The sequence below is a fragment of the Leptodactylus fuscus genome, chromosome 9, assembly GCF_031893055.1.
Source record: "Leptodactylus fuscus isolate aLepFus1 chromosome 9, aLepFus1.hap2, whole genome shotgun sequence".
NCBI classification, from domain to species: domain Eukaryota; kingdom Metazoa; phylum Chordata; class Amphibia; order Anura; family Leptodactylidae; genus Leptodactylus; species Leptodactylus fuscus.
Window position 1 is genome coordinate 62,222,818 of NC_134273.1, and position 72,089 is coordinate 62,294,906.

Here is a 72,089-nt window from a genome sequence, read left to right on the forward strand (position 1 = left end):
TTTTTTTTTGTTGAATTAGCTTCCCTCCACATCTACACTGCTTTAGCCCCTAAACATCACCCCAGTTTATGCCTTTGCTTCTACCCATTTTTTTTGTTGATTTAGCTTCCCTCCACATCTACACTGCTTTAGCCCCTAGACATCACCCCTGTCCATGTGGGGTCGGTGGCCTCGTCATCCACCAACTCCTTTTCCAATTGCGCACTGGCCCCTTACTGCAAACCGCACATGACCACAGCTTGCCCTGATGGCAACTGTGTCTCATGATCCCCACTTAGGTCCAGACAAGTCGGTGGAGGGTCCAAAACCCCAAAATTGGAAGGAAATGGCGGATGCTGCAGTATTTCTAACACCTGTTCCTGGTGCTCGGGCCTGGTCTGTGTTGTACCCTGCACCCTGCTTAACGCAGCTGCCATATCCGAAGTTGTGCTGAGCGCATGCTAATGTTTCGTGTCCAGTGCAATGGATGGGATGGGATTTCACATAAGTCTGCCACCCATGGCCACTCATGGTTGAGCAACTGAGGGAGTTGACTTTGACGAACCCGAGGGTTTTGGAGTTGGAACTACATCAAAGGTCTGCGCTGCTCACACACTCTGCTCAACACATGATATGTTTAGTGCCAGCAGTGTGGAGACGTCGCACAACAGCCGTTGTTCCAGCAGGTACAGGCGTTGTAGGAGTGCATAGAGGCTAGCAGCGGCAACTATAGACTTTAAAAACTATCCGCACAAGCGCCACACTTTCACCAGTAGCTCAGGAACATTGGGGTACCTTTTTAAAATGATTAGCAGCAATGAGTTAAAAACGTGGCCCAGGCATGGAATATGTTGCAGGCTGCCAAGCTACAGAGCCGATCCCAGGTTACGGCCATTATCACACATGACAACATGCCTGGGCCCAGGTGCAGTGGCAAAAACCACATTGCCGTCTCATCGAGGATGGCATGACTCACTTTGTAGGCAGTGTGCTGTCTGGCCCCCAAGCTGATGAGCTTCAGCACGGCCCGCTGACGTCTCCCCACACCAGTGTTGCAGCGTTTCCAGCTCGTAGCTGGGGTCAATTTAACAGCGGAGGAGGGTGGTGTTTCAGCCCTCCTCCCAGGAATGTTGTGTGGGGAGACAAGTCAGGCCACCACATGCGACCCGGTCCACGCCTCAACTACATTCAACCACTGTGCCCAAATTGAAAGGTAGCGTCCCTGTCCGCATGCACTTGTCCATTCATAACTGGTCACATGGAACTTTAGGGCTAAGCGCTGAATTTAGGGACCGCCTCATGTTTGGGGGAAAGTGCTGGTGTGGACGGCACAGTGCGGTGGCGCAGTAGACACTCTGCCCAAAAAGGGCAGAGTGTCCCCCAGCCGGGATTCCAACATCTCCTGGGCCAGATTTCTTGAGATGAGGCCGTTGAAGCCTTGGGCATGTGGGTGGGTTGCGCTGTACTTTAGCATGAAATGAAAGGCTTGGGAGATGGGGAGTTGCTGGGAAGAGGCGCATGATGGCGCGAACAAAAGGAGAAATGGCAGGAAAAGGTGAGGATAAGGGTGAACTCCCCAAAGTGTCAGAGGCAGATGTGGAGGTGTCCTGGCTGCTGGTCTGGACTGCAGCGCCAGCCCTGTCAACAGTGCGCTTGCTCTCACCCACTGAGCCCAGGGCTTGCCTTCCAAATGATGGCACCCGCAAGAGGTGGTGAGATTCCTCTCCGCAGATCTCCAACCCATCTTGGACTTGCAAATTGCACTAAATTTGTCATGTAACTGACATGTATATGATGAGTCTATCCATTGTCTATTCATTTTGGTGAAAGTCAGCCTGTCAGCTGACAGACAGCTGTGCTTGTCAGTGATGATGCCACCGGCTGCTTGTACCCCCAGTTTTTGCTGCTTAGCTTGCCTCCACGTCCACACTGCTTTTGCCCCTACACATCACCCCTATCCATGCCTGTGCCTCTAGCCATAAGTCTGCCACCCATGGAAACTCATGGTGCAGAAAGTGAGGGAGCTGACTCTGAGGAACCCTTGGGTTTTGTAGCTGGTACTCCATCAAAGGTCTCTGCTGCTCACACACCCTGCTGAACATACGGTATCTAGGGTTAGAGCGTGTGGTGACCTCGCACAACAGTAGGTGCTTCAGGCAGATGTAGGCCTTGCTGGAGTGTATTGCGGCTAGCTCCAGGTACTGTAGACTTGGGAAAGTGGGTGTCCAAGTGCCGCACTTTCACCCTTAGCTCAGCTAATTTGGGGTATGTTTTTAAAAATCATTGCACCACTACATTGAACACGTGGGCCAGGCATGGAACGTGTTGGAGGCTGGCAAGCTCCAGAGCCCTCCAACAAGACAAAAAAGCCTGGCCCCAGGGGCAGCGGGGATAAACAAATTGCCATCTCATCCAGGATGGCATCCCTGACCTCAGAGGCAGTGTGCTGTCCGTCTCCCAAGCTGATGAGCTTCAGCCCAGCCTGCTGACGTCTCCCCACACCAGTGTTGCAGCGTTTTCAGCTCGTAGCTGGGGTCAATCTAACAGCGGAGGAGGAGGAGGGTGGTGTTTCAGCCCTCCTCCCAGGAATGTTTTGTGGGGAGACAAGTCAGAAAAATTCTTGAAACAGGGGAGAGTTTTGCATCTTTGCCCTTACTGCCTATGGACATCCCTTTGCCTCTAGCCACCATTTTCCCTGCTTTGCTTGCCTCCACATCCACACTGCTTTTGCCCCTAGACATCACCCCAGTCCATGCCTTAGCTTGTACCCCCAGTTTTTCCTGCTTAGCTTGCCTCCACATCCACACTGCTTTTGCCCCTAGACATCACCCCAGTCCATGCCTTAGCTTGTACCCCCAGTTTTTCCTGCTTAGCTTGCCTCCACATCCACACTGCTTTTGCCCCTAGACATCATCCCTATCCATGCCTCTGCCCCTAGCCATAACTCTGCCACCCCTGGAAACTCATGGTGCAGAAACTTTGGGAGCTGACTTTGAGGAACCCTTGGGTTTTGTAGATGGAACTCCATCAAAGGTCTGTGCAGCTCACACACCCTGCTCAAGATATGGTATTGTAGGGTTTCAGCGTGTGTGAATGACGGACAACAGCCTGTGTTTGGACAGATGTAGGCCTTGCTAGAGTGTTTTTAGGCTAGCAGCGACTCCTGTGCACTTGCAAAAGTGGGCGCACAAGCGCCGCATTTTCAACAGTAGCTTCGGTACATTTGGGTATGTTTTCAAAAAACTTTGCACCACTAGGTTAGACGTGGGCCAAACATGGAACGTGTTGGAGGCTGGCAAGCTCCAGAGCCGCTACCAGGTTCCAGCCATTATCACAGGCGTAAAAATGCCAGGCCCCAGGTGTAGCAGGGAAAAAAAAATGCCATCTCAGCCAGGATGGCATCCCTGACCTCGGAGGCACTGTGCTGTCTGTCCCCCAAGCTGATGAGCTTCAGCACCGCCTGCTGACGTCTCCCCACACCAGTGTTTTAGCGTTTGCCGCTAGTAGCTGTGGTGGAGGTTGCAGCGTCGTAGGGTTTCAGTCTACTCCTGCCATGAATTTTGGCCTGGGAGAGGAGATAGGGTACCTCAGTTTGCACCCTGGGACCAGACTCCACCACATTCACCCTGCCTGTCCTTAAAGATAAGCAGCATCCCTGACCACAGGCGCTTGTCCAAGTGTCGGTGGTCAAGTGGACCTTGCAGCAAAGCGCGGAACTAAGGGCCCACCTGATGTTGAGTGACACGTGCTGGTGCAAGGCGGGGACGCCACACCGGGAGAAGTTGAGACGGCTAGGGACGGCATAGTGAGGTGCCACAGTTGCCATCAGGTCCGGGAAGGCGGGAGTTTCAACAAGCCGGAACGCCAACCTCTCCTGGGCCAGCAGTTTAGCGATGTTGGCGTTCTAGGCTTGCGTGGGTGGGTGGTTAGCGGTGTATTTCTGCCGGCGCTCCAATGTCTGAGAGATGGTGGGTTGTTGTAAAGAAGCGCCTGATGGTGCCTTTGATGGTGCAGGAGAAGGAGATAAGACAGAAACAGGGGAGGATGAGGGAGAAGTCAACAAAGTGGCGGAGGCAGATGAAGTGATGTCCTGGCTCGTCCTCTGGAGTGCATCGCCAGCACTGTGAGCAGAGGCAGTGGCATGAACGGCGGGCGACGTTTGTCCTGCCGTTGCTGCCTGCCACTGATTCCATTGCTTGGATTCCAAATGACGGTGCATTGAAGTGGTGGACAGGTTGCTCTTCTCAGGGCCCCTACTCGATTTCGAGAGGCAAATTGTGTAGACGACACTATATCTGTCCTCGGCGCATTCCTTGAAAAAACTCTACACCTTCGAGAAACGTGCCCTCGATGGGGGAGTTTTTCTGGGCTGGGTACAAAAGGGAACATCTTCGGACATTCCGGGTCTGCCTCTAGCTATCCTTTTTGGTGCTGCACCTGCCTCAACATCCACACTACTTTCCCAGCTTGAGATCCGCCTTGTCCAGGTTGGGTCGGTGTCCTCGTCGTCCACCACCTCCTCTTCCAACTCCTGTCTCGCCTCCTCCTCCTGCACAATGCGCATGTCAACTGGCTGCCCTGACAGCAACTGCATCTCATCGTCGTCAATGAGGGTGGGTTGCTGGTCATCCGCCACCAAATCGACCGGAGATGGAGGAGACTCTAGTGTTTGAGCATCTGGACACAGATACTCGTCTGTTAGGTCCGTGGAATCGCGAAATGGAGGGGCAGGTTGCGGTACAGTCAAAGGAAGGGAGAACAGCTCTGGGGAGCAGGGACAGTTGGGGTTATTGTTCTGGGAAGATTGGGAATTTTGGGTGGAAGGAGGACAAGACTGTTGGGTAAGAGGAGGTAGAGGCTGACTGGCTGGTGGACAATGTGCTTTAAGCGTTATCCGACAGCCATTGCAAGACCTGTTCCTGGTTCTCGGGCCTACTAATCTTTGTACCATTCAGCCTAGTTAATGTGGAACTTTTGTGCAAAGCGCAGAACTTAGGGCCCGCCTGATGTTAAGGGACACACGCTGGTACAAGGCTCAACTCACCCTAAGTGCCAAAAACACTGCTGGTGCAAGGCTCTACTCATGCCAAGGGCCTCAATCTCTGCTGGTAGCTCAGCTTAAGGTCATGTAACTTTGTTTGGAAGGGCTCATGTTAAGGGCTAGAAAAGTGAATTTTGGAAGGTCTTACCACATCTCACACACACACACACACACACACACACACTCTCAAAATGACAGTTAAGGGTGAGGGCTTTTGGAATTCCCATTGCCTATTCCATTTGTGGTTGTCATGGGGAACGTGATTTAAAGGGGTGGTTGTTACTGTTTGTTGAGCTTAAATTGGGGTTTGTGTCCATCCATTTGGGGAGTAAAGAAGGTTTCCAGGTATTTTCCCACTTTGATAGAGGTTTTTTTGAATGTGGAAAGTGTGTAGTTGTTAGGCAGTGATGTTGGGGGTAATAGAGGGTCTTTGGTGTGTTAGATGCCCCCAGACATGCTTCCCCTGCTGTCCCAGTGTCATTCCAGAGGTGTTGGCATCATTTCCTGGAGTGTCATAGTGGACTTGGTGACCCTCCAGACACGGATTTGGGTTTCCCCCTTAACGAGTATCTGTTCCCCATAGACTATAATGGGGTTCGAATGTTTGTGTCATTCATGTATTTGAGCTACAGGCCGGAGTTCCAGCTTGCGATGCCTATTCTACTGCTTGGACGTATGCCGATTCTTCTTATGTTTGTTATTGCTTTTTTTTATTGTATAGTAAAAGCTTTCTTTTCAATAAAAATCATATTTAAAAAAAATAAATAAATATATATATAATGGGGTTCGAAACCCGTTCGAACACACGAACATTGAACGGCTGTTCGAATCGAATTTCGAACCTCGAACATTTTAGTGTTCGCTCATCTCTAATAATAAATACACTTGTATTCAGTGCAACATAAGGTTGAATTAGGTCATTGTTACTGTAACATACATTGAATGTTCCCTTTATTTAAAGCAATTTTTAACTAAATGGTTTCTTTAAGAGAAATACTGTCTGAATACAGAATTCTGTATGTTTGCATTATACGCTAGTCCTCCAGCCATTCTCTATGTCACTCCATCTGTGCTCATGGCTGATTGCTTTGCCCTTGCTCACAGCAGCACAGAGGGTCATTGCTGTATCGCCTCCTGGTATTGTCTACTCAACCATCTGAAATAAAAAGTAAAAGAAAAGTCTGAAAGTATTTGCCAGAAAATGTGGTGCTGTTGCCCTATAGCCAGCTTTTCCTATGACTTCATATATTTGCACCCCACTGTACCAATGTGTATCTGATATGTAACCAGGAACAAGTTAAAGGTTTAGTTCAAGTTAAGATTTGCTTCATCCATATGTTGTGGACATTATATATCATTAATAAAATATATTTGCATATATTGTGTTTGAATATTCAGCAAAATAATTGGAGAGATTTAATGAGTGGCCTACTAGTGTATTCTACAGTTAAGGCCTCGTTCACATCCGAGTTCAGTAATCCGTTTAGGGAGTCCACATGAGGACCCCCCCTCCCAAACAGAATACCGAATGCATTGGCAAGAGGTGTGCAGTGAAAGCACACGGACCCCATAGACTATAATAGGGTCTGTGTGCTTTCTGCACAGAACATTCAGACAGAAAAATACTCCACAATCTACTTTCCTGTCCTCATGACTCGTGCGGACAATGCACGGAAAGCACACAGACCCCATTATAGTCTATGGGGTTCATGTGCTTTCACTAGTCCATTCGGGTGTCCCCATGCGACCTACCTGAATGCAGATGTGAACTGGACCTTAGCATGTACAGTAGCTATGCTGCTGAAACAGACATAGCCCAAAAGCGCCGCAAAGTCAGACCTGGCGTCGTTTTTCTCAAGTATTCTGAGTAGATAAGTTGAAATTAAGGGGATTTATCCACTAAAGTGATGATATTGCAATGATATGCTGTCATGTGAAAATTGATGTGCTCTGGCTTTTTGGAACCCTACCGATTCTTAGAATAAATGCGGATCTGTGTTAAACGTTGAGGCACCTTCAGCGATTTTTCCATGTACGATGGAATCTGCAACTACTGGCTGTGCAGGGAGTTGCATTCACTTGCATTAAGCCATGTTACAGAACCATGAGCTTGGCTGAACTAGAAAACTGCCATAGGCCATTCAGACTCTGTTCTTCAGATCCAACCAAATGCCATAGCATTAACACTTAAGTGACGGACATTTTTCATTTTCGCATGTTTGTTTTTTACTCCCTTCATCCCAAAGAGGAAAAAAAAAAAAAAAAAAAAAAAAAAATTCAGAACGAGGTGGAATTGAAGAACGAACGGCAGTATTGCCATTTTCTTATGCGTTTTGGTTTTATGGCAGCCATAAAACCATGTCACATGCGCCAGGGTGCGCATAGGGGTTAAATAAATAATTGAGACTCTGAAATTAAGAAGAGTCATTGATATCTGAAGGCTCACTGCTGTCATCTATGGGGTTCAGTCTAACACTTGTTAAACTTATGTATCTCTTTACTCATTTCCTTTGATGGTTGGAAGTCTGTGCATCAGAAACGTATTACCCCTGTCCTATGGTGCACTGCAGTGAGGATGATTTATGATACACAGCCTTCCACTGTCAGAAAGGTGAAAAGTAACCATTTACTGGCGAACACAGAAGGTGGTCAACAGCAAGAATGGATTCTATGTAGGAAGCTGTGGCACAAAGGGGAATAATTACTATATGGGGGATTACTGAAAGGGGATAGCCATAGTGGGATGGGAAGTTTGTGTGCACAGACATGTTGTAAATGAGTATTTAGGCAGTCTGGGGCCAGGTAGAGACTAAGGGAAATGTAAATGCTGCTAAAATGTACAGGTGGGAAGTGACCAATTGTTATGAGTAGATGCGCAGGAGAACCAGGCTTAGCTTTTACATCAGAGCCCATGAGCCATTAATTGCACCCTAAGAAGAATTGCAATTAAGTTTAATGAAAGAAAAAACTTCAGAGCAGAATGTTTATTAAATCGTTGTTGATTCATAATATACAAAGAAAATTTGACAATTGTGATTTTTTTTTAGCAACTGTTACATTTCTGTCCTGCACAATTTTTGACTTGGAACTGAGCAAATGTATCAAAGACCATTAAACAGGCCTTGTATCCTTGTACATGGGGGGGGGGGGGGGGGGGACACACACGTTACATATATCTTTTCAATGTATGTATACAACCATCATATAGACTTTTCTTTGCACACTTTATTTGCATAGCGAACAGTCAATGGTAAACCGAATATAATATGCTATAACTCTTGGGCTAGCCAGTATATGCATGATTTAGATATAGGCTTTGTGATCCAGGTTTTTGAATCCATAATCCATATTAGACGCTCCCGTATAAAAGGGGACACAGTTGCATTCATCGTTCAGCGAGCTTATTCTTTTAACTCAACCCACCGACAGCAATGAATGTTAATTGTGACCTTCTATGTGGATTCTTCATGACGACATTTTCTGATCCAACGCTTAACTAAAGAGGTCAAAACAGAATGTGATCATATAAGTAGATACAACCAGGAAACGGAGCGACGTCTAGTATATTGTCTACTTATGGGTTATAACAATCGGCAAAGTTAAAATAAAAATCTAAATCAGGCATGTATGGTTATGAGATTCAGTGGGGAAAAAAAAATTCATGTTAACATCAAGACATACAGTGAATGCATTGACAAGAGAGCATAATGAGCATGAATCCCTATATAAATTATACATAATTTATGATTTCACATATGCTAATTACAATCTGTCTTATTCTCCGTTTTAGCCATACCTTCCAAACAAGACACAAGTGGACAAGGGCTTGACAGATGGTATATTAATATAGAAAGTCTCCCAATACATCATGTTTGTAGGGTTTGTATCACTCAGTCAACTCTTGTTCATACACCTTATAAGTGCTTATAGACACATAAGGTCCACCACTAGGTATTAGCCAGAATCTTAATCGCTTTGCAGGTTCTGAAAAACTCAGCTTTTTCCCCCTCAAATAAAAAATGCTGCCATTTTGCAATTTGGGGCTTTAGCCATAAGTAGGATTATTAGTGCACACGTTACATTGTGTCAATTATAGATAACCAACCATTTAAATAGTATTTTAAGGGTCACTTAGACATTCCCAATAGAAGTAGAATTTCCAGAAAATCAGCAAAGAGTCGGGAATCCAGAAGGAAAAATGGGCAGACAAGAACAGCAGTCATCAGTCTTGCCGTGATGTACAGTCAACGATCGATGGTTTGCCTTCATATACCAAACTCACCGACAGCGTTGAATGTTCATCAAGACAGGCATATGGCATCCATTAACTTGAACGCTTTCCAAACGAAAGCTAGCTGCCATTGAATCGTATCCAATGCAAGCACTTATGATCCAAATGATATATTTTCGACAGACACAGAAATATGCTTTGTATATCCTTTTGTGCTCTAGACTCCAGGATTAACCCGTTCCCAAGACTTGCTGAGAGATTTATTTAATTGATACCCTGTAGTCAGCCGAGGTAATTACAGAAGGATGAGTAATCAGCAAGCTCGTAGAACAGCTGGCAGGCCGTCAAGATGGATGTTCTGCCGAAAAAACAGGAGAAAATATTTATTTTTCTTATTACAGAGCCCAGAAATTCTATCATTTCTGCAATGATCTCAAAACCACCGTGTGTGAACAGATGAATAAATCAGGTGTTAAACCGGAAAATCAGATATGTCTTACGCAACATTTTACCTTTGGTCAACCTGAAATATATAGTCATTTGCATAAACAGCAATTCTGCCACAGTCTTATCATTCCATTAATACAGGTACATGGTTTCACAAATTCTTAAATTACAAAAATAAAGTTTACCCGCTTTGAATTTTATGGTTTTACATCAGAACATATAAAATCTGGTCCTTAGAAGGTCCTAAAATTAGGTAAATATATCAGATGAACAGAACATGAATCAACTCTTAGAACTTATAGCATACATATAACCATAACTATAAATTGGAGTAATGGTTTTCTGGAGGAATTTTAGCCCACACTTTCACATTGCTCAGTTCATTGAAAGTTGTAGAAAGTTTCTACACTGCCCTTAAGGTTCTGCCATAGCATTTCAATTGTGTTGTAATATGGACTGAGCAACTGCAACACTGATTCTTTTCTTGACAAATAGACAGGAACAATCGCTTCTCTAAGATTATCGCTGATTTTTTTTTTCTTTTGCATCTGAATGTACCAGACCAGCAAACTGCTATAACTTCTGCTTTAATAAAGGAGATCACATTTGCTGATAAAAATCAAGTAATTTTTATGTCTTGGAGGCATAAAACCATAGAATTTAAAGATTGTATACTTAGTCTTTCTAGTGACAAATAATCTACGGGAGGAAATAAGTCAAATTTTGTGTAGAATATTACTATCAGAAGAAATAATGAGGAATGCCAGAGAGTCAAACTAAATTAGCTAGCAATGGTAATAATTTAGGCAAGACTAATATTGCTTTGTTTATTGCAATTGAATCGGAATTTTGTTTTATAAGTTTTGATTTTGATGTCCAAGCCATCCTATGTTTAACTAGTGAAGAGCCCATGAACTGATACTGTCTATTTGTGAGTATCATTTATAGTGGGCCTGTTACCTTTCTTGACATGTAGTACATAACTGCATCATCTATAGAAGAAAAACTGGTCAAAGGTGTGGGTCCTAAATCTTGCAATACTATTAGCACTGACTCCACACCCAAGTGGTAAAATCCAGTTATAAATCTAGAACAAAATAGCTAAGAGGAATAACATAGGAAGAGTGCAGGCATACAAGATATCTGCAGAGCAGCCTGTATGAAATGGGCTATACGAAAAATTTATCTACATTAAGGGAATCAGCCATATATTTGCTGAACACTTTTTTGATGGTCTATTTTTAGAATGGGATATAGATATATATATATATATATATATATATATATATATATATATATATATATATATATATATATATATATATATATATATATATATATATATATATATACACATACACACATATACATACATACACACACATACACACAGTCCTATGAAAAAGTTTGGGCACCCCTATTAATCTTAATCATTTTTAGTTCTAAATATTTTGGTGTTTATAACAGCCATTTCAGTTTGATATATCTAATAACTGATGGACACAGTAATATTTCAGGATTGAAATGAGGTTTATTGTACTAACAGAAAATGTGCAATATGCATTAAACCAAAATTTGACGGGTGCAAAAGTATGGGCACCTCAACAGAAAAGTGACATTAATATTTAGTACATCCTCCTTTTGCAAAGATAACAGCCTCTAGTCGCTTCCTGTAGCTTTTAATCAGTTCCTGGATAAAGGTATTTTGGACAAACAATTCAAGTTCAGTTAAGTTAGATGGTCGCCGAGCATGGACAGCCCGCTTCAAATCATCCCACAGATGTTCAATGATATTCAGGTATGGGGACTGGGATGGCCATTCCAGAACATTGTAATTGTTCCTCTGCATGAATGCCTGAGGATTTGGAGCGGTGTTTTGGATCATTGTCTTGCTGAAATATCCATCCCCGGCGTAACTTCAACTTCATCACTGATTCTTGAACATTATTCTCAAGAATCTGCTGATACTGAGTGGAATCCATGCGACCCTCAACTTTAACAAGATTCCCGATGCCGGCATTGGCCACACAGCCCCAAAGCATGATGGAACCTCCACCAAATTTTACAGTGGGTAGCATGTGTTTTTCTTGGAATGCTGTTTCTTTTTGGACACCATGCATAACGCCTTTTTTTATAACCAAACAACTCAATTTTTGTTTCCAAAATGAAGCTGCCTTGTCCAAATGTGCTTTTTCATACCTCAGGCAACTCTATTTGTGGCGTACGTGCAGAAACTGCTTCTCTCTCATCACTCTCCCATACAGCTTCTATTTGTGCAAAGTGCACTGTATTGTTGACCGATGCACAGTGACACCATCTGCAGCAAGATGATGCTGCAGCTCTTTGGAGGTGGTCTGTGGATTGTCCTTGACTGTTCTCACCATTCTTCTCTGCCTTTCTGATATTTTTCTTGGCCTGCCACTTCTGGGCTTAACAAGAACTGTCCCTGTGGTCTTCCATTTCCTTACTATGTTCCTCACAGTGGAAACTGACAGGTTAACTCTGAGACAACTTTTTGTATCCTTCCCCTGAACAACTATGTTGAACATCTTTGTTTTCAGATCATTTGAGAGTTGTTTTGAGTAGCCCATGATGCCACTCTTCAGAGGAGATTCAAATAGGAGATCAACTTGCAATTGGCCACCTTAAATACCTTTTCTTATGATTGGATACACCTGGCTATGAAGTTCAAAGCTCACTGAGGTTACAAAACCAATTTTGTGCTTCAGTAAGTCAGTAAAAAGTAGTTAGGGGAATTCAAATCAATAAAATAAGGGTGCCCATACTTTTGCACCGGTCAAATTTTGGTTTAATGCATATTGCACATTTTCTGTTAGTACAATAAACCTCATTTCAATCCTGAAATATTACTGTGTCCATCAGTTAGATATATCAAACTGAAATGGCTGTTGCAAACCAAAATATTTAGAACAAAAAATGATTAAGATTAATAGGGGTGCCCAAACTTTTTCATAGGACTGAGATATAATATAAATATATATATATATATATATATAATTTATTTTTCATTTATGGGGGCTGACACTTGGTTGCTGCACAGATCAGATGTTCGGAATTGTTGTCAAGCCCCATACTATACAGATTTTTCTCTTTTTGTAGATTGTGAGCCCCCATATAGTGATCACAATGTACATTTTTTTTTTTCCTATCACCAGGTCTACAGGAAGAAATCCACGCAAACAGGGAGAACATACAAACTCCTTGCAGGTGTTCTTCCTGGCAGGATTCAAACCCAAGCCTCCAGTGCTACAAGGCTGCAGTGCTAACCACTGAGCCACCATGTTGCCCATACAACTGTGCAGATCTTTAAGCAGATTTCTCCATACACCGTAGTAGCTATTCGCATATTGCAGCTATGCTCCCATTCACTGTCATGGGAACAGAGCCGCAGATAAAATCCACAAGAATCATTAAAATCAGTATGTGAAATAGCCGGAATTATATTAGTGGATGAATATATCAGTAGGATAATATATTCTTGGATAAAGTACATATAACATACATAGGTTAATGTATATAGTCTATTCCCAGTGTTGCAATTTACATCATTAATCTCCAGATTAAAGTCAGCGCACTCCGAATTTTGAGCTCTAAATCATAGAAGGGATTAACATTGACCTGATTCTTGAAATAAAGCAGCAGATCTACTCTTGGTTAAAAAAAAAAAAAAAAAAAAATTCTAGAGAAACCAGAGGCGCAATATATAAAGTCACAGAAACAGAAAAACACTTCAATTGCCATCTTCACAATTGTGAACTGCACCCGTGACCTTATTTAAACAGCTGTCACTTCCAATAGGAATGTAAAGTCTAGGTCTAAACGATTGCCATGTTTGCTAAAGACATACAGACTGCTGACGTTAGGCAGTCTCACAATCTGGGGCGCTCTATTACCCACCCTACAGGGCTCACTTTATTTTATGCTCCACATTATTCAGTGCTCCTGTTTGATTACAAGCTAATGATATAAAACTATCCAGAATCATTCAGTGTAATTTCTAATCTCTAATAAACCAGAGTACCAGAAAGTCCTCATTCGGTCCATGTTCTGACACTAATATTTCTCCAAGTCAACTGGACCAGCTGAAGAATGCAGCGAACCTGATTTTAGTAGGTCATTCATTACTAGGTTGTTTAAGTTAAAGGGAATAGGTCACCAGAAAATAACTTTTTTTTAAATCAAGTTTTATATGTATATATAGTAGCCTATTCCGCAGCACTTTACAAATTGTAGGCTTAAAGGAAACAAAATGAGACATTCCACAGTAATAAAATCAATTCATACAATAGTGGGGGCTTACAATCTAGGAGGCGGGGGTGGGTGATACAAGAGGTAGCATGGCTTATATAGGTGTCCAGTCATTTTTATAATTCCTTTGCACAATAAAAGCCATCACCAGTGTCCTTTAAAGTGCAGATCCAAGGTGTCTGAACATACAAGATAATCCAGTAAGGGATCGTGTCCAGTTTTCAGTAAGCTAACTGTGGAAGGATTTAGATTAGGACTTCTGATAGGTCTAACTGAAGAGATGTTTCTTTAGGATGTGCTTGAAGCTGTAGAAGTTGTTAATCTGATTGTTTGGGGTAGAACATTCCAGAGAAGTGGTTCAACTCGGAAGAAGTCTTGGATACAGGATTGGGAGTTTGATAATTGAGGATTTTAGCATCACAGCCATCTTATATATGCCGATAAAGTCAAATTGCCTATTGTGATTGGCAGATTCTGTGTATTATCAACTCCCCTTTCTACAGGATGACCTCTGTACAGGTCCGAGCATGCCGAGAAAATTCTACAGAAGTCAGTAGGTTCTGCTATCTGTCTATGCCCTATGGTTCATCTTCAGGAAACAGTAAGCGAGACTGTTTTGGGCTAGGAGGAAGAGGTGGAACATGAACATTTTTAGGATTTTTTTTAATATAGATAATCACATTGGAAATTTAAAGCAAAGTCACCAAAAATTCTAAAAAATTTTTTAGAATAAAAATGATTTAAACAATAGGTCTTTTCCTCAAGAGACAATCCCATTTAAGGGAACAAAGGTCATCAGGCCATAAAACACATCAATTGACAAAACAAATCAATGTCATTTGTTTAAAGGTTCTTCACATCTCCCAATGTAAAACCTATAGAAGAAAAGGAATCCTGCATACAATTTATGTTTTATTGACGGCACATCGTCTGTTTACACGGGGAGATGTGCAGCTAATTGATTTTTGCCGCTGCATAAAAGATCTGATCGGCCTTATTTAGAGAGACCATTGAAAGTGAGAATAAGTCTCCATGTAAAACCTTGTCTGCCTGATCATTGGTCCGTGTAAAAGGACCTTCGTTCAGAATCTTATTAATTATATCACTTACGTAGTCAAAATTCATAGCTTCTATGTAGCCGCAGGACAGGACATCATGATCATAGTCTTGGTGGTTTTGCCTTCCTATGATCAACACTATAGGATAATTAGGTGAATGTAATGGACGTGGGTCTTATTTCAACTACTGCTTCACCCAGTGTGTGTGAGTGCTATCGGAGGTCTTTTTTCCCAAACTGCGGTTAGGCTACATGATCTACATCAGACCAACCGAAGATCACTCCACACAGAGAACTAAATGATCCTGAAGTCTTCCTTTTTTTCCTTAGCTGCTATGGATTCATAGTATTTTTTTTCTCAGCTTATGCGTGTCTACTTCTGTAATATATTACTGTGCATTATCTAATAAATGAGTAAAGGAAGAACAAGATGTGGGGGGGAGGGGGCAGGCAACCAATCAGATCACTTTGATTTTCTAACCTGCATTGCTTGTATGTAAGCTCGGATGAGATTGCTTGATAAAGGCAAACGTTCCACTTTTTGTCTGCTCTAAATATTACATACACCACCCTTATTTTAATAAAACGACCCATACACCAATATGAGCATACACAGACATGAAATCCTCTTCCATCTACTGCGTCATAGGTTAGGGCTGAGCAGAGAGGTGGAGAACATCATATAAATAAACCAAGCGCTTTGTTTGCCATAAGCGTTGGGGTGAAAATGTACATGAAATTTCTCTTTACAGTTATAGGAATCCTAATGCGCATTGTCAGGGTTAGGAGGCGAGGAAATGCTTCCCTCCCTCTCACACACCCGCGGGGACTTTTGCTGTCTCTGCGGTCTGTCTCCGCTGGCCTATGTACCAGCGATGATGGAAAGGACATAATTTAAGTGACGGCGTTAGCTCTGCGTCCAGTGGCCGAGTGAGGGAACTGGAGCAGAAAAGCGATGTTTCTGCAGGAATTCTTTCATCTGACCTAAATTCACTCATGCTTTCAGTATAAGGACAAATCCACTTTTTCCAGAGACATACCACAAGAAAGAATACACATGATAGTGATATTAAAACTACTGGAAAATATAACATTTAGGGTCAGCCTTTTTTGACTTATTAGCTGTAGCCAATTTTTCATTTTTGTTCCTGTTTGAAAGATGTATGAACCCTTTCCCATGTAGTTACTAAAAATATAGCGACCACAACTCTTTTGTCTTGAGAGCTGAATATTAACTATTTATAATATTATATCGCCTAGATTATAGGACATTACCTGCGGCCTTTACCATTTGAGGATCATGTAGTGGTGACTTATTCCAACTCCTATCTCGAAATTTGTAATATTATATAGAACTTTGCTACAAGTTTTTTTTTTTTTTTTTTTTTTTTTTTTTTTAAAGGTGCCAATACTCCTTCAATAGTTGTTGGGCCTACAGCTATTACTCCTTATTATCCCATTTACTCCCCTATAGCAAAACTTGTCGGGGAGGACTAGCTACTGAAAGCAGCTTTAGGGTAATTTTACATGGGGTTTTTTGGATTGGATCCTGAGGCAGAGGCCACCTCACGGTTCTGCTGCAAAAACCAGGTAGCCATGACTGAAAGCCGATGCACCAACATCCAGCCGCGCACTCTGCCCTGGATTAGGCCCAATGAATGGGCCGAGTCCAGAGAAGGGAGTATCTTCAGGCTGAATTGCAAGGCAACTCGGCCTGAAGAATGAGCACCTCGCCTTTTTTCCGGGAGCTCGGAAACAGCTTCCAGAACACTGAGCAGCTCCCAATGATTTCAATGGTAGCCGTCTTTTTGGTCAGGATTGAGGCAGATACGGCCTCAAAATCCTGACCAAAAACTACATGTGAACTTACCCTCATATCTTATGTAGGATACAACATAGGGATTCTTTCAGTGTTCTTTGAATCCTCAAGTCTTTCCCTGAACTAGAACAAAGTTCATATCCAAGTGTTCCATTTAGGAAATTACATATTGTCATAGTATTTTTCATTAGTAGTATGGTAAGTAGCGTTATTAAATTCTAACAATTAGGCTTTGATCTTTAATTCTCTTAACCTGTTAGTCTCATTCAATGAATGGGAATTACTAACCATGTACCAGTAGCCTTCTATTAAAGAATGGGAACCTTATTGCTCTCAGCATGGATGTTTTTGGTGACCTTACCCCCAGTCACACTTTATAACGTCTTATAGTGAAGTCTTCAAAATCTATTTCACAACATTTATTCAGAGGACAAAAAGAAAAATTTTGATTTGTAATTGTGACCTAGAACAAATTCACCTGTGTACCACAATGAGGTGCTCATTGGGTAATCTTCTGAATGTTTGTTGAAGTGCCGAAGGATACCAACACTACTGGAATTGAACACTTCGGATAGACATGTGGGTTTGAAACCATGAACCAAATGCAGTATTGTGGACCAGTTAAGTTGGTAAGTTTTACAACATCACCTGTGCATATGATGTGTGCAATGAATTCAGGCAGGAGGTTTTATATCTATATTAAATATGCTATGACGTTAGACAGGAAACATCTGCTCTTCAGTTCAGTAGATTTAGAGCAACGGTTAAAATGCCATGAACCGTGTGAAAAGAACGCATATGGACTCCATATAAACAGCTGCATTCCTAACTAGATTATCAGACAGATGTCCTGTCCTTGGTTGCCCTGTCGGTAGACAAGGCCAGGGCTGGCTGTAGGCCCACTAAAGTTAATGGCGGTCAGGTGGATGGGTTTAGTAAATGGATGCCGATAATATGGTAGTATATAATGGTATATAATGAGGAAAGGAAGAAGAAGAAAGATCAGCTCCATGTTCCATCATCTGGATCTCATCTGTGTGCTGCTGTTGTAAATATCAATTATCAGGGAAGTTGTTACTGCCACCAATTGTTAGATGAAGTTTACTTATGGTAAGATAATTATGCAGGTTTTAATAAATTATATGTTTACTTAGCTAGTCTAAAAATCCAAAGAGTCAAAGTATCTGCTCTACCACCTCAATGAATTCCTCTAGAAAGAAGTCACTTGGATGCTATATAGCTAGAGCGCTAGCGTACACAAAACCATGTCGTCAACAATGAAGATTGAAATATCTTCACTGAGCTTTGAGGAATCCTATAGTTGCCAGAAATAGTCCAGTGATAAGTGGTCAATGTTAAACTTCTGAATAATTCTGACAAGTGGGTGTTAACAGTTAAGGGTGCGTCCCTGCACAGTCAGATTCTTTCATGGGAATACACCCTGGAACAGAGGAATAGCATAGAAATATGAGAAGCGATGCTACAGAATTGTATTAATTTGGCTTAAAGAGGACCCATCTGCTCTAGAAAACAATCAAACTGTTGCCGCTGATCCAGCATAGGATTAACAAACAGATCTCATGTCAAACTTCTAGTGTGGAGTTTGCTGTAATGGAAATGCGGTATCCGTGCTAACGCTCAAGACAGTCAGAGGAGTTGGTGGACTTTAAGGCTTATAATAACCAGGGGCATAAATACTGGAGCAGCAGCAGTAGTGGCTGCCACAAGGCCCGGGACACTAGGGAGCCCGGCGGCAGCCGCTGAATTTTATTTTTCTTATAATAGATCATTACCTGCTTCAGTAACTACAGCAGGTAACAGGCCCCATTTACTTACCGATCCTGGCTCCTGATCACAGCCACCTGTGATTCTCCTTCCGCAGAGGTGGATGTGAGCAGGAGCTAGGGTCAGTCAGTAAGGCCATAGGCCCCACAGCACTATTATACTCGGGGGTCTTGTCAACCACCTTCCCCCCCTAGTATAATGATCAGAGACTGAGGCGAGGTGAGGGAACAAACAGTGTTACTTACCTCTCCTGACTTTAGACGTCATACATAGCCAGCAGCTAGCTCCTTCTCATGTCATTGAAGATGGCTGACAGCAGGTTCTACACTGGAGCCAGGCAGAGGTATGTTTTTGTTTGCATCTCCCCCTTGGTCTCCAATTGTTATACTCTGGGGTCTGAAACCCCCAAGTATAAGAATTGTTCATGGGTGTCCACAATGGGGCATAATATTGTGTGAAGGGGCCACTATGGGGCATAATGCTGAATGCAGGGCCCACCCTCCACCCCCACTTAAAAAGTTTGCCACAGGGCCCCACCATTCCACTGATAAAATTTGTAAGTCTATACTTTTACATCAGTTCTTAAGGCAGACAAAAATCTATATAAGATCCATAGGTATCAAATCTACATAAAGCAACAACCTTTTATTCAATAGTTTAAAACAGGCATGGAGTGCCTATACAAATTACATGAATGTTGGCCATATCTATCAACCTGTAAGGGGATGTCCAAACTCTCTTACAATGGAAGATATCAGGGAAAAGGAGGATTGGGCATGTTGGATTTCATAATGACCACATCCTTTAGTTCTTAAAGGGGATGAAAGATAACCACCATAAGGAAACAAGATAGTATTAATCTGGTGTCACTATAATGAAAAGATCAAGTGATGGCAAGTTTTATATATCACTACATGTACATCATTGAATTTGCACAGCATATTTGGGATAGTACTTTTTATGCAGGGATTGTTTATGTTTCATGGTAAAGAATTTGTGACAATGCTGAAAGCACATGGCCTGACCAATATGAATAATGTACTTCCAATGTTTCTCTTGTCTTATAGGGAAACATATTTGTGAATTATTAACAATAAAATGCTCCAGGCACTACTTTCATCTTAAAATTCACATACTCTCTGCCTGCAGCAGTACCGTATATGATGAATATAAAGTGGGCTTAAGTCGCTGAGTTAATCTTGGCACCAAAAGGTTGTGGTTTACAGTGCAATTCCTAGCTATTTTTGTCTGTATAAAGACAGAAAGGGGTCCTTTCAGCTTGATCTTGGCCTTCAGCCCGATGACTGGTTTATATAAGGTAAAACAAAAAAATGTGATAACTATTCTTCATCATAGAGCTCCCAGGTTCAGTAGTAGGAGAATGCATTGTGCTCCTGCACACTTAGGACAGGGACATATGAACAAAGGAACAGTTGATTTTCTGCTTCATAAAATTTAATGTACTTCAATATGGGCAGATCTCAAAGTTCAGCCTTGGTGCTGAATGACCTGACTTGTGCTAAGCGTATCTATATAAATGTCTATACTGGACAGTTTATCGGCCGGGACCCAGGTGGACAGCAAGACTTTCCTTCAGTGTAAGATATAGAGCTTATTACATTCATCACGATGGGTTCCCAGCATGATCTGACTGTTGATAGAACTTTCTTTATATAACGGAAAAATATTGCACGTTACAGATGTCTCCAAGCTTAAACTGTAACTTAAGACATTTAGAGGTTAACACTGATTCATAGAACAAGTTTGCATTGAATTCAATATTTCAGTGCCTTACCAAGGTACCAGATAAGGGTTAGTTCACACAGGCAGGATGGCGTATTTTCGTCCTGATTTGATGTGGGAAGCTAGGTCAGAATAGGACCAAGATGCATCTGCCACAACTGTCACGTCTTCCTGCTCTGGAGTAGGCCCAAATGAATGGGCCTAGTCTGGAGGGTGCTGCTGCGAGGCGGACGCCAGGACTGAATCAGCCATGGAATCCACCTTAAGAAAGGGCAGCTCACTTTTTTCCGTGAGCGGCATGTTGCTAGCAGTCTACATAGACCTCTATTGTGAGGGGGTAGATTCTGACTGATTGAGCACCAAAATCTGCCCCCTCTTGCCCCGTGTGAACGAGCCCTAACAGTACCTGGGAATACCTAACCATTTGTCCAGCACACAGGGGTGTGTGTGTGTGTGTGTGTGTGTGTGTGTGTGTGTGTGTGTGTGTGTGTGTGTGTGTGTGTGTGTGTGTGTGTGTGTGTGTGTGTGTGTGTGTGTGTGTGTGTGTGTGTGTGTGTGTGTGTGTGTGTGTGTGTGTGTGTGTGTGTGTGTGTGTGTGTGTGTGTGTGTGTGTGTGTGTGTGTGTGTGTGTGTGTGTGTGTGTGTGTGTGTGTGTGTGTGTGTGTGTGTGTGTATATATATATATGACTCCATGGACTGTTATAACCCAAACCACCCCCACACACACACTGCCCACTTTACTAGCTTTGTCAATGCCAAATACCTATTCGGACGTGCCAATAGTTTTTTTTATTTGATTGAATATATAATATATATACAGTCCTATGAAAAAGTTTGGGCACCCCTATTAATCTTAATCATTTTTAGTTCTAAATATTTTGGTGTTTGCAACAGCCATTTCAGTTTGATATATCTAATAACTGATGGACACAGTAATATTTCAGGATTGAAATGAGGTTTATTGTACTAACAGAAAATGCGCAATATGCATTAAACCAAAATTTGACTGGTGCAAAAATATGGGCACCTCAACAGAAAAGTGACATTAATATTTAGTACATCCTCCTTTTGCAAAGATAACAGCCTCTAGTTGCTTCCTGTAGCTTTTAATCAGTCCCTGGATCCTGGATGAAGGTATTTTGGACCATTTCTTTCTACAAAACAATTCAAGTTCAGTTAAGTTTGATGGTCGCCGAACATGGACAGCCCGCTCTCAAATGATCTGAAAACAAAGATTGTTCAACATAGTTGTTCAGGGTAAGGATACAAAAAGTTGTCTCAGAGATTTAACCTGTCAGTTTCCACTGTGAGGAACATAGTAAGGAAATGGAAGACCACAGGGACAGTTCTTGTTAAGCCCAGAAGTGGCAGGCCAAAAAAAATATCAGAAAGGCAGAGAAGAAGAATGGTGAGAACAGTCAAGGACAATCCACAGACCACCTCCAAAGAGCTGCAGCATCATCTTGCTGCAGATGGTGTCACTGTGCATCGGTCAACTATACAGCGCACTTTGCACAAATAGAAGCTGTATGGGAGAGTGATGAGAAAGAAGCCGTTTCTGCACGTACGCCACAAATAGAGTTGCCTGAGGTATGCAAAAGCACATTTGGAGAAGCCAACTTCATTTTGGAAACAAAGATTGGAGTTGTTTGGTTATAAAAAAAGGCGTTTTGCATGGCGTCCAAAAAGAAACAGCATTCCAAGAAAAACACTTGCTACCCACTGTAAAATTTGGTGGAGGTTCCATCATGCTTTGGGGCTGTGTGGCCAATGCCGGCACCGGGAATCTTGTTAAAGTTGAGTCGCATGGATTCCACTCAGTATCAGCAGATTCTTGAGAATAATGTTCAAGAATCAGTGACGAAGTTGAAGTTACGCCGGAGATGGATATTTCAGCAAGACAATGATCCAAAACACCGCTCCAAATCCTCAGGCATTCATGCAGAGGAACAATTACAATGTTCTGGAATGGCCATCCCAGTCCCCAGACCTGAATATCATTGAACATCTGTGGGATGATTTGAAGCGGGCTGTCCATGCTCGGCGACCATCTAACTTAACTGAACTTGAATTGTTTGTCCAAAATACCTTTATCCAGGATCCAGGAACTGATTAAAAGCTACAGGAAGCGACTAGAGGCTGTTATCTTTGCAAAAGGAGGATCTACTAAATATTAATGTCACTTTTCTGTTGAGGTGCCCATACTTTTGCACCGGTCAAATTTTGGTTTAATGCATATTGCACATTTTCTGTTAGTACAATAAACCTCATTTCAATCCTGAAATATTACTGTGTCCATCAGTTATTAGATATATCAAACTGAAATGGCTGTTGCAAATACCAAAATATTTAGAACTAAAAATGATTAAGATTAATAGGGGTGCCCAAACTTTTTCATAGGACTAAATATATAAATATATATATATATATATATATATATATATATATATATATATATATATATATATATATATATATATATATACACACACATACATACATACATACACATATACATACAATCTACAGTATAACCCCCTATACAGGACTTAGGCATAAGACATGTCAATGTAGACGCTTCAAACATTTTATAATGAAGAGGATTTCTTCTCTGAAGCCATTCCCACATCTTATAATGTAGTCATTGTTCTGTGCTCTGACTTATCCAGAATGTTAACATATAGATGTGGAATATATGAAAGGGATAATATGAAGTGCCATATATCAGAGACATAACTAAATAACAGTGCAGACCTGAAGATAATGCGCCTCTGGTTTTCCTCATAGAAGCAATGGATGTCACTTTTATCTCCAAATGTGCCATGTCAGCTGCACAAAATTACTATGTGGTTGAAGGTTATATTTTCAGTGTTATTTTAGTTCAGACACAGGCGCTACTAATTTCTCACAAGCGCGTCCTGCCCCTATTTCAGTTTACACATGAAGGCCAAAAATCCAGTAACAGGGGAAGCTCCCTACTGGGTCAGAAGCCTGGGTGTATATTTTAAGACTCTGTAAATAGGCTCTTTGTATTACATTTTAGAGACTTGGCAAAAGTTGTTTTTTTTTTTATTTCCTAAGAAAAAGCAAATGTTAAAATTCCAGTTTCCCACTGCAAGGTATTTAGGAATTTCTAATGGTTTTGAAGGAAAGGATACTTAACCCTTTTCCTGTCATTCATTTTGGAAAGGGAATTAATTTTTATAGTTATTTGCAAAGTGTAACTTGACGCTCCAGTGCACCAACGTGAAAATCTGTAGAAGAGCCTACCATGTGCATTCGGTCTGAACTACTGAGGGCAATGCAAAGTGAATGGCAATTCATAGGTATAACATATGCACTTTTACTATTAACCTTGGAAGTGTTGCTGATATATAGATCTATCTATACTATTTTGAGATGTATCAAAGTGATATGCTACTGTATAATTGTCTATGTGTGGCTATTCATTGTTTCATTAATTTTCCCCTTTTAATGGTTTTGTTATTATGTAGAGAAATTTGAACTCATCTGGTTAGAGGGTTGGCCACTTAAACCAACATTGAGTTACAAATGTTATATTTTGCATGATAAAAAGTTGTCAATTTTTCCAATATAATGTACTTTCTGTATCAATCCCTCAGTTTTCTAGGTTTCTGCTTGCTTCATTCATTCTGCTTACTTATAGTGGATGAAATTCTGACCATAGTCATGTCATACAGTCCATGGTCATGTGATGGACACGCAGGTACACAGCTCATTATAGTTACAGCACAGTAATCAGACATCTGCCTGATAACAAGCTGTGCACCTGTGCTCATCACATGACCATGACTGCATCACATGACTATGGACATTTTTTTCACGTGAAGTAAGCAGAATGAATGACAACAAGCAGAGATTTATTAAACTGAGAAATTGATAAAGTATATTGGAAAATTGTACAACTTTTTATTAAAAAAAACAAAAAAAAAACCCTAACATTTGTCTCAATATTGGTCTGCATGTGGCCGATCCCTTTAAAGGGTGGCAAGATCTGTATTAATAAAATGAATAGACAATGTAGCAGTAAGTGGCTCTCCAAAGTCAGTAGATTAGTGACCTAGTCACATTGTGTCAGAACAAGTTGTCCAAGTTAAGAAATCACCCAAATAGTCACCGAAACTATGTGCACAGTCATAATACTCTGTACTAACAATGGGCAGAAATGTGGCATTACCTGATCATACTATCGATGGCCATCTGAATTTTCATTCATCTTTCCCTGGGCATATTGATCCTATGGCTTGTGCACCAGTGCCATGATTTGCGAGACAAAGCGGTCGCTTGTTCATCTTGCTGCTATGGTCTTGCCTGTGGATTCGAGAAAGCAAATCCACGTGCCACTGTGGAAAGAACAACATGTTGACCCCTTTGTTACTATCCAATTTCCCAAATGCCAGCAGTGGGTGCTGAAAGAAAAACCAGGGAAGGATATGAAATACAGCAAGAATGACTAAGCAGTGACATAGTTAACGCTAGGTTCACACTAGCACCCGGAGTCCGTTCTGAGCTTACCGTCTTCTGCATGCAGAAGACGGAAAGCTGTCAGACTGGGTCCAGCCATGTGCGCCAGGGAGAGTTATGCTCTCTGCCGCGAATCCGGCAAACACAGTACTGCATGTCCAACTTTAAAAAAAAAAAAAAAGTTTCACGGCGGAGAGCATAAGACGCTCACAGCCGGACATCTTTCAAACCCATTCAAATGAATGGGTTTGAAAGAGTCCTGCAGGTTTCAGTCTCCTGCTCAGTTTTGTGCAGGAAACGGAAACCTGCATGAACGGAGACTGGGCGCAGATATGAACGAGCCCTTAAGCTTGGAAACAAAACAATTTCAGTCATTGTGTATGATTTTATAGGCTTATATTGGAGTAGTTCCCTGGTGTAGTAGAACGGTAAGGTTTACTCAGGTTATTCCTTTTAATCTGATCAAAACATTAAAGAAACACTAAGTATTGTAGCAGTGTTTCTTCTCAGGTCAGTTGCATCCACACTGTTCATTTTAAGCCCTTTCATTATGGGCGACTGTCAAAATGTGAAAGTCTCCTTTTTGTGTTGGACTTCATGTGAACTACAGGATTCTATCATTGCCTATCAAATCTGTCCAGTCCGCTCTCAGACACTTCCTTCCAAACCTCTGTTACTCTATGTGCCTCCATGTTTAAAGTTCCACTAAAAATATTATCTATGAACCATTAAAGAAACCAGGAGTATAGTAATATAGTAGGAGAGTCTATACAGCTGCAAAATTATACAACCACCTGACTCACATACTATCTTTGTTGCTGTGTGCAGAATCTCTGGTGTATTCCTATGAGTTGATGGTTCATACTGCTGTCCCCTGCATCCTATTTGTTATAGAAGGAGAAATTAATAATTTGGAACCAGGCTAAAGCTTCATCACATAGGAATAGACTTAGACTGTACAGTGTAATTTGGGACAATAGTTCTAGCTACAAATATATTACTTGCTGCCTTCTATAGGACTAACAGCAGATGAAGTGTGCTGATCTTGCCTAGCAAAAGCCATAATGATAAATTTCATCTGCATTAGGAGATCCATGTCAAAGGAAAAGAATCAGCAAAGATGGGAAGTCTAAGTCCTACCGAATACTGTCCCCATTTGACCGTCATTGGAGCCTTTAAAGTTTATGGGCTACGCAAAAATGTCTAGACCGACTAGCACACTGTTTTTAGGTCTACTGGTATTTTGATATGCTTGGTTGTTGTCTGGGTGCTGCATGTTTGACACTTGATGAATCTTACTATGTGTCCCAGGTCACATGTGTCTAGATTTCGTTCCGTCTGATAAAGTATTTACAGTATGTGGCTTATAAATTTAAGAGATGAGATCATTTAGGATATCCCTTGTCCATATGTCCTATTAGATTGTATGGATGTCAGAGGAGGTTTTGGTGCTGCAACACATTAGTAGCATCAGCAGTAGCATCTAGCGCTAATAGACATTTGCCGGGGGCAGTAAGACGGCTTCAGAACATAGACAGGGATTCTAATAGCGCAGACTGACAAGTCTGTTAGGTGACCTTATGTTATATCAAATTCTCTGCAGTCACGTGGGAATTTATAAAGGATCAAAGTTTTGAAAAACGAAAGAGCAACAAATTGATCATTTCTAGAGATGAGCGAACAGTGTTCTATCGAACACATGTTCGATCGGATATCAGGCTGTTCGAATCGAACATCACGTAGCAAACTCCCAAAAAATTTGATTCCCCTCCCACCTTCCCTGGCGCTTTTTTGCACCAATAACAGCGCAGGGGAGGTGGGACAGGTACTACGACACCGGAGGCATAAAAAAAAAAAAAAAAAAAAAAAATCGGAAAAAGTCATTGGCTGCCGAAATCAGGTGACCTCCATTTTAGACGAATAATGGATTTCAAATCCGGGTCATGAGAATGAACTTTGTGACTAAGAGACAGGGATAGCTGTACAGGCAGGGATAGCTAGATGACCTTTATTTAGGTAGGAATGTTATTAAAAATAACTTTTTGGGGCTCTATCAGGTGTGTAATTGTGATTTTTGTGACAAACTTTTTCCAATAGGAATGCATTGGACAGCGCTGATTGGTCGAGTTCCGTACTCTGGCCAATCAGCGCTGGCTCTGCTGGAGGAGGCGGAGTCTAAGATCGCTCCACACCAGTCTCCATTCAGGTCCGACCTTAGACTCCGCCTCCTCTGGCAGAGCCAGCGCTGATTGGCCGAAGGCTGGCCAATGCATTCCTATGCGAGTGCAGAGACTTAGCAGTGCTGAGCCAGTTCTGCTCAACTACACATCTGATGTAGCAGAGCTGAGTGTGCATCAGATGTGTAGTTGAGCAGAACTGGCTCAGCACTGCCAAGTCTCTGCATTCGCATAGGAATGCATTGGCCAGCCTTCGGCCAATCAGCTCTGGCTCTGCTGGAGGAGGCGGAGTCTAAGGTCGGACCTGAATGGAGACTGGTGTGGAGCGATCTTAGACTCCGCCTCCTCCAGCAGAGTCAGCGCTGATTGGTCAAATTCCGTACTCTGGCCAATCAGCGCTGGCCAATACATTTCTATGGGGAAAAGTTAGCTTGCGAAAATCGCAAGCCGACAGGGATTTCCATGAAATAAAGTGACTTTTATGCCCCCAGACATGCTTCCCCTGCTGTCCGTGTCATTCCAGGGTGTTGGTATCATTTCCTGGGGTGTCATAGTGGACTTGGTGACCCTCCAGACACGGATTTGGGTTTCCCCCTTAACGAGTATATGTTCCCCATAGACTATAATGGGGTTCGAAACCCGTTCGAACACTCGAACAGTGAGCGGCTGTTCGAATCGAATTTCGAACCTCGAACATTTTAGTGTTCGCTCATCTCTAATCATTTCCATAGAACAAAAGCAATGTATAAAATGAGAATAAAGTTCAGAGGTAGATCGTGTTTGTTACTTCATAAACACATTAAATAATCCCTTCTAATTGAGAAATGGCGGACTTTAATTATACACGTTCATTCTAATTTTCATGCTTGAAACTAATCCCATAACAGTTTTTAACGAACAATGCACCCCCTCTTCAAAATTCCACCCATCTCTTTTCCCAGTGAATATATTATGAAGTGGAACTGCATTCATGAGATAAAGCCCGCTTCCTCGCTGCAAGCAGTCAGATAATGTTCTGAGAGGGGCGTATGGGATTAATTGGGAAGAGGATCAGGGATGGAGAAGGGGGGGGGGGTGCTGAACAGACAGTCCAATCTGACAGGGCGATAAGATCAGTTCATTATTGAAGGCTTTCGTACAGCATGTCAGGAACATCAGAAAACCCACTTTCCACAATATATCAAAGGAAGGAAAAATCTCGGTTGCTAACGAAGCTGCTGGAATATTTAGTGTTCTAAATGAGCAGATTATTGCACATTCCTGGCGCAGTATAGCATGGACGGAATGAGGGAGGAGATTATACATTTCACTCAAGAACTGGTATAACAAGAGGTCGTGATCATAAGAACTAATGAGGTTCACTCCGTACATATGGCTACATTTTAGTATATGGTTTATAGAAGGAGGGGGTACTTGGATAGACAAAGTACCTACTCTTCGAGCTTAACACCATCTGTATCTATCTATCATAGACACACATACACATATATAAATATTAATAAAATAGGTTAATGGCATATTAAAAAACCTACTATAAATTTTACGCTTTTCTGTGTCATTTAATGTCTCCGTTATTAGAAATGCTTGTTCGGTCAGGTTCAAATGTAGTGAATTTCTAGGTAGTCTGTATAAGAATGACTAGTCCCCAAACTCAGATCAATATGAAGGAATTGTTCAGATTCTATAAAAAAAATATACAGAATGGTGGAAAATCATCATAATACTCATCTTCTCTACATTGTATCTGCGTTATTATATCCAGAGACTCACTGTGATACATTAACATTCTGTTAGCTGTATAGATTATAGATGATGATACATGGAACCATTTGCCCGCTTTCTGCTGTTTTTCACAGTCGGAACGCTGACTGCTAAAATACATTGCAAGACATCTGTAATGATCGAATGATTTTCTCCATGGGAAGTCATTCCAGTCACTGCAAATATGTTCCATGCGTATTGCTGTGTATTCATTTTAGATAACTGATTAAGACTGACAATCTGAAATGAGCAGGAAAAAATAGACTATGGTCCAAATCCTTTATGATCCCAATGAGGTTTCCAACAAAACTGTCAGATGACTTTTTGTATGAGGCATCTGCTCCTAAGCCCTGTAACTTTTACTAGCTCCACCAACTCTTTGCATCCATGGATTCTGGCACAAATGGAATTTCTCTACCGCCCACAATTTGAGCAGCCAGTTTTGATAATGTTAACTGGGCTCTCCACCATCAGATGTGTGGTCTTAGGCTAGAGTAAGTAGTCTAGGACCACCCACCTGACAGCACCAAGCCTAATTAGCATATTGGGTCCTTTAACCAAAATATTTTCCCAAGTGTGATTGGAATCAGTGTAAAGAAAGATTCCAGGTGTGCCAAAAGTAGTAGAATGGCTCCTATTGAAGGACGCAGAGAGTTGGACGACCTGATAAAAAGTCCTCTAACTGTAAGAGCAATATGCTAGGATGGCTAGTGAATCAGACCAGTTCCTGATGGCAATGGGGAGCTAGCCCTATCATTTGTGACTTGTAAAAGTTTGATATGGGATAAATGTTATTTTGAAATCCCCTTTATATTAAACTATAGCATCTTTCTAAAGTCTCTTGATTTCAGTACTACAATTTCAAGTGTTTTAAAGAGAAAACATATCAAGATATAAAAAAAGTTAGGCAAAGCTACAACAGCTCAATATCCATGTAGGTTATTCTACAAAGAGACTGGCATTTACATAGATACCTAGGTAGTTGCTAATCCTTTTATTTTTCCTCTTAGATTATGACTAGAGCACCTGCTGGTACATGACATCTACTTGACATTCAAGGCTGACTGTTGATCCTGTATTTGATGTGCAAAACCATGTTCTTGCTAGAAGTATTTTACAAATATACTGTAAATTTTTTCCAGGCCAAAAACAGCCAATTCATCTCAGTGGAAAATTCTGCCATCTCTCAACTGGTGCTCTTCACGATTTGTAGCGTGAACATGAGACAAGAGTGTGGATGGGGTCTCTTTACATATGGCGCTCATGCAGAGTGAAATGCTCATTGCCAATATACCATAAAACTGTTATAATTGCATTAAAACATGACCCCCAAAGTGCTTTAATAGAAATGAGCAGTCTTTCATTTGCTCAGATGGCAACACATTAACAGAAAGGCCTCTTCATAACAATTCTAGGTATAGACATGCCAATTTTATAGCTACTATCAGATCTGACCAGGCCATCTTAATGACTTCTATACAGTAGCTACTAACACTGGCAGAAAAAGCTGCATCGGTATTATCCAATATGACTAGACAACCATTTATGTGACTGTTGAACTGCTTTGAGCTTAAAGGGGTATTCCCATGACGCTGGTTCACTAACCTGCAGGCTGTTGTGCTCTCTTCACTTCCTGCTCTTCTCGGCACATAGGTGGGCGGGGTTTTACTTGCACAGGATTGGTTGTAAATTAATTAACAGTGTGAAGCTGATGTAGCAGAGCTGGATTTGAGTCAGCTTGCATTACATACAGAGGTAATGGACTCCCTATCTCAGCCCTTATCAGCCAAATTCAATTAAACCGACTGATAAGAGCTCAGAAATCCCAGAGTTCTCACCTCCCCTATCTGAGAAGCTCTGCTACTTAAAAGACACAAACAGCTCAGAGCTGCTCCCAGCCCCTCCCTCCCCCTGAGAGCAGGCAGCTACATCACTTGACAAATGACCAGATAATCCAAAGCACCATAGAAACAGAGTGTAATCAATGAAGTGAATAAATTAAGATCATGGCCAAACAAAGCAGTTTTGATAAAGCAGTGCATTTAGGAAAAGTCTTAAATCCACATAAACTAGCAGGATAGATAGGATCCTTGTGATGGGACAATCCCTTTAAGAATTCCCTACCACAGAGAACAAGCCTTTGTGTCCACCACCAAAAATACAGACAGTAATGCTAAAGTCTATAGGACTTAAGCAACTTATAGAATGAGTCTGAGTAATGCTTAAAATAGAATTCCAGTCCCCTTAACAGTGCCAGCTATCCAATGCTCCCCATAATAGTCTGTTACCCTGCTCTACCCATAACAGTGCCAACCAAACAGTACTCCCCATAAGAGTGTCAGTCACCCAACCCTCTGCCTTAGTTATGTGAAGCCCTATGTGGCTTCCATTGTTGTCAGCCATGCAGTGCTCCCTAGTACAGTGCCAACCACAACAATCCCAGCGTAATGACTGCGGAATGCAATAATCATCGGAAGCATGTGGCCCATCGGCCATGGTTATACACTCCTGTAGGAAGTCCAGTACATTCTGACAATTCCCTCCCTACAGTAATCCTAGTCTAATGGCTGGGGAAAGCACAGAATGGCATTGTAAGTGACAGTCTCCAGGCCATAGGTTATGAAATCCCATTACTAAAATACATTTTTTGCATTGAGTATCCAGTAGGTTAGTGTGCATCATCGGTAACAGACAGGGATTCTTCACAGTAAGAAAAGCGAGGCTCTGGAACTCTCTGGCCAGGATTTGGTGATGGTGGATTCATAGAACAAGTTCAAAGAGGGCCCTTCTTGGAGATTATAGGTTATGGATTCTAGATTATAAGGACACGTTGATCCAGGGTTTTTATACTGACTGCCAGATTGGAGTGGGGAAGGATTTTTTTTCCCCTGAAATGGGGCAATTGGCATAAGCCTCATGGTTTTTTTTTGCCTTCCTCTGGATCAACACTGTAGAGGATTATAGGGTTCTAGGTTGGACTTGGACTGATTTCTTCATCCAACCTCATCTACTATGTACATACAGTATAGCTATATAGTACACACAGATTTACTGTACATGCACATGAAAGACCAGCATCTTCATTTTCCAAAAGAACTTTTTCTAAAAATGAAATAGAACCTCTCCTTTGGGAATCTTAACTTCTCATTGCACATTATAATTACTTGAATAATCAGATTAGACAACCTCTGTCTGTGCAATGGAGTATTTGATTAAGGGATCCTGTTCTCAAACAGAATATTCCTTCTCTGCTGCCATTTAAGGAGGATCAAATACATTGCTTCTCCCCCGCCATATCCTTTTTTTCTATACCCAGTAGGATTTGTAAAGATAGCAGCTGTAAGCATTCATTCTGTTTCCTTATAAACTTTATGAAATGGGTCTGAATAGCTGGAGCTACGGGAAGACAACACTCATTTCATTTGCATTATACAGTAGGATGTAAATTACTTCTTGAAGAATTGATGGACAGCAGCTCAAGACAAGGTTTAGCGCCAACATAAAAGAAATACATAAGTATTCAGTATATCACATTTCCACATATTGAACACAATTAAATAACTGTCCAAATGCATTAAAGGGGTTTTCTGAGACTTTAATCCTGAAGATAGACCATCAATATCTGTTAGAAAGGAGACCGAATCCCAGCACACCACCAATCAGCTGATTTATAGGGGTTACAATCCCTCACTCATTGCCGTCAAACCCCTTCTCTACTCATCAGCCAAATCTCAGTTGCCATTTTGCCTGGTTCTCCTTGGATTGATGCTGGGTTCAGGAGGTTGGTGCATGTACAGGCAACCTTGAGTGAGTGATAGGAAGCTCCTGGCTATAGCAGGAGTGAGACTTGGCCAGTGGGTAGGGACAGGGTTTGGTGACATTTCAGAATGAGTGGACAATGAGGGAGATGCCACTCATGCCTTGAAGGTGTGATCAGCAAGCTGACAGTGAGACCAAGCCAAAGTCACTCCTTGCCCATTGAGACTACTCAGGTTCATTTTCAGATGCCTTTTTTCCCCCTTTAGGGCTAGTTCACACAGGACTGGTAAATGCGTATTTTGGTCCTGATTTTGACATGGGAAGCTCATCAGAATCAGGACCAAAATACGCTTGATGCGGCTAGCCGCGGTTGTTGCAGCTTTTCCGCTCCAGAGTAGGCCCAAATGAATGGGCCTAGTCTGGACGTGCCGTGGCATCCTCCTCAAGAAAGGGCAGCTCGCTTTTTTCAACGAGTAGGAACAAACTGCTTGCGGGGGGAAAAAAAAAAAAAAAAAAAAAAAAAAAAAAAAAAAAATCGCTAGCGGTCTACATAAACCTCTGTTGTGAGGGGGATTATATTGAGGTGGATTCTGCACCAAAATCTGTCCCCTCTTGCCCCGTGTGAACTAGCCCTTAAATGTTCATAACTATTTTTCAGCAACAGAAAGAATAAAGAATTAAGAACGGCACCACTGGAAAGAGAATTGCTTGATGTTACACAAGATGGAGCCAATATAGGATTGAAAAACACAAAAAACACCTGATTTGTTCCTTTCAAAAGACTTAGTCACCTATGGCATCATTATATAGTTTATAGAATAAAATCTATAAAAAAAAAAAAGTAACTTTATAAAATTATAGAACAACTTTCCAATACTGATTCTAAGTTAGTTTTCTAGTCCAGAGCAGCTTTCATAGTCCTACAGACAGTGGCGTAACTAAAGTCTTGTGGGGCCCGATGCAATCTTGTCCGGGGGCCCCCCTACCTCATACCTAGTTATAGGAGCTAAGGAGTTTAATCCACCTTAGTGTGTTTAGGGTAATCTGTGGGTCTCCTTGGCTGATGGGCCAGATGGAAGCTGTAATCTCAATACTGATGCCAGTGCTCATGGGCCTCCTAAGGCTCCTGGTGCAACTGCACCCTCTGAACCCCTCAAGTTACACCCTGCCTATAGGCATTAGCGATAAAGTCACCCAGAATTCTTTCTACATTCAAGGTTTTACGACTTTACGTGTCATTTTTACCAGACAGTGCAGCAATGTAACTGTTCCACCAAGACAGCGTCCTTAGAGTTTATGGTAGGTATATTCTAAATTTTTTTGTATATATGTGTATATTACCTAATATTGTGCACACGTTAAATCATTTTATACAGTAACAAACCCTTCATTTTTATGTCATTTTTCCTTTAACAAGTTTGCTAGCAATGTAACCAAAAAAGCTGACCAAGTGTAAATCTTGCGTGCCTAGTATTTAGCCACTACACTACATTAGGCCTGCTGGATCCCATGGCTCTAACTTCCACAATTATAGCCATTTCCACATGACTGCATGTTTCAATCAATCCTGTAGCTTTACCTTAATTGTTACACGTTTTATCCCCTTAGATTCATTCTTCATTCTCATCTGAATTGAGCGATAGAACCTTACTTCTATTTAATGGAAGTCGCAAATATCATTAAAATGTCATTTTCTCATCTGCAGTAGATTGGCTTTAGAGTAGGTTGATCCGATTCATAATGTTAAACGTTGAAAGCTGCAATAGTCAATGGAAAGAGCTAAGATCAGAAAGACCGTGCAACGTTCTACCAGAAGAAGTTGTCATGGTGAATTCACCAAGTTCAAAAGGGCCCTGGATGTCTTTCTTGGATACAATATTGCCACAAGTTATAGTTACTAGGTTACCGAGAAGGATTATTAATACAGAGGTTTATTCAGGGGGCAGATATGGGGGCACAATGGATTCTCTAAAATTAGGAGAATTGGCTTCTACTTCATGGTGACTTTGCCTTCTTCTGGATCAACACCATGGGCTGGATTAGGTTTTTAGTAGAGATGAGCCAATATTATTCAAATACCTCGCGCTCCCATAGGAATGCGTGTAAGCGACCCAACACCAAGGGGGTTAATATTTGATGCGCTTAACCCCTTAGTGTTTAGCTGCTTACACGCATTCCTATGGGAGCGAGGTATTCGATTAAATACTATTCGCTCAACACTATTTTTTAGCCATACAATTGATCAAATCCTCTAGAAAAATATGGTCTCTGCGTGGGACATATTCCCTGGATTGAACTCCCTGCATCATAGAGTTATACATAAAACTCCTGAATGGTCCGATCCCTACTGTACTAAACAAACAGCTAAGAGCACAGTGTTGTACAGTAGTGACTGGACCAGTTGGGAGACCACTGCATTATAACTCACTATGATATAGCGATTAATATACACAGCCAATCCAGGAAATACAAACCAAACATGGACCATTTTCCTGGATGGGACTCAGTCAAGTAAATGGCCACTTACAAATGGCGTTGCTGTGTTTCAGGCTGGTATTAAAATGTGAAATGTCAGGACATATGTACTTCTTACCTCGGTTCTCTGACTTTGTGCTTCAAGTGGTGATGATCATTTTTCCTAAAAATAGAAAGAATAGGTCAAGCAATTGCAGTACATGATGGACATCTAGTGAAAACAATGGATAACATCTTGCCGCCATGTGTGTTAGGGGACCTGGACAGTGTCAAACAGGACATGGCGAGCATTTGTTTGCTTAGGACATGCTTATCATTATTATCAGTCACATTTTCATCCCCAGAAAGCCCCGATAAAAGATTGAATTCCTATATTTCTACATGATCTCAGTAATTGATGAGACTAGGAGTTCTAGTGCTACCATGTTTATTAAATAAGGCTAAAGGGATTTGGACTGATGAGGTCATCATATTCCCGGCTCACAATGATTAAGCTTCTTGCAGTTTACAAATGCAATAAGTGACCACATAATATCTAACTTGAAAGCCTCATGTGAGTGTTGGACAAGGCAAGTTAAAAATGGTTTCAATGCCAAGCAGCAGCTACAAAAGCAAATAAGACGTTAGGATTTAGATAAAAACCCATGATCCGAGGATCCAAGTCTAAATATAAAAGAATATATATCAATCACTTCTGAGAAACAAGTTTAATATGCGTTACAGTTTGGATGATCATGTTGTAAGCTAGATTGATAAAACTGAGACTAAACAGCATGGGAAGAATATGCAAATCTGTCTTCCATGCTGCAAATAAGAATGCCTCAGTCATGCTGCCCACTAGGGGGAGCTCCCTTTAACATCATGCCCAACCTTCCCAGAGGCCTTTGCTGCAATTATGTGGGATGTTACCAAGTCAGTCTCAGCCGAGGACATAAACAGCATGCAAATTTGAGATTTTATAACAAAAAAAATTAGATATAAATTTACATGTGTAAGTCCATGTATACTGTGTAATGGCAATACCATAGGATGTAACCAGCAGAATCAGTGAGAAGAAAAGAATATGGGGCTAATGGTATTCAGAATTATAATTAATAAAACATAGAATTAATTTGGTCGACAAGATTTATCTGTCGCTCTTGCCTAGAGGGATTTGTTTTGCTTCTAATTCATATAACCTAAGCCCTTTAACATGAGCCAATGATCAGATGAACAATGTTCATTCCAACCATTGCCCCATGTAAATCTACCTGGAACTACACTTTTATCATGTATTTTATTTGTATAGAAATATAAATTTACAAAACAAAAACCACACACCTAAGGAAGTGATGGATACATTCTTCCATTAAACATTATTCATGCAAAGACCATCCTATGACTAAAACCCCATGTTGTGGAAAAGCTGCTTTTTTTCTTGGAAATTTTGCAACAAAACCAGTAGTGGCTAAAAAGGAATGAGAAATAGGGTTGAGCGATCGGGATCGGAAAAGATCAGATTCCGAGCAAGTAAATTTCACTATCGGAATTCTGATCCTGATCTTTTCTAGCAGGATTGAGGTTGGATTTTCTCAAGAACCCTAAAAGTGACTTTTCCCCATAGAGAAGCATTGACTAGGGTTGAGGATTGGAATCACAAAAAAAAAAAAAAAAAATCAAATTCCAATTAGTGATTGAGCAAATTTCACAATCGCGATTGGGAGGAAAATGATCAGAAATCGGATTTCAAAAATCGATACTGAAATCTCAAGATCGGCTCAACCCTAATGAGAAATAAAGAGGTAGGACCTATGCTTCTCCTTAAGGGTGCATTCACATGGAGGAAAATGGTGCTGAATTTGGTGTGGAATATGCATCAGATTCAGTGCTGAAAAACCCATTGACTTCAATGGGTTCCTTTTCTGTTTTTTTCAGCACTGAATCTGATGCAGATTCCACACTAAATTCAGCACCCTTTTCGTCCATGTGAATGCACCCTAATGCTCATTCCTTGCTTTGGCTCAAAAAAAAAAAAAAAAAAAAAATAATATAAATATATATATATATATATATATATATATATATATATATATATATATATATATATATATATATATATAGCAGCTTTTCTGTAACATGGGATCTTAGCGTATAAAGGGGAGCAAAAACTTAAATTTAATTTGTCAGCAGATCTCTGTTAAGCAGACAAAAATCATTGGTCTGGGCAACATCTCCCTATCTAAACAGAAATGTGATGAGAATACAGAAACTGTCTGTGCCCCAAGGATTGTATAGTCATACAGTACCAATGATTGCTACATGTGAAGCTTATACTATGGGTAAAGACTTCATATACGGATATCCAGTAACCTTCTCACTTGTCTGATATACAATGACAGTTATTAGTTTATAAGCAGTCAACGTAATTCTGGGGCATGTAAAGGATCTATTCAGTATATGGAGTTTACATTGTAGACATGTCTGCCAGATTTTGTACTGAAACTGTTGTAACACTTTAATAAGTGGGAAAATGTGTTTAGCTAATTCTTACTGTTGCGTAATGTGAAAGATACGCCACTCATTTCAAGCTGTGATGGAAGCCCCACAATGATGGCTGTCACTGTGACACGCTCTAATTTTAGTGCAGTCTTCTCTGATGCAGACGTAATTGTGAAATGACAATCCATTCACCCTAAAAGAGAATGTGTCAGCTCTGACAGGTCTGTTTTAATAAATTTTCCAAAAATATAACAAACCTGGACATATTTTCTTACTCTATTGTACCCATCCTGTTATTGCTAAACGAAACTTATGAATAGTTTGACAACTGGGTGTTACTAGTTGTCAGCCATCCTAAAATAGCCGGGACAGTCTAATTTTCAGAAACTCACAGCAAATTTGGAAATGTCCTGGTCCAAAACAGGGATGTGATTTACAAAACCTCACCTGAAAGTAGGCAGCCCTGTTTGTGCTTGGGTCAGAAGAGGACTAGATATTTCAGGAGCAGTTTTAGGGACATTTTTTTTTTTAAACTATCAAAGTTGGTGAGTGTGGAACAATGGTGATGTCCATTTGATAAATTGTTCAACTTTTCCAAAGGATAACAGTGACGCTAGGTTCACACTAGGGTTCGGGTTTCCATTTGTTGGGTCCACTTGAAGACCGAATCCAACTGGGTGGATAATTGAGTCTGCTGGGTTTTCTTTCAAGTGGAATGGGGGACAGAATCCCCAAATGTTCACAGAATACAGGTGTGAACCTAGCCTGAGACAACAGCATTTTGCAAAAAAAGGATTTTCCAAAATTGTTGCTTCATAGGGAATACAAGTATTGACTAAGACGGCCATATCAAAAGAGGTGACGGTAAAGTGGATAACCCAATAAGAAATTAAAATTTGATTTTAGGTGGTTTTATATAAACTACTTACAAAGTCACCTGTCTGAAGGATTTAAGCCTGCCACCAATTTGTTATGTCGCACATGGTCAGTGATGTTCTTATTTATTACATCATTTTTGATGTAATAAACACTATACTTGTGTATTAAATCTAAAATGTAATAAGGTCATCCTTGGCTCTAAATGTTCCCACAATCCCAAAGAAAATAGTTTAGGCTCGTTAGTTTTGTTACCCTTGTGCATGGTTTGGTATATTGGTATCTTGCTTACTGTAGAGAGGTCGGTGGTGGCAGCCATTTTTGTGTATGTGGAGTCATTTCACTCCTGTGTAACCTAGTGTGATCAGTGAATATGAAAGTAGAGTACCCCTATATGGTCACATCCCGGTTCACACTGACATATGGTGAGTAAGACAGATTCCTGAAAGAACTGGTTAGCTGTAAAGTAAGATATTTTTATTAAAGCGTGTCCTAGGTTTGACATCACTGATCTCGATACTGGGTTGGTACTGATTTAAGGCCTAAAGCCTCTTGTCTAGTTTCCTTTACTAAATACCTATTGTGATCACTGTCTAACAAGTATACATACCAAACATAGCAAAGTAGTTTTTCTATACTGACTGTATGGAGCCAAATGTTAATATGCTGACTATTCCTACAGTAAGCCCCAAGGTGTCCTAGAAGGAGTCATCTATTTGCTTCTTCTCTGTCCATCATACATGAACCTACTAAAGGGCTCTTGTAGACTTCTGTTCTGCCCATTAATAAAGGACCATACCATATGGTTATGTGAGACTCATGGCAAGGCTGACTATTGTTTATTCCTATAAGTTTGGAACATAAAAGGAAGAAAAACAAAAAAACCTTAAATGTTAACTGCAGGTAAAACTGCACTATTAATGTCTTCAGACAATGGAGGCAGTGTAGCATGCATGCCACTCCAGAATTTTAGAGTAAAAAAAGAAGTTTTTTTTTTTTTTGTTTTTTTTTTACATAATTCAATTTCAGTTTAGGTGTGAGTGTGCATGGAGGGTCATCTGATCTGCAGTCTGTCTTGAACTGACTGGAGCAGTGATTCAGAGTAAAACAAAGTTTAGTAGATAATGAACAATTTCTCTCTAAGATACAGTTTCTTATAATCATCTATACTATTCATTCATGCAAGTGTGTTTACATGACAGTGCCGATTCATAGCTGAGCCCCCTGAACAACAACTACATTTGGACATTGTAGAATCTCCTCTACAAAGTACTGGATTAGCTGTATAATAGGGTCAAGTGATCGGGATGGAAAAGATTGGATTCCGATCAGCAAGAGTAAATTTCACGGTCACGATCAGAATTACGATCTTTTCCAGCTGGATCAAGGTCAGAGGTTAGTTCCCACAATTCTTGGTTACTGGCCAATCACTGTGGGAAAAGCTAACATTAGGGTTGAGCGATCGGGAAAGATCGGATCCCAATCGGGCAAATTTCACAATCGGCTGGAAAGTGACTGAAAATCAGATTTTAAACACAATCCTGAGATCTCAAGATCGGCTGAACCCTAGTGTATAACCAATTCTCTGCTGACAGACTCCCTTTAACTTTGCACTGTCACCTTTAGACAGTATTCGTAAATCTGCCCCATAGTTTTCAGGAACGTCCCTCATATGAACAAAAACATGCCCGGGACCCATCACAACATGGCTTTCATTTTTCAAGATCTCTAATGATAAATAAGCTTTTTGTGCGACGGTTTTCATGAATCTTTACATTAGCCTACCTTTCTCTGACATCAGTTCTGGCACAGTCCTGTAAGGTAGCTTTCTATCTGACATCAATTCTGACACTGGTTTACAATAACTACCGCTATAAAGGGGTTATCCACCTTTTTAATATTTAAGAGAAGATTTCATGTCCTCCTGCATATACAGTTTTATATACCCGCTAGAAAGTTGACAGTGTGCTGGAGAAGTTTGTTCTGTTCGTTTCGGCATTGATCTCTGCTCAACCTAATAGGGCATCCCTGACTCGTCCAGAGACTTGTACTGGGCTGTTCCTCGCTGCTAATCATAGCTGGGAGGTAAGGAACACCCCCTCTGACAGTACAGAGCTATGGAAGAGTACTTTCAGGAGGGCATTCCTCACAGCTCAGCTAGACTGTCAAAGTAAAACACCCTTCTGACAGTGGGCAGAGATCAGTGCTGAAATTAACAGCACCGACATCTCCATCCCCGGGGCACATAATGGGAAAGCCGTTCAGAGTTCAGTTCACTGTCGGTTTTCTAGCAGTATATAAAACCACATGTGCCTGAGGACATGAAAGGTCCTCTTTAACCACTTATCCTAGGCCTTGATTGTTAGACCTGCAAGGGTCCAAGAGCTAAGATCACCATAAATTGGCTGTTCTGGAACAGTATGGCTCCCACTGCAGTGTTCCTCTTAAGTTTATGAGAAAACACTGCAGTATCTAAACCCATCACTACACATCATAGAGCAAGTGAGCAGAGCGGCTCAGAGCATGTTACCGAGAACCATATTGCCCTGGAACAGCTGATTTATGAAGGTGTGCAGTTTGGGGGAAGGGCATTTCTTAAGTTAGAATGAGGATGAGACTTACAAGTGTAAAAAAAAAAGTTATATAAAATTAGAATGGTGAGAACATAAGAACCTTGGATTAAACTTAAAATACAAAAATAAAGTAGAAAATAATAGACCAGACTGGATAATCCACTAGGCAAGTTTACTGCTGTCAGGATTCTGTTTTCTGGTGTCTTAGACAACTCCTTATCACTACAGCAGATTGTCAAACAAGTGTCCCAGAAATCCTTGCTATTATTCTTTTAAATTGTGTCAAAAATGTAGAGAACCATTTGCCGTGCAACATACAATCGTAAAGTGTTGGAAAAATAACTTTGCAGACCAGCACAGAACACATGCCATTCTATGAATGAGTTTTTATAGGTGAAGGCAACACTGAATTTTTTAACTAGATTAAAGGGAGACACACTGGCACTGAAAATGTTAATGACTGTCTACTACATGTTCAAAACTGACAGAAGTTTTTGGAAGTGGCTTATTACCACTACAACTGTCTGGCGTCAACCAGATGCTTATCTATCAGCAGCACACTGTGCATACTAACCCCTAATTGCCAACAATAATTTGCTGTGTAGGCATGTCTGCCATACCCGACCACAGTCCCAGCTTAGTATTCAGAAACTATATGATGACTATAAAGGTCTTGTCTAAAGCCAAATATACATATCAATGTATTCAGATGTAGGAGAGTTAACTCTAGCTTCTGCAATTGGTTAGACTACTGCAGGGTGATCTTATAGAAAACAAATGAAGTTATTGAAAAAATTGCTTATTTTCCCTGCTACATCTGTATGCATTTCCAATTCATACTGTCACAGCATAGAAACTATATATTTGATAGATTGAGAGATAACCCTACAAGCATTCCCATTACATTATAGGGCTATCCTTAGTTTGTCAGTAATGGGATTTTAATAGCCCAGCGACAGACTAGGCAATATTAATTTCCAAAAAGACGCTGAACCATTTATTTTATCACTTTATTGGGTGGCTCACTTTTGTTTTTGCTTAAACCTTCCAGCACTGTATCACACTGATCTTTTTTTTTATGTATAGAGCATTTACCTCCCATTCTTCAGCCTCCTCCTCAACATCGAAGGTTAGTTTCATACATGTGCTTTGATTGCGTTAGGTGTCTGTCTCTCTAATGCCTCCTAAAAGGTAACTACCTTAAGACCACCTCTACCAATTCAAGTTCGTGGCATCCATTAGACTCTGCTCTACCAATTTCAGCACAGTTGGAATCTCTCTAGTCCCCATCATTCCTGAGCATCACAACTAGCAGGATTGATTGTTCAGGAATGGTGAGGGTTAGAGAAAAAAAAAATTCAAGCTGCCAGAATTGCAACCTATTAAGTAAGTTGGACTTGGAGGTGGTGGAAGGTCATGTTTAAGCTTTAAATTTGTAAAGTGCGGCAGAATATGTTGGCGCTAAATTAGAGATGAGTGAACAGTGAACTATTAAGGGAATATTGTCACTCCTTAGGGAGAGACCACCATATAGGTGTGTGGAAACTTAAGCCTTTAGCACTCCACTTTGCAAGGGCTCATGGGAAGAATATGCAAATCTGCCTTCCATGATGTAATTAGGAAGTCAGCTGCTGCCTCAGGCTTAGCCTTTATTTGGTTATTTCACTGAAATTCTGTCTTCCTAACTACATCAGGGAAGACAGGCTTGCACATTCCAGTGAGCGCCCTCTATTGGTTTGCAACACTGAGGCAGCAGCTGACTTCCTAATTACATCATGAAAGACAGATTTGCATATTTTTCCCATGGTCCAGTGAACCATTAGAGATTCAATATTCATTTCGAGTAGAGCCTCAATAATCGACTACTCGATTGAATATCGAATCCCACTATAGTCTATGGGGGGGGGGGGGAGCTCGTTTCAGGGGAAACAACTATTTGGCTAAAGGAGTCACCAAGTCCACAAGTAGCAGGAGGAGAGTGTTTAGGAGGAGCGCTGTGCAGTTAAAGCACACAGACCCCATTATAGTCTTTAAATGCATAGCACTTGCAGTTGCGCTGATAAAAAGTAAGCTCCCTCGTAACGGCAAACTGCCAGCTCTCCTGACTAGCATAAACAAGCAAGCGGCAAAAACACTGGTTCTGCAGCAGGCTCATCCTTGCTAGTTTTGAGAGCTGGCAGCTTGCCGTTACGAGGGGGCGGACTGTGTCATAGGAATGCATTGACCAGTGTACAGCATTTGGCCAATCAACGCTGGTTCTGCCAGAGGCTTGTCTGAGGAGGCGGATTCTAAGATCAGACCAGCGGAACCAGCGTTGATTGGCCAATTGCTGTACACTGGCCAATCAACGCTGGTCAATGCATTCCTATGAGAAAAAGTCAGCTCCCTCGTAACCGCAAGCTGCCAGCTCTCCCGACTAGCAAGGATGAGTCTACTGCAGAATCAGCATTGATTTGTCGAGTGCTATACACTGTATAGCATTCAGCCAATCAATGCTGGTTCTAAATCAAATATTTCCTGTGAATAGTAGTATTCGATAGAGTATGAATATTTCAAATATTGTAGTATTCAATTGAATACCTACTTGATAGAATACTACTCGCTCATCTCTAATTATTAGTGATAGCAGGGAGACTGAAGCGTGATCACCATTGTAACTGACAGGAACCTTTTAATTGTCAACACTAATGGTGAGATAGTACCCCCCTCCACCATGTTTTTTTGATAAGTTAAGGTTTACCTATGAGTAATACAGATTTATCCTGACTAAAGCCCTGTGATGGCCTTTTTTGGACTGCTGTTACACAGATGTTTAAAACAATGAGTCTATGGGTGCGATCATGTCTGGCCATTTTCTCTTTTTTTACAGATCACTCAGACTCAAGTATGGCTACTGCATGGATGCAACTCAGCAGTTTTTTTTATGACTGGTATGCATCACGACTGTGTGAATAAGACCTAACTCATAACAACTGCTATCACTTAATTCACATTGCAAGTTTCAGTTCTCCATGACTAATACGTGTAAATCTGTTCACACAGGCACCTTGGTTCTATGATGGAACCTAAGACTAGCCAAACAGAATTCAGTATTTAAGAGTATTTTTATGAATACTCTCAAACCTCACCCCAAATATTGCCATGTCTCCACTTTATTAAACAGTTATTACCATCAGTATGTGTAATGTCCTACTGTTTCCGGTTTGAGACATAAATCTCCCATATTTCAGAAGCTTTTGCATTTTATGTCCATATCAGACAATATGAATAGCATATGCTCCTATTGGTGCATATCAGCCAGCACAAAAGGAGTGGCTTCTAGTTGTACGCTGGGACTTGTTATAGCCTGACTTGTAGCTTAAGTTGACATTTTTGGAAGCACTTGCAGATACAGACTTAGTCACATGTAACCTGTGCCTATGGGTAGCCCTTTGGTAAAGAACCTGCCGCTAAGGGTTAGCGCTGTTTTAAAGCATACCTGTACTTGCAAACAATTTACAGTATCTGGCAGCATAGGTTATACTAAAATTGTAATATACATTAGAGGTTGGCTCCTTTCTGAACCTTATTCTTTCCAGTTTTTCCTTTTACCAGAAAGTAGTTTACGGCTTTTCACTAGGTGTAAGAGTGGGCAGGTTCTTGTATAATGCAGGGAAGGTGAAGTGGAAGAGGGTTACTTCAAACAGATATTTTGCTCATTTTAAAACTATAATATGGGCCTGGTGTTAAGTGAACAATGAGGTTCTCTGTTCTATTATTTCCAGAGATATCACCAGCTTTTAACTGGTGCCATCTCTGGAAACAATAGATAGGAAAGAGACCCTTATTGTTCTTATGACACCAGAACCACTATTCTATCTTTTATAGTGTTCAAGAAATACCCATTTTAAGTAACCCCTCCTCCCCTCCAGTCTCAGCTTCCCTGCATTATACAAGAGCCAGAGCCTCACACTTAATGAAAAGCAGTGTAAAGATTTCTGCTAGTAATAGAGAAACAAGGAATAGAATACAGAAGGGACAGGAAGTGGATTTTAAAGTAGATTTTAGTAAAGTGAGCCAGAAATCTGACTTAATTTCAGTTAGGCTTCATCTGGATTCGACAGGTTTACCTGCATCACAATCTAAGTGCTTTGCTCACAGGCGTATGACGTGATGTGCACATGTGTAGTAAAGCACACCTCACACTTTGGGAGCAGATGGGGATAACTGGGCAGACGTCACACTGGATGGGAGGGGGCCACTGAATGCAGTAGAGTCGATGGACCGCCACTATAAATATGCCCCAAGTGCCTTCTTGACTCATTTGCATACGAGTAGACAATTCCTTCTAAATGAACCAAAGATTCTGTCTTCAAAGTATAACATTGAATTTCTTTTTCCTGCTTACAGACTTCCTTTAAGGATGGTGAATATTATACTATACATTTCAGGTTAAAAAAATATATATTATAATTATAAGCTATGGAATAAATCCTCACTATTTTTGGAGTGCTGTTCATTTACTGCATTATAAATATTTGTATTTTTTTAATACAAATATATTCACTATACTTTACTATAAGGGCTACAGTATCAAGCAAAGACAACATTGGCAGCCAGACAAATATCTGAAAATATGCAACACTGGCAAATTATTGTAACTATCTGCCAAGGTACCTGGATCTAGAACGGATTCTGTACCATCTCTTCGATGAGCAGCAGTTTAGAATGGCATTTACTCAGATACCATCAGATGTTTATTTAAGTCCGAGGAAAATAATTCAATAAACCTTTGAAAATCGTTAAAATCTAGTTTTCCTGCATATTTTTTTTTTTTTTTTTTTTTTTTTTTTTTTTTTAAGAGGTGCCGATCTTTTCCAGTAATAGAAAGCTTTTTAAGAGCAATGTAAAACTTTCTAGAAACTGAAGAGTTAATAGTGCATGAACCTCTACTGAAACTTGCACCTGGCTACACAAAGACAAGAAGGTCAGAGGTCAAGCCTAGGCATTAAAATACAGAATAAACAGGCCTTTCTTTGGCAGACAGAATCCCTGCAGGGTGTTACCTTATTCCTTGTCTATCCCTTCTTTCACTAGAGTGTTACCCATAATGCACTAGACCCAGCACTTAACCCTTCTGCTAGAAAAATGAGGGGTCCAAGGCACTCCTCTGAAATGTTTGTATTTCTTGCTCCTTTTACGTTGAGTAGATGGCTTATCTGAATGCAGTGGGAAAATAATGACCTTTATCCTGAAGAAGTGAATGCCTGCGAGTAAACTGTTTTGGCTCATCTGTCTGATTGATGATGGTGTCTAAATCGCATGTACGTGACAGTATGGGAGAACAAGGTGACCAGTTGGTAAGGGATGGAAAACTGCAGTGCAAGCAAGTTTACATTGTAAAAAAAAAAAATAAAAAAAAAAAATATATAATCCTTCGCAGGTTCCATCCCTCTGCATTATTAAAAAGATCTTGGTTTTGAGAACAAAGTGTTTTTTCCGATTTTGCTGTGGTTCTTTGCAGTCAAAGCCATAAGTTGATTTAGCAGAAGGGAAAGTAAAGAGTTTCCTATATATTTTGCATTCCTTTGGAAGTCACTCTTAGCCATCTCAAAAAAAAAAAAAAAAGTGCAAAATTTTCAGGAAATGGCATAGCTTTTCTGTAGCATTGAGCTTTAAAGAGAACTTTTCACCACCTCCGCCAACCCCAGTTCTTGGACTGTGGTAATCGGTGCTGTGCTAGATTCTAACAGTTGAAATTCTCTAGCTCCCACCAATCCTGAGCAATCAATGCTCTTAGTTTTGGTGCCTGAACTGCTACTTAGACTCTGTACGGTCAGGTGGGTGGTGTCAGGCAGGAGAAGGCAAGGCACTTGACAGTACAGAGCCTATAACAAGTATTATGTATTGCTCAGGATCAGTAGGGGTAAGACAAAATATTCCAACTATGCTGAAATTAGTGGAACATTTATTAACAGATGCTAAGACTTTTTCCATTGGGGTCGAAGACCTTCTAGTTACATCTGATCCTTTAGGTTACCAGTAGCAACTGCATCCAGGAGTCTCCTAAATAAAGAGCTTGCAGAATATCAGTATGCCTATGGGAATTCTAGAAACCAGTTTGATATGGTATAAAATTACACAATTTACTAGGTTTGCAATAGCAGAAAGCAAGGGCTACAAGGGACTGCTCTTTTCTAGCCTACAGCAGTCTCTGGCTGAACATATACTGTGAGGAATAAGGTCATTTATTGCAGAAAGTTATATTACATGAAGAAAAAATATAAAATGTACACAGGCCATATTACATATGTGCATTTTACTTTTTAACATCCATTTGTTATACTTTTCCATTCACTTTTAAGCGACTGCTAGAGAAGGATAAATGTAATTGTTCTTTTTTCTGACCCAACCCATTTATCCGTTTTTAACACCATCACTCCGATGCAAATTCATTTTGAGTGTGATTAAATACAGACTCATTGACTTCTATTGGAGCCCAGTGGTCATCAGAACAGCCAAAAATAGTACGTCCTTTATTTGATGGTCCATTAAATCACTTCTAGAACATTGACTTAATTGGAACGATTTACTTGTCTAAGGGGCTGATTCACTATGAACCTGCACCAGTATTTTGGTGGTTTAACGCCACTTGCAACTTTGTATACAAATACCTAGGTTATTCAGGGAATGACTCTTTAAGGGCCCACTCACTCTTGGCAAGTGGCCCAGCTTAAGATTGTGTGAGTGGGGCTGCTTGTAGGTGAGCAGGTCAAGCTTGAAAGCTCGTTGGACAGTTTGTGGAGTAGAGCCACCTCATAGCTGAAGAGACACAGTAGAAGGATGCCATTTGCTGACGTGGCCTGTAGGCCTTTGTTCTACTATTGCATTTCATTTGTGTCCCACTGAATTATTCCATCTTCTGCACTTGCCAAGTCTTCACCATCTACCCCAGTAAGGACACAGTGAGAAGAACAAGTCTGTGGGTCACTGGTGGAGAAGCAGCTTGGGGAAATTAGGCAGAGTTCAGTGGTGCATTGGCCATAGAGTAGTGCAGTAGCCATATGGTCAATGACATGGCGTCATATTGGAATGAAATACCTCATTACTGGGCTTTCATTTTTGAAGGATGTTGTACCTGTGCCTCAAAGTAGGAGTCATTTTGCATGAAGAATGGCCAGATCATCTGGATAGTTCCAGGTCATTCTGAGGATCTTTCCTTCAGGATGAGAAGTTTACTTAAGCTCACAAACTCAGTCTAAACAAGCAGTGCTTTGAAGGTAGAGTCCAGTGTATTCTTATAGACTCAAACAAGTTAAAATCCAACAATCCATTTCTTCTTTCCCCAACCACCACCAATGCACATTAGAAATTCGGCCAGTTCCACCAAAAAACTAACTACTATTAACTATCTACAATAACACGCTACACTATTGTTACTCCTTTTTATTTCCAAGCCAATAAAATATGGACTGTTTGGGCCTATGGGCCTGGTACTTTTGTCCCTATATTCCTTTTTATCTAGGAGGCCCATGGGTATACAGTATGCTGTGACCATTTTAATCCACGTGTCCTACTCATATATGCTGATTCCTATCACATGCGGTCTGAATGAAACATCCAGGCCTGGTCACCACATGCAAATCATGCTGATTCAATAGACAAGAAATTCATATGCAATCCAGTGTACAGAAGATAAGAAGCTGAAAAGAGCAGGAAATGAGAGGGGAAAAAAAAAAAGTTTGCCTGAAATAACCCCAACGGAAAAGTTGCTTTCTAATACGCCAGCGACCATGTAATCTGATAGCCTTAGAGCAGCACATTTTCAACAGCTTAGATAATATGGGCTGTAGTGTACCCCCCAAAAAATGAGAACTAGTATATAAAATAGCAACAGACACTGAAGGATAACTCAGTATTTCAGGCTAGAATTTTATCAAGTTGTATATAGAAATTCTAACATCTTAGGGTACAGCTTCGTGACCATGAACGTGATAACTGTATACGCAATATTCTGCAAGTTCATGATATTACAGAAAATCTAATATGCAGGATGTGTAAAGTCTGTATAAGCACATCATATTGGACAGTATTAGTCTATTATTCTGTAGGTACACACTGTACCACAAGGTAATGTCAGACCTGAGATAGAACTTCATGTCTGTTTGCAGTCAGCCCCAATTATATTCCTCTTCACCCCGACGTCCCTATTCTTACAGAAATGCTCTGCAATAAGTGCAGGGAACAAACAGATTGTGCACCACAAAATAGCTTTGTATCTGCCCTGAACAATGGTATGTTCACACATGCCAGATTTGTTACAGAAATCTCTACAACTGAAAAATCTGTTCCATATATCTGGATTAAGTTTCTGAAGCATTTAGACCTTTGCAAAAAAAAAAAAGCCATATGAGCAGATCTTAATTGTTAGTGACTCGAAGTATTATCAGAACGCAAAAAATAAATTAAGCAACCAGTGCAAGAAGCCAGAAAACAGGACATTAGATCTGTTTTTTTTTGGGGGGGACAGGAGAGCTTTGAAGGTTTAGTGTAATATTGAGCTGAACTGTAATATTGAGCAGAACCATCCATGATGCTTAAAGGGAGTCTACTGCCAAGAAAATTGCTACTAAATCACTTTAATGGTGTAGGGGCAGTTAGTGAACATACCTTTGTGTCAAAGTGCATTCTTGCTGCCAAACAAGTTCAGCTTGTAGGCTAGGGATACACATTGGCTTTGGCCATCAGTCACCCTGTGACCCCTTCACTTAGGTTAGTAAATGAAGTCCTAGTATCCCGTGACTGCAACTCTATGTTGCAAAAAAAGTCAACCAAAGGTGGACTTGAGTCAGTCATGGCACTCCAGGGGCTGAAGGTGTCAATGTGACTCCATTCACCAATGTTACTGAATGAGTTACAGGACAACCAGGCAATCCTGGTCACAATCAGTCATGGCCAAAATTATTGTATAGCCATAGCCTTAATCTGTATGCCAATAAGCAGTTTGGTGCACCAGAGACATAAGGTCTGCCAAAGCACACACACTTTTTGCTTATGGTCAGGGCCTGCCAAACAGTATTACATGAGTACAAAGATGGGTGGTGTGCAAACGTGAAAACAAGTTCCCTAGCATGATTTATGTTAAACAAGAATTCTCTATGCAAATATAGTATACTCATACAATGGGCCTCATGTCTGAAAACTAGAGCAGACCAGCGAGTATGGAACTTACTGCCACAGGATATGGTGATGACTGATAACTTGTACAAGTTCAAGGAGAACTGGTTATGGATGTTGATCCAAGGGATTTGGTCAAATTGCCATATTTGGAACTCTTCAGGATCTTTTGCCTCTGATTGGACAATCAGTGTCTGGGTCATGGGCATTGTCACCTTCCTCTGCATCAACTAGGTTTATAGGTTGGACGATGTTTTTTTTCCCCCCCCCCCAACATCAACTTTGTTAGCAGGTTACTATGCAATGCAGACAATAGAAGCGGAGATGTATCACATAGCAAACTAGCAAAATACCACTTATTTTCACAAAACAGGCTCTACTGAAAGCAGTTGCTGTATAGCTTGCTCTTCTATAGACAACAGCACTAGTTTCTATGGGCTTTCACATCTTCGGTTCAAAGAGGGTCATGATGGTGCCCTTCCTATAAATGCATTGGATAACCTAAATAATGAATCTGTAAGATTGTGTGTGCGTGCAAAAGATTCTTCAATTTTTATTAGGGTAAGTTGACAGTGGAAAAAGAATTTGTGGTAGTCACCAATACGGATTGAGAATGACACCTTTTTCAGCGTCCTGTTCCGATCAGTCTCCCATTGAATATAACATTTAGAGATTTTTTTGTTGAGTGCCTGAATGTAGCAAGTACACACACACACACACACACACACACAACTTGTATAACATATCCATAGGCTTATTAAACTAAGAACAGAGTCCCTAGTTGCTAAAAGAATCTTGGTGAATCTAAAGTCGCCAAAATTCTAATTAAATTAAATCTATTTTAAAATGAGTCAGAAAGGTTAGCAACTACAGCGTGTCCCACGAATCACTGAGTCACACGTGAAACATGACAACATCTTATCACATGGACCATAAACAATATCAGCATTATAAGATGCTCAGAAAGAACTTGTCTATGGAGTATGTAAAGAGTTAACTTATCGCTCCATCCTCAACCACTTATTCCACTGAATTACAATGCAACATTGTCAATGTTCCTCCCACCGATATTCCTTGAATTTTTGCTTTCCTTCTGTATTATTTCTTATTTCACTTATTTGATTTTCCAAATGCTTAACAGTTTGTAATAAATCATGGGAAGTACACAAAAAGGACAAAGGAAAATTGACTTGGGGCAGGCAGCCTACAAAGGACTCTTATTTTCTGACTTCAGCCCTCCACACAAGTCCAATTAGAATTGAAAATGTGGTGTTGATTTAATGCATTTGAATCTATAATAAGTTCATGAAGAAAGATGTCATTGAAACGAGCTCTCCCATGTGAATAAGACATAAGCTGTCATGGGGAGACGTCATTCCAAAAAGGAAAACGGAGCACTGCCGAAGAAAGGCTGAATACAGAAATATGCTAAAGACAAGTGCTTCTATATGTTCAAAGAGTTGTACGGTTATATGACAGTTGTCTAAATAAATAAAATCTTGTTGATAACCATCTGAAAGGATATATGATGCCGCTAGAGAAACATTTTTTTTTTAGTTAACTTCATGCAAAAATATGAACTATTGAGCCATTCACATCCAACATCCTCCATTGACAGCTTCCCCATAACTACCGTACTACTTCCTGCTTTAAAATCCAGCATGGAGACAATTTTATTCAAGACCACAAGGAACTACATTAGAGAACCTTTTTTGTAGTCACTCTGAATGGTCCAGGAGGCCCAGTCCCCCTTCATTTCAGACACGCTTGACCCTGATGTCTGGCAGGGTGCACAAGAGAAGCCAGGAGCAAGGTAATGCCAGTTTATTATAGATTTATTTTAATCTGCGGTCTGATATAGAGGTTTGGTCTGGGGTCAGACTTTGGACTCTGATCTATGCTTGGAGGGCATTCAGAAATTTGCATGGGCCCAGCACAGTCTTGTTACATCCCTGCCCAAATCAAACAAGCTAGACCTGCCAAAAAAAAAAAAAAAAAAGCCATTCAGTGGCATAACTAAGAATGGTGGGGCCCTGTGGCAAATTTTTGACATGGGCCACCCCAGACTGACACCAAAGACCTCGACCGCCCGCCTCTGCATTCTTGCGTGCTCTATTATGCCCCATAGTGGCTCCTGCACACAGTATTATGTCCCACTGTGGACATCCATAAACTTATATTCTGGTTTTTTTTCATATTAGGGATATTTAAAAAAAAAACCTGCAGTAGCAGCTGTCGCTGGCCCCCCTAATGTCCCGGGCTCTGTGGCAGCTGCCTCTGTTGCTACAGCGGTAGTTCTGCCACTGCTGCCATTGTTAGGACGCTGGACACAAATATTCAAGTGGCACCAAAGAATGCAGTGAAAACACTGGTCACACAAAATGAAAATTGGAAATTGATTGTTTTCCCACCAGTATTTGCCAAGTAATGAGACATTTCTCCCACTGGCATATATTGTCACAACGCAAGTTATTGTAGTGCCACAAATCTACAATAACTTCTAGGCAACATCAGTTGTTTCTGAATGGTTGCCATAAGTAAATCACTATCTCTACTTTAGTTATCTACAGAGCAACCTCTAATATATGTCTAATGTCTGATATACAGTAAATATCCATTGTGTGCTCTACGTTGGGCATATATTATGTTATTACATTACTTTGAATTCTCTTTCTAATGTGATTTTCCTAAGGCTGGCTATATGCTTAGATATAGTAACTGAGGACCAACATCTCTCCCTCTGGACACTTCCATTCATATGCACATTTGTATATGTTCCTAAAGGTGAAGGGAGAAAAATGCCGCCAGATGTGCCATATCTCTTGATAAAAGGATTGGGCATGTTAGAACCCAATAGCCCGATCCTTCTCTTTGCCACTGTCTGCCATGGGGAGACGCAAGAGAAACCAAACATATGAGCTAGTTCTCTAGTCCTGCCAAAGCGAGTGGCTTTGGTTGACATTAATCTAGCGTGTACGTCCAGCTTTAGCGTAAATGAAATAGTTGCAGAAATTGCACGAATTCAAAGCAAAGCCTCAATCTCAAGGGGATTTTTTTTTGCTGAGCATTTAAAAATTCTACGGTTGCTCCTCAGGATCAAAAATATACATACTATATGGTTGTTAAGGAAACAGTGGACATCCTAGGCACTCGTGGAAGGAATCTTAACGAAGTTAGATATTTAATTTAGCATCTTGACATGAATAATTTAGTAGCAATGACATGAATAATGTCAAGTATACCAAACACTGCACTAAACTTACCCTCAACCTTCTACTAGAGCTCTATGCACTGACAGGTAGGTACATCGAAATTGTGGCAGCTCCGAGGCTGCTTTTAGTAGAAACTTGAGAATCTTGAACCCCTTCCTTGGGTTAACAATACATAAGCCTACAAAAACATACACCGTTTTATTCACAGACTGTGGCACTTTAAAGCCGCCATCTGTTAAAGCAGCAGAGGACACTTTTTATATTGGTTATGGGATGTGTCAAGTTACTTATAACACCCTGCAAAAGTTCACAATATCTGCAAACACTGATATCTAAACCAGTCACCATACGCTTAAATAAAAAGTCCTCCTTTATCATTTATGAAGAGTCTGAAATCTTTGTTTCTCTTGCACCAGTGAAGCAAAGAGTAAAAAAAAAACAAAAAAAAAACACGCTTCTGGGAATAAAAGAGCAAGTCTCCCTGCACAGACAGCGAGGAGCGGGACTGCTGAGCCAGCAGAAAGAGCCAATTTTAATCTTTTATGGCCCACTGCAAATAAACTTTAGCAGATTCATTTTATGCGCGTAATACACCAAGTGAACAAGCTCTCTATTATTCGTCCGGCCCCCTTCACATCTTAGAAGCCTAAATACATTCATTTAATTCCTCCTATTACTCAATATATGAATTTTATAACTTTTATACTGTAGATAGTGTACAGGGTCATTTTATTCTGTTCCACATATACTGGTACATTCAATTTCATGCTTTAATAGGTTTTACTTTAAGTGTACTATAGCTTTCCCAGTAACATACAGAAGCAATTGCCAGATGTCTTTCTAGGGCAGCTAGTAAGGTTCCCGTTTTAACGCCTGTGACTGGATGAAAGATACTGAAAATGGACAAAAGTTTTCTTTGCACCCCTGGTATATGGTGTCAGAACAGGGACCAGACACCATCATATACATTACAAGGTTGGCTGTTCCTGTTGGAATTAATAGGTTTAGACAATATTAATCTAATGTGTAAGGCCATCTTAAAGGGGGTTTTCCCATCTCAGGGTTTCAGCAGGCTGCCTGCAGTGTTGTCTGCTCGCTTCCTGTATTTCTCTCCCCCCTCCTTCCTGCTGAATGGAACACAACACTTATGCAGGTCAGATAATATTCACATGCTTGTACAGAATGGACTGTTCTCTCTGTATAAACACAGATATAACAGACACTGCTTTATCAGCAAAACTGCAATTAGCTGAACCATTGTCCTGTTGGCAGAGCAGTGAGTGACATCACTTGTCCTATAGGCACATGGTTATAGCAATGCTGTAAACAATGGGAGGAATATATACACATAGCAGGCAAACAAAGCAGAATTTCTAAAGCAATAGGTTTAGGAAAAGGCTTCAATTTACATAAGATACCAGTATAGATAGGATCCTTGAGGTGGGACAACCCCTTTTATGGAGTTTTCCAGACTACATATATGCCTGAATTTAGGATATATCAGTAATATCAGGACAGCAAGAGTCACTTGCATCACTCACGTCTCCCCTCCCAGTATCCGCCCACACTCAGCTGCAACAAGCCCCGCCTTCTCCCAGCATCTGTAACACTAGCTTAGAGAGGAAGGGGCACGTACCGTGCTCTGCCAGCATGAGAATGACAGAACACAGAACGGCCGGGAGCTCCGGCAAGTGGCAGCTGTTCTGTGCAGGTACGGTTGAGCGATCAGGATTCCGATCCAGATTTTTTATTTTTTATTTATTTATTTATTTTTTTTTTTTAGGCGGGATCAGAAATTCTCGATCGCCGATCGGGATGCGATCTTTTCGATCCTGATTGCTCACCCCTACCACTGATCTATCATTGGGATGGGTCATTAATATTTTTAGACTGGAAAAAGTACTTAAGTTGCTATCTTACCCTTTCCATGTTTAGTTAGAATGGTAATTCAGTGATAGATGGTTTAAGGGATGTTGTTATGGACCCTCATCCATCAGCTGTAATTTGTTACTAAATTTGGCAGCAAGTGTGCAATTTCCCTACAGTGTCCCTACAGGGTATACTGGGAATTACACAACACCCACTGAAATCAATGGGCTTTCCCTGTAATGCACATACATGTTGTGACCTCCAGAGTGAGAGCTACACTCCATTTAGTCTAAAAAAAGGGTCCTGAACAAAAGACTTACCTAATTGAGCATTTAAATATGGGCTTTAGAAACCAGACAACTTCTTTAAGACATAGCTAAATGACATTGCAATGCATTGTGACATTGGCCAACGTCTCTTTTGTCTGGGATGTCTACACAAAGAATGAAGGTCTACTTGTCTGCTATGTGTCAGTCTTAGACAAACTTGATATATTAGCCTGAGAGAAAAACAGGCCTGTCGGTAAAATTAAGTTGCTTTACTGCGCCTGTCTGTACAGAAGATATTGTGCCTTTGTGAAGGCAAATATAGAATACAATTGATCAATGTCTTAAGATTACACACACTTCCTCCCTTCCATATCAGTAATGAACATTTTAACAAAAAAACCCAAAACCTCAACTGCTGTGGACAAGTCACCCTATACATAGGCTATGAATATATTTAGGTCTTACTGCTTATCAATAGCAGGTTCTGCATTTATGTGATCGGTTCTTTGGAGGATTATTATTTTTTGATGGTTTCTGATTATTCCGACACTGTTCACAGATTAAGATATTGGATGACATCAAAGATTAAGACTATCAAACTTCCTGCAGGTTGGAAAGATACTTGTCCCTCTAGTCCAGTGATGGCGAACCTTTTAGAGACCGAGTGCCCAAACTGCAACCCAAAAAATTTTCACGGAGTGCCAACACGACAATATAGACTTAATACTATGCGGATCCACAATTGCGGACAGTTACTGACCAAAAATTACAGTCATGTGGGGCTTTACAGAGCTTTCAATAATACAAACAATGTTGTACTGAAATGTAAAGGTCTCGGCATTTGGTACTTTGAACAATTAATTTTCACTATTTACATCGCACAGGATCTGTTTTATAGTTACCGTGTAATATTCTTACATCCTGTACTAATATCACATCTGCTATAAAACAGATACTGTGTGATATAAATAGTGAGGGGACCCCAGACAGTATTATATGCTCTGCAGTGGGCCCACCACACAATATTATATTCTCCACAGTACCACAGTAGCCCCCCAGTGTTATATGCTCCGCAGTAGGTGTCCCCCCCCCACAGGATTATATGCTCCACAGTGGCATCCACACAGTATTGTGTGCTTATAAATACCCCCCCCCCCAGTATTATATGCTCTTTAGTACACCCCCAGTATTATAAGCCCCCCCAGTATCATACACCCCACCAAGTATTATAAGCGCTCCCCCCAACATCATATACACAGTGAGCCACTCTCATACTCACCCCTGAAGAGCCGCCGGCATCCACCTTCTTGTCACTGGCGGCGCTGACGACGTCATCGCGCCCGCGTCGGGGCAGAGGTCAAACTCTGCAGCCAGTGTAGGCCGCGGTCGCGCGATCCGCGGCCTACCCTGACAGCTTTCAGCTGTATGTGCATTTGCACATACAACTGAAGGCAGTGATCGCTCATCAACGGGGAATCCTGTACCGGATTCCCTGTTGGTGAGCGATCCGGGCGACCGCACGCATGCCAGCATGGAGGGCTCTGCGTGCCCTCTCTGGCACGCGTGCCATAGGTTCGCCATCACTGCTCTAGTCCAACTTTTACAGCCAGTCAACAATCTATTCACATAAAGGCAAAACAAAACCCACTGGGACCCCTATACTCCATTGTACCTCAAGGGTATAAAAAAAAAAATCCTAAATATTAATAGTCTTGTAAATATCAAGTATCAATGCCAATGGTTGTAAGATAACCATGTAGTTAAGGTAGGCCATTCCGAAACGGTACTACTCTAACCATAAAGAATCCTTTCCTATATTGAGGTTTAACAACTCTTTCATCCGCCTTTCCCTTGGCCAACTTTCATCTCCATAACAAAAATCTAGCAGAAAATAGCCTCGTCTGGGCACTTCTGATGTTCAATTTAATAGTATTTCCATCAATTCGGATTCTTTGTTATTCTCAGGGGCAATTGCCAAGGCAAACTCTATACGTCGATCTCTTCAACCTCAACTCCATTTCAGTCTTCAAAATCATTCAAGTAATGAACTCAAAAGCGTTTTGGGCAATAGGTTCTTCGTTTCCATAAGCTGCATGAAAATCCATTTATCCCAATAGCGGCAGCCATTTACAGAAATGAAAATCAACATGGCCATGGGCCATACTTTTTATATACACAGCTTAAAATTAAGCTCAATATTTACACCGTACTATCACACTATAGAATGCGATGTTGGTGGGAAAAGGCGAAATTACCATTCCATTTTGGGGGGGGGGGTTAATCTTTTCATTACAAATACGCAGTAACATACATCAGCCCACATGATCAAACAATGACACAGTAGGTTTCTTTATTGTTTCCCGCATCTTAGCTTTTTCTCCTCCAAAGTCCTCTCCATGTCTGCTTTTATACTAAATTCTACCTAGCAGGCATAGGGTAATGAGATCACAGCAGTAAGAAAGTCATCTGGCTCTGTTTTGCCTTGTGCTTCAATCTTCAAGCAGTTCTAATTTTCGGTGGATCTGCATAACTCACTGGATGAAATCATCTGATAAAGGAGGAACTTGCAAAAGACAGGGGGGGGTGGATGAAAGAATTGCATATTGAAATTGACACCATAAAGGGTTTCTCGCCGGCATCTGGTAGCAAGTTATTTAGAAGTATGTTACTGGATGCTGACATCTACAGTATAGGGGTATTGTGCAGAGTAACCCATTACACCCAATCCATAGTACAGTACATGTCTGACAACTAAGGGATAGACCTTACAATGATCAGGACAGGTAAGGATTATGTATAATGTGAAGCTATCTAGGGCTTAGGTTTAGTCGGTTATTTTTTTTACATCAACACCTATGTAAAAATTAATGAATAGAAAGTTAACTTATTGTATTATTTAAGACTGTTTACATTTGTATCCAGGGTTTCAGTTGCAGTGGCATATTTGCACATATTTACTTGGGGAAAGTGATCAATAGGATTGATGGACCCCTATATAAGTCATTGTGGTCCATTGAGAGAAGTTATTGTCTGTCATGTGACAGATCTGACTATTTCAGTTTACTCCAATGACAAAAGTAAACTGGAAAGGAGAATGTAAAGGTACTGCAAGTGGAGAATGTAAAGGTACTGCAAGTGTATTCCTTAGAAAAATTATACATAGTATTTAACAGGATATATGTACATACGTGCATTTCTGTACAAATACATGTACATGCAGATGCATCTAGACACATGGATATTCACTGACCCACATAGAAATACAGGCTCATATACTTTTAACCATTCTTTGATACACACTATATGCTTGGCTACTTATAACAATAAAGAAATAGTATTGGAGGACTATGCATAATGGTACTTGGCCCAACATGGACAAAAACGTCTTCAAATGCGATTACGCATCAGTCCAAAACTAAGATCGTAATTGCCCAAGCCAATGAAGAAAGGCAGGGAAGATATTTGTAATGTTAAAGACGAGACAAACAAGTGGATCCATCACCAAATCCAGTTTAACTTCACTCTAGTACAAAGAACCAGACAGGAGCGAGGTTATTTTGGGCACGTTTGATCCCAATTCCAATAATTTGTGAATGTAAATTGAGGAATCTAAATACTTAAAGTAGTAAGGTTTTTCTGGAGGAGATCTGGTCAGAGTCAACAGGAGACAAACCGATTTGGAAGCACAAACATAAAAGAAAAATCTATCTTCACGAATATAAAATTCAATGCTACGTGTACATATATATTCTAGTGCCATAGAAGACAGCGGCCAATATTATCACAATGTGAATCCCAATTTGGAATGTAATTAGTGAATGAGGATTCACAGGCAGGCATGGAAGCACTGTCTGCTTTCTGGTTAAACATTAAGTCTGGGTGCATGGCTACATTCCAGACAGTCTGAACCTCTACGGATCTGTCGGCATTCAGGTGTCTCCAACATAGTGGGTGATGGAAGGGGGTGGGGGAAGGCAGACGGTAACACTAAACAGACAAAGAAAAGAGGAGGGAGCTAGAATATATGGTTTTAAGTAATCATTCTCGATTTCAGGGGAGCTCTCTGATATGAGGACCTCATTTATTCCATATGATATTTGTTTATTAAATATGCACACGTGTGTGGCTGTACATATACTACACGTGTAGAATATCAAAAGAGAACCCTGTCCCAATCTCTATTTATTCTCTCCCACATTATCTCTTTTCCGCAGGTCTTACAATTTACATCATTGCTCAATGCAACCACTCCCTGTATTACATCATGTTCTCAATAGATCTTCTGGAAGCCCTTCTAGGGTATAAAATACATTATAAGGAGAGTGCAACAAGCCTCATATTCCATTGACATCTTTGCCATAGTAAGTTGCCACCGCTGATTCATGACAAACATGATTGTAATATCCTGCACAACATAATCCGCTAATAAAACGATATGAGTAAACTGCTACTCATCACCAAAACCCTGCAACAACCCAGACAAAACCAAGGACGATTAACTCTTCAACTCCCAAGTGCAATACACGCCAACCTCACTTGTCACTCACAGAGTGCTGATATAAGAGATAGCTGATAGATTACTTGATAACTAAAATGAGCACAGATGGAAATACTTTCATGACCTTTTACCGTATTGCATGCATCTTTAGTTTGTAGCATTTGTGAGCTATATGTCTATTATATTGCAAAGTAAAATATAAATTGCAAACTCATTGTTGCATTACACATGCACACAACTTGTATCCTACTATACCCCTCTATGGATCACAAGTGTTCAACTGAATCATGCAAAGATAGAGAGTGAAAAAGTGCAAATACCCCAAATCCTATCCTTAGTTAAGAAATGCTCCAAGTATAATGTAGCAGTTAGACACAAATGAAAGGGATGTATTAGTGCAGTCATTTAACAATACTGCTGCCCAATACATGCTCGTAAAATTAAGATGCATTATGTATAGTTGCAATACAGAAATCTTGGGAATATACTGAATATAGACCCCTTTCTGTATACAGGCCCACCTGCTAACAAGGTTTCATTGATATTGTCCACTAAACCCTCTTAATCCACTGGCGGGGTTACTCTTCTGTGAAGACTACAGCTTGGATTTTGTATTCCCATTCACAATGAGAGCAGCTACAGAAAAAGCCCTTACAACACAAATACAATATAAATATTGTATCTATAAGTATCCTCTATGCATAGTACATTTAAAGGAATATACTTACTGTTTATTCTGTCCATAGAGGATTGCACAGGCATTCCAGCATGAAAGAAAAGACCGGGGTCTACTGGAGACTGAGATTGTGCATCTCTGAGAACTGCAGACCTTACATGAACTGGGGATTTTTTTTCTGTCTTCTGAAAAGGCAGCAGCAGGAGAGGAGGGGAGGATGTGAGCACATGATCCGCACCAGACCCCTGCATTGGCTGCACTTACAGACATAAAGCCAGCACCATTGGCCAAGTTAAAAACTCTGTGCCTCAGGGGATCCTCCTATTAAAGATTTTTTTTTCCTATGTGTTGAAGAATGACTGGAGGAATTTTCTCATTGTAGAAGTTCCACTTGGCTTAGAAAATCACAACAGTTTAATGTCTGGTTCTCTACGAGCTAAGGAGATGAAGAACATGTCTCATCTAACTGCATCACTAGTAGTTCTTAGTTATAGTAAGGGGCTAATGATACATTGCCTGCCCTCACCCACCTGCAAGGTTGTTGCATGCAGCACCAGTATATACTGTAGTAGCCTGACAGTGCCATAAAGCTGCTTGCCTTCTCACTAAACTTGTCCCTGCAGTTGTCTTTCGGAGGATTTACAGCACAAGAAACAATGATAGTAATGGCATTTCTTCAGATTTGTTGCAGCCATTCTGCAAGTGTGAGTGTTCCCTGTGCGGACCTCTAGTTCATTGACACCTGCCTAACAAAATGTATTTAGGAGATTTGTTGAGACGGGTTACAAATAGTTGTGACCCACAGATTTGCTTGTGTTCATTCCCTGCTCAGTTAAAGCAAAGTGCTATAGAATCATGAATATGGTATGCAGGACAATAGATGTGTTGTACGGTTATATATTATGATTACTTATATAGCACATCATATTCCACAGCGCTTTACAGACTGTCAATCACTGTCCCATATAGGGCTCCCAATCTACATTCCCTTATTTATGTTACACATTAATACACCCAAACCTAGCAGAGATGAGCTTGTGTCTTCAATAGAGATGAGCGAGCAGTATTTGATCAAATACTACGGTATTCGAAATACTCGTACTCAATCAAGTACCACTCGCTATTCGAATGGAAAAAATTCGATGCAGAACCAGATGATTGGCCGACTGTATAGCATTCGGCCAATCAATGCTGGTTCTTCTCCTACCTTTAGAAGTCTTCTCCCCGCAGCGTCTTCCAGCTCTGAATTCACTCGGCCAGGCATCAGGCCTTGGCAGAGCCGACTGCGCATTCCCGCACTACAAGAAAATGGCCACTTTGACTGTAAGCGGCCATTTTCTTGTAGTGCGGGCATGCACAGTCGTCTCTGCCGAGGTCTGATGCCTAACAGAGTGAATTCATTGCCGGATGACGTGGGGATGCTGCACGGAGAAGACCCAGGAGAATCCAGCCCAACCCTCACTCGTTGACTTGGCAAGTTCTGTTTGATCGAATGTTGCCTACCCCTGAAACGAGCATTTTCCCTCCATAGACTAATAGGATTCGATATTCAATTCGAGTAGTCAAATATTGAGGGGCTACTCGAAACAAATAGAGTATTTAACTACTCGCTCATCTCTAGTCTTCACGGGTCTAGTCTGTTAATAGGGTCACACACATTGCTCTGCTCCATCATAGGAAAAGAGCAACAAAAATACCATCAGTGTCAGATCTAGCAAATAGGCACCAATAGCATCGGCAGACCTCCATTGTCAGACGTCATGGTGTCCATTATGTTACAAATTTGCCAAAGTATGAAGTAGCAGACCCTGCATTGCAGATGTAAGCCTATGTTCACACTACTGTAGGAAGTCCATTGTTCTAATCCATTGAATGATCAGATTGGGCATTACAGTATACTTAATGGATACATAAGGATGACTGTCTTCATTCATGGAGGAAAAAGAACTAGACAGACAAACCCAATCTATTTGTATTTGCCAAACAAGGTAATTTTAATGTTCATTGATCCTCAGATGAATGAGAACAGATTCCCAATTATAGTGTGGACATACCCAGAGCCAAGTCTAAGATATTACAGAGTACAAAGAGATGACAAATCCTAACTCTGCTACAGCTGTACATTATAACTTTGACTTTTACTTGGTTTGCAACCAAGGTCCACCATACATGTCTTCTCATGTCTATTCACATTGTAATCTCTGCACATAGATGATGTCTTGTTATGACTTGACTTGTCTTCCCTGTCCTTAGTTGACACTTGAGTTTGACTACACAACACCACACTTAGTGTTCACCCCCTCCCTTTGACTTGTAGACTTTTTCATGTTTTATTAACATGACGCACCACTGGATCAAGGGGATTTCAGTCTGCATTTTTGAAGTCAAAGCTCTTCACCCCTTCATGGCAGTGTTAAGTAGAGGAGCAGATATGAAGCTTTTACAACCTACAATATGATTCTTACAGCCGTTGTCTATCAGTTTTGTACTTTGGAGCAAATGGTGTCGCACTGCATGGGAATCATGAATGGCTATAGGGCTATTTTCAGCCATACATTCTCATAGTTATTGAGATATGGCTGTTTGTATTATATTCTTGTATCCCCTCTCCCATAGCCTTCCAAGGACAAGCATTCATGTGACATGACACTTGCCCTTTCAATGGCTCTCTTTGAAACTGTCCCATAAAGCTACAACTAGTAACACCTTTGCATTAGGTAGGCAGTTCATAGCCATTACATGCATGTTGGACGACGCTGCCTATTGTAGTAGAGTCAGGCGATCATCTAATGTGTACGGGGACCTTCTTACTCAGACTTGTTCACTGTCCTATTCAGTATGCATGTACTCCTCATCTGAGTCAAGCATGCAAGTGTATAGAGTTGGGAGATATACAGTAGCTGGAGACCCAATGAGCATTGAGCCAACAGCTATCTGATGTGTATGGCCATTTTTACTGTATATACAATCTCTTTATTCTAACATTGAAAGCTTTTATCCTCCTACCTTCTGGTGGTCTAGGTGTGCCAGTTGTCTATTCACTTAGTTGTACTTGTTTTCGTATTATATATGCAGACTTTGACAGGTCCACTGTGGGCTCCTAAGAGACGGGCCCCAGCTCGCCTTGGCACAGAACACTTATTGTACTTCATCTATCTCAACCAAGATATGTGTCAATATAATATACTGAACAGATCATATGAGAAACTAGTTGGGATCTTTTGTTATGCCACTGGTGTCTACAGTACATCAGAATCAGAGTATAATTGGAGGCCCAGGGAAGGTGAATAAAAATAAGACACTAATACTCACCTTGCCTCACCTTTCCTGAGCACCCTGGCTCAGTCTGGCTGTCTTTAGCATCTTCAGATGTTCCTGCTGAGTACTGTGATTTGTCCACAGCAGTCACATGGGTGCAATTTTTACTTGTGAATGATGAATTTTCCTAAATATGATTTGATGGATGTAAAAGACCTTCCTTACAAAGCCTAGTACTGTACTCAATGTTGTTGCACAATAGAACAAGAAAGTCCAAGATTTCGCATCATATTAAAATAGCAACAAGAAATCTGAGTATATTTATACTTTGTCTAAAGACATTTCATATGAAATAGAGTTACAACATAGATTGCACCACATCCTTTTATCCAGTCATCAGTCTACTTGGTTTCTGCTGAAAGTAATATGGTCTGTGCAGGATCAATTGCATGGCTAGATGTGTTACTTCTTGCAATGGGCAGTCACCTTCTCCAGTGTTTTCTTGCTTTGTCCCCAGTAATGTTATTTGGAGCATTAATACCTTAAAAAAAATATCAAATAAACCTACCTCATGCTCAAGTTTGGAGGTCAGCAGAGTACTGGGAGCCAAACCAAAGTCAGGGGCACAAGAACAGAAGTGTAACTAGAAACTGATGGGTCCCAATGCAAAATCTCTACAAAGGCCCTCCCTTAATATGCCATCTTTAACACTTGTATCTTCCTATGTTTTAAAGAGGACTTTGGACCCCCTTAGGCTACCGCTGAACCCCATGTCTAACAAAAGGGATATAATTTTATCTTAAAGGGATCCTATCACTCAATTTTTTTTCTAGGTACCATGTCGGAATAGCCTTAAGGCTATTAGTCTCCTACCTTTCATCTTCTCCATGCCGCCGTTCGCCTACAATCCTGTTTTTTCTTGTTATGCAAATTAGTTCTCTCGCAGCACTGGGGGTGCCCCCAATGCTGCAAGAGAACTCTCTCCAGCGCCACCTCCATCTTAGTCAACAGCATCCTCTTCAGCCAGAAGTGGCTTGTAACTTCTAGGCCTCGGGCAGAGCAGACTGCGCATGCCCACAGGCCATGAAAAAATGGCCGCTTACAATACTGTGCAAGCGGCCATTTTCTTGTGGACTGTGGGCATGCGCAGTCTGCTCTGCCCGAGGCCTAGAAGTTACAAGCCACCGTCGGACGAAGAGGACGCTGCTGACGAAGATGGAGGCGGCGCTGGAGATAGTTCTCTTGCAGCATTGGGGACTCAGTGCTGTTTGAGCGCTGGGGCCTGCCCCCAGTACTGCAAGAGGGCTAATTTGCATATCAAGAAAAAAAAAAAAACAGGATAGTAGGCAAATGGTGGCGTGGAGAACACGATGAAAGGTAGGAGACAAATAGCCTTTAAGGCTATTCCGATGTGGTAACTAGAGAGGGGAAAAAAAAAAAAAAAAAGTGTCTGAGTGGTAGGATCCCTTTAACAACTGATTGAATGCATCTCATGGACGACAGGTCTAAACTATGTAAACAAAGAGTGGTTGATGGAATATGGTAGGGTATGCCATCAGGTGACGTTCATGAACAGCTTGCGGGTGTTGACTACTGCAGATAGGCATCATGTCACCCTAAACAAAGGTGTTGAGAAAAGTAATGAATCAGTTATAATATCTGTGACTTAAAGGTCTCATCCCTTTAAAAAAAAAACCGAGAAGTGATCCAGGGCAGAATATTGGCAAAATTGCCAAATTAAATCACTGAATGTGTAAGTGATAATGAATGAATTCTCTCATCAAAGTAATTACATTTCTTATTAAATCTATCTTGGGAGGAGAATACAAATATACATTTTAAGACATGTTGAAACTTTATGTAATTTTTTTTGCAGTAAACTGTACGTTTTATATCAAAGTTGATCTCACATCATACTTGTGATGTATGATTACTGTGTAGGCCTATACAATGAGTCTATAGGGTTACATTAAGCTAAGTGGAAGACAGTCATTTTGACCTCCATCTGGTTGGCATGTCAGTATATAGAAGAAAAAAAAAAAAAAAAAAGAAATAGATTCTGGGATAGCATGGTAGACTACATTATTCCACAACATAGTATCCAGTAAAAAAAAAACAAATAAGATTATATAGAGAGTTTCTGCCTGTTTTTTTAATGCGTGACCAAATGACTGGACCGATTTTCTCCAAATTTGGAGAACAGGTACATCAGGTGTCCCAGAAGATTATAGGCTGGGTCACCGCTCTCTAGGACATACCATTCCTAAGACACAGTATTCCCCCCCCAAAAAAATAACCCATTAGCCAATACAAGCCTGCAAGTTTTTCACTCATATTCCAACTGCCATACACAGTCACATGTCACTTTACAACCAATAAAAACTCACAGGTGCTTATTCTCCACATGCACACAGCTTTACTTCATGATTCCATAACAACCCAGCCATTTTTCTTCACTGCTGTATGTCAGCTTTAAAGGGGCAGGGCACTGTGGATGACACTGTTACACAAGGTCACATACACACAGCTTTACTCCAGGTTTCCATAACAGGTTTTTCACTGATATCCAAACTGAGATACACATGATCATATGGATCAATGGAAAAATCACAGGTTCTTCAGTCTTTACTTAAACACAGCTTTAGCACCAGGTTTCCATAGCAACCAACCTATTCTTATGGGGCCACTCCCCCAAAAAATAATGAAATATACCCTTACAAAGCTGGGTTCTACTGCTAGTATATTTATACAATAGGACTGTATATTGAGGGATTTAAAGTGGTTCTCCAATGTCAGCCTTATAGCTAGGCTGTATACAGTGTCTGCTTCTCACTTCCTGTATTTCTCTCCCTCCTGCTGAATGGGACAAGCTTCTGCAGCTCAGATAATCTGCAGATTCTTGTACAGAACTGACTCCATGTTATCTGTGTTTACTTAGAGAGATAACAGACTCCACTTTATCAGCAAAGTTCAATTATTTGAATGAATTGCCCTGCCAGCACTGAGTAAGTGACATGTCCTCTCCCAGGTCTGTGGTTATAGCAATTCAGTGTAAACAATGGGAAGAATAAATTCACATAGCATATACTCTTACCAGGGGAGAGGGGCAGTGACAAAAATCACAGTAAACATAACATTGTGAAACTTACATTGCATAGATCAAGAAAGTACAGTGTGCAAGTCATGGCCTTGAGCCAATACACTAACAGGCCTGAAAACTGGGAAAAGGGAAGGAGGAATTATTCTGTAGCCATCTAAAGGACCAAGAGGCCAACAATCTGCTACTCAAGTAAATAATAGACATACTAACCCACTGCCAGAGACCAAATACAATATGGTTGATAGTGTGATACATTCTAGGAGTGCTAAAGGAGGATCAAACAAACATACTGAAAGACACTGACCAGCATACAGCATCTCGCACATCAGTGAACCATGGGGGGGGGGGGGGGGGAGGAGAAAGTCCATTTTTCCCAATTTTTCAATTCTGTTAGGGATAGGCAGGAGATGGTTTTCCACCTGCATGCAATGAGTAGGAGAACAGCACCTAGCACTTGGCATACAACCGTTCTGTGTCTGTTCAGCAGCCTATGAATACCCAGCAAGAGAAGTGCCATCTCCAGTGAGCGTCTCACTCCATCCCCACACATTTTGTTAATTAATGCAAAGACAAAAGGGCCAAATAAGGGGGGAATTCCAAAATACATGGAACAGTGAGCCAGTTCCTCCACACTCTCCATCAGTAAGAGGGGCATGTAGGGAAACCTTGGCTATGCAGAGGGAAGGGATAATACCATCATAAGAGTAGCTTACTGTATTTCTCCCAATGTGAAGCACAAACTGTAGATCTCTTTGCCCATTTAAGTGCTTCCTGCCAACAATCAGTCTCAAACCTACAGCCTGTCATCTTCCCATAAGCTCATATGCTTAGTTTAATGGAAGATACCTGCTAGTTATCAGATCTGGAGTCCAAATGGTACAGTATTTAAATAGTAATAAATGCAGGATAAGTACCTCAGAAGTAGAAGAAAACATGGTCAGAAGTTTGCAGACATCAGTAAACAGGAGCAGTAAATCAGCCATAGTCAGACATTTGAAAAGTTCACTACACAGTAGCAGCAAAGTAGTGGTGAGGTTCAGTACAACAAGGAGCAGACACCCAGAATAATCAGGCACAGGATGGCGTGAGCTGTGAGTTTATATAGGACGTGCTAAACTGTGATTGGCCACGGAACAGGTGATCTCCATAAACCAATTACTCCAATAGAAGAGACCAGACTAGGCAAGGCACAAGACAAACAGAGTTCCAAATAGTGTAATGGTTAAGACTGCAGAACATAGCCAAGAAGTCATGGGTTCAAGACCCAGCGAATTCAGTTTGTAACAATACCATCAAGGCTGAAAATATAATATAGGGTTTTTGTGTTATAGAGGTTTTGTGTTGTTAGAGAGGCTTGGCAGCGTAAAAGACCCACTTCCGGCTGCGGCAGTCGCATTTGAGTTGAAGGATTATCAGACAGATAGGAAACCACTCTGCAATAGGTAAACAATTCTCTTGTAGACAAATTATATTCTCTCTCCAACGTGGTGAAGGGTACTATGCCACCATCCCTATACAAATCAGATATAAACCGTATACCACAAAAGTTATCATTAATGTAGATAATTGAATTCTAAGCCAGTTTGTATAACACCGCTTATTGCAACTCATTCACTAATGCGCAGTACAGTGAAGAAGGCAAGTGTACATGCAGTCCTAAATAAACATAACTCAAACGTATAATAACTTCTAAAACCAACCGTAAACGTTCTAACAGCTCAATTGAGATAGGTATCCTTTTAGGATTACTAGGCATAGACCTATGATAACCCTTCAGTAACAGGAAAGGGCCTGCTGCCCTGCTAATCTCAGAAAAAAGGAAACTCCTGCCAAACATTTGCTTATAGAGGCATAAAATAAACCTTTCCAATTAAATCACAAACAAAAATTAGAGATAATCCCAAATCAACAGATAAATAATCTACCTGGAGGGAGTTGCAGAAAAATAACCCATCTCAATCAACCCATGTTCTGTGTGCAATAGAAGCCTTCAGATTCTGGGCAATCACCTCCATGTAATGTCCCATAAGTGGAGTGGGCAAGGTATCCCCTCCTTCCCCACCTCTGGCGCCAAAGTGAAAAATCTCTCTAACTGCAAACGAGACAAGGAGTCTAGAAGAGTCCAACGGGACTTAAGCCATATATTAAAACAAAGGCAACATAACACTAAGACCTTGTTCACATCTGCGTCGGTAATCCTGTAGGCGGAGTTTGAATTGCGATCCACCTGAACGGACTACCGAACGCATTCGTAAGCGGTGTGCAGTGAAAGCGCACGGATCTCCATAGACTATAACGGGGTCCATGTGCTTGCTGTGAGATCTCCGCAGGGAACCTGAGAACAGGAAAGTATTTCACAATCTACTTTCCTGTCCTTATGATTCGTGCGAGCAGTACACGGCAAGCACACGGACCCCATTAAAGTCTAGTTAAATGAATGTGAGCATGTGGGGATTTTAAATCCCTAGTTGCCATGTATAAACGCTTGGAAAACACCCTACCCATAGGTAGCACTCTGCCGGCAAAATTTAACAGGCCCAGTAGAGTTTGCATTTCTGTTAACGTGACCTTAACCTTGGCCAACATTTCAGTTATCAAAGCCATCATTCTATCTATTTTATTACTGGGCAAAAGAAATTCCATATTCTCAGAGTCAGATTTTAATTTATCAGACCATAACCAAAAACTCAGGAACATCAAAGCCAAATTGAAAACCATTAATTAACATTTCAGCCATCATTCTGTTTGGGTAGCGACTTAACCAGTGCAGCATGTTCGGCAAGTTTGTTAGTTCTTTGGCACTAGGCTGCTGCTGGCCTGATTGAGAGTTCTCATTGGAGCATCTTGCCATTGGGTGAGTGACTCCACACTCAAGTGCACTTGAGAAAGGTTCCGCTGAGGACCGATATGTGGTGTACTGCTTTTCCATCTATACAAGTTGCTGGCAGACCGGATTGTTATTTATTTATTTATATATATCAGCTCTCCAATATAAGGTGAAAAAAGTGGTGTATTTATTCAGCCATTGGTCTACAGACAAACGGGGATTGCCTATCAACTTCTATTGTATTTTGGATCCCCATGGCCTGGATTTGGGATTTGCACCCATGAGTTTATTGATAGTGTGGTTGGCATGGTATACCTATTTACACATTATAAACTGCTTGTGTGAATACATTATATAACGTTTCACGTTCTCTAAGCTTCTTAATATGAATTATTTTAGCGAGCTCTGTCACCACCTACAGTCATTATGGAAATTATTTTGAAAGCCTCCATTTACTTTGACATTTCAATACCATAACATCATTTTTTTTGCCTACATAGTAAAAGCCATAACTGACATTGGATCAGCAGGATGTTAAACATGTTAGATGGGGAACCTCCAGAGGGTGTGAGGTGTTACCTAATATCTGATCCTTTCCCATGACCTCTGACTTGTAGGACAAGGCAGAAAGGAGGGTTTCAGTCATCCAAAGACTGACCGCCCACCCCCTTCTTAAGACCTCAGCATGCTATTTGACCTCAAATCAATAACTCCCCTTTTGTCCTAGGGCACGAGATTCCATCTGGACGGATGGCTAAAAAGGGAGATCCCAGCCAATTTCAATTCATCTCCATAGTGTGCTACATCTGGACCAGCAAACGCATTTCAGATTGGACTTTGTGATAAATAAAACCCCGTTTTCAATGTTTTATTCAAACAAATTGTCCAAAGGCTAGTAATGAACGATTGATATTTAATGAATCCTAATAGTTCATCTGCTTACAAGCACTGCATTCACACTGATACTTATATGAATTATACTTGTGTTGTTTGTATTCCTTTATACATTCCATATTGAAGAGATACATAATAATCTATACAATGGTGTATACAGAAGTAGCAATACATTCCTCTCTGTCTTTATTTCCTTCCATAAAGAGATTACAGAAATACAGCTGCAAAACATCCAGATGTGTCAATTATCCATTGACCAACATTGGTTGCATATAGAACAATACAAAGTATTAGAGAACAATAAATACTTTTGCATGCATGAAGCTTTAAAAAGGAAAAAACACGGAAAGTATACATACATGGACAAAACTGTTGGTACCCATCGTTTAATGAAAGAAAAACCCACAATGGTCACAGAAATAACCTGAATCTGACAAAAGTAATACTAACCAAACTACATTTTGACAAGCCTCAAAGCTTATGGGAGAATGTCCGATCATTTTGGCAAGGCACACCAGCCCTATGTTCACAGATGGAAAAATGAAGCATATCTTGAAAAGAACACTGTCCCTACTGTGAAACATGGAGGAGGCTCTGTTATGTTCTGGGGCTGCTTTGCTGCATCTGGCACAGGGTGTCTTGAATCTGTGCAGGGTACAATGAAATCTCAAGACTATCAAGGGTCATGGGTTCTGCAACAGGGTAATGACCCAAAACACACAGCTAGAAACACCCAAGAATGGCTAAGAGGAAAACATTGGACTATTCTAAAGAGGCCTTCGATGAGCCCTGACCTTAATCCTATTGAGCATCTTTGGAAGGAGCTGAAACATGATGTCTGGAAAAGGCACCTGCAAACCCGAGACAACTGGAGCAGTTTGCTCATGAGGAGGGGGCCAAAATACCTGTTGAGAGGTGCAGAAGTCTCATTGACAGTTACAGGAATCGTTTACTGCAGTGATTGCCTCAAAAGGTTGTCTGACTTTATTTTGTTCATTTTCATAGACTTTTTATTTATTATTACTTTTGTCAGATTCAAGTTATTTCTGCGACCATTGTGGGGTTTTCTTTATTAAATGAGGGGACCAACAATTTTGTCAACATGTGTATGTCTGAAGAAATAAAAATTAGTCTTAAAGGGGATGTCTGACATATTATCTTTATTTATTACTGCTTCTAGTGGGATCATAAAATTAACATAACACCTCTCCATGGGCCCTTGTTTACAGCAATGGCAGGTCAATTTATCTATATACAGGTCCCCGTGTTATTTGTGCCTGATGACAACTTCAACCAATCACAGGCCTCAGTGGTTATCTCTTTACAAACAGTACATCAAACAGTCACATGCTGGTTGTGAAGAGGTCATCGATGA